Here is a 72,089-nt window from a genome sequence, read left to right as displayed (position 1 = left end):
TGACTGGGTGCCAGCCTGCACCATAAAAAGTTTGCACGATCATGTAGCAGTAGGTTTCAGGGATTGTGGAAAATCACAAGACACATCTGGCAACAAGCTTCATCCTTAACGACCATGTTCCAGCACGAGTGAATGTGGTTGTTCCCCTGGGTAAACCTGGGGCCTTTGCCTTTGGGGGAACCACACAGCCTCTACCAGGTGTCCACCCAGCATGGGAGCCATCTCTCCCCATGTGACCTGAAGACCCCTGGACTTCACTGTGCTCCTGGGAATTCACCCTTCTCACCAGAGCCACCAGGTATCGAGCCGCAGCATTTCAAACTCTGCACTTCTCCTGTTTATGGAGTCTTAATGGAATTTAATCCCTCTCCTTCCTCCCTTTTTAGTTCAGTCCCTGTGGCTCTTTCCACTTTTCCACTTTCCAGCTGCTTTTGGGAGGGGTGCTTTTCCCTTATTCCTCTCACCCCCATCTCTGTCCTCTCTCTGCATGCAAAAAGAGCTACCTGCCCTCTGTGGCTTCTCTCTCCCCCTGTTCACCTTTCCACCCTGTGTACCTGCTGAGTTCTGTGGTTCAGCTTGTACATATTGTTGTGTTAATCCTCATATCAGTTTTCTAGGTATGCAGGATGGTTTAGTGTTGATCTGGTTGTACTTCATGGGTGCGAGACACAAAAAAACTTCCATACTGTTCCGCCATCTTGGCTCCTGCTCTAAACCCATATTTTTCACTAATAACACTGAATGTATATGGATTAAATGTTCCAATCAAAAGACACAGGGTATCAGAATAGATTTAAAAAAAAAAACAACAAGACGCATCTATTTGCTGTCTACAAGAGACTCATTTAGAACTGAGAACACCTTAAGATTGAAAGTGAGGGTATGGAGAATTATCTATCATGCTACTGGAAGTTCAAAACAACAAAAAGCTGGAGGAGCCATACTTCTTTCAGGAAAACTAGACTTTCAATTAAAGGCTGTAACAAGAGATGAAGAAGGGCATTATATAATAATTACAGGGTCTACCCATCAGGAAAAGCTAACAATTATAAATGTCTATTGACCAATTTTGGGAGGCCCCAAATAACAAAAAACAAGTAATCATAAACATAAGAAATCTTATTGAAAAGAATGTGATAATTGCAGGGGACTTTAATACTCCACTTACAACAATGGACAGATCATCTAGACAGAGAATCAATAAAGAAACGATGCCCTGAATGATACATTGGTCCTAGATGGACTTGACAGATATATTTAGAATTCTACGTCCCAAAGCAGCAGAATGTACTTTATTCTCAAGTGAACATGGAATATTTTCCAAGATAGATCACATACTGGGTCACAAAACAGCCTTCAATAAATATAAAAGAATTGATATTTAAATATAAAAGAATTGTGTATGGTAACATACACACTTTCAGATGACAATGCTGTGAAACTTGAAATCAACCTCAGGAAAAAATCTGAAAAACCTCCAAAAGCATGGAGGTTAAAGAACATCATACTAAAGAAAGAGTGGGTAAACCAGGCAATTAGAGAAGAAATTTAAAAAAATATATATGGAAAAAAATGAAAATTAAAATAAAACAATCCAAAACCTTTGGGATGCAGCAAAGGCAGTCCTAAGAGTTCTTTCTTCAATTGAGGACTATCACAAGAAAAAAGAAAAATCCCAAACACAAAATCTAACAGCACACCTAAGAAACTAGAAGCACAACAGCAAAGACACTCAAAACCCAGCAGAAAAAATTAAATAATAAATATCAGAGCATAAACAAGAAAGAATAAAAAAAAACACAAAAAACAGTTGAACATATCAATGAACCCAAGAGTTGTTTTCTTTCTTTTTTTTTTTTTTTTTTTTTGAAAAAATAAGCAAAATTGTTAAACTTCCAGCCAGGCTTCTAAAAAAGAAAAGAGACAGGACCCAAATAGACAAAATCACAAATTAAAATTGAATTATTACAACCAATCCCTCAGAAATACAAGCAAATATCAGGGAATACTATGAAAAAATATATGCCAACAAATTGGACAACCTGGAAGAAATGGACAAATTCCTAAACATCCACACCCTACCGAAACTCAAATGGGAAGAAATAGAAAATTTTAACAGACCCATAACTAGTGAATATACTGAATATATTGAATCACCTATCAAAAATCTCCCAACAAATAAGAGTCCAGGACCAGAGGGATTCCCTAGGAATTCTTACAGACATTTAAAGCAGAGATAATACTTATCCTCAAGTTGTGCCAAAAAATAGAAATGGAAGGAAAACTTCTGGATTCATTCCATGAAATCAGCATTACTTTTATTCCAAAACAGAGACCCAGCAAAAAAAGAGAACTATAGGGCAATATCCCTGATGAATATGGATGCAAAAATTCTCAACAAGATACTAGCATATCAAATTCAACAGCATATAAAAAGAATTATTCACCATGATCAAGTGGGATCCATTCATGGGCTGCAGGTCTGCTTCAATATTTGCAAATCAATCAATGTGATATATCACATTAATAAAAGAAAAGATAAGAACCTTACAGTCCTGTCAATCGATGCAGAAAAACATTTGACAAAATTCAGCATTTCTTAATAAAAATCCTCGAGAAAGTCAGGATAGAAGGAACATACTTAAACATCATAAAAGCCATTTACAAAAAACCCACAGCTCACATCAGCCTCAATGAGGAAAAACAGAGCTCTCCTCCTGAGATCAGGAACACAACAGGGATGTCCACTCTCACCACTGTTGTTTGACATAGGGTTGGATGTCCTATCCTCATAAATCAGACAATGAAATGAAATCAAAGGCATCAAAATTGGTAAAGAAGAAGTCAAACTTTCACTTTTCACAGAGGACATGATACTGTACATGGAAAACCTGACAGACTCCACCAAAAGTCTGCTAGAACTGATGCATGAATTCAGCAAAGTCGCAGGACAGAAAATTAAACTGCAGAAATTGATTGCATTTTTATACACCAGTAATGAAGAAACTGAAACAGAAAGAAAGAAACTGATCCCATTCACGATTTCACCAAGAATCATAAAATACCTAGAAATAAACCTAACCAAAGATGTAAAAGATCTGTATGCTGAAAACTATAGAAAGCTTATGAAGGAAATTGAAGAAGACAAAAGGAAATGGAAAAACACTCCATGCCCATGGATTAGAAAAATAAATATTGTTAAAATGTCAATACTACCCAAAGCAAAAAAGTCATTGCAATCCCAATCAAAATAGCACCAGCATTCTTCTCAAAGATAGAACAAACAATCCTAAAATTTGTATGGAACCACAAAAAACCCCGAATAGCCAAAGTAATATTGAAGAAGAAAACCAAAGTGGGAGGCATCACAATCCCAGACTTTAGCCTCTACTACAAAGCTGTAATCATCAAGACAGTATGGTATTGGCACAAAAACAGACACATAGGCCAATGTAATAGAAGAGAACCCAGAACTGGACCCACAAATGTATGGCCAACTAATCTGTAACAAAGCAGTAAAGAGTATCCAATGGGGGGGAAAAAAGACAGTCTCTTTAACAAATGGTGCCTGAAGAACTGGACAGCAACATGCAGAAGAATAAAACTATACCACTTTCTTACACCATACACAAAAATAAACTCAAAATGGATAAAGGATCTGAAAATGAGAAAGGAAACCATCAATAAAACCTAGAAGAGAAAGCAGGCAACAACCTCTTTGACTTCAGCCACAGCAATTTCTTACTCAAAACATCTCCAAAGGCAAGGGAATTAAAAGCAAAAATGAACTATTGGGATCTCATCAAGATAAAAAATCTTCTGCACTGCAAAGGAAACAATAAAAAAAAAAATGCTAAAAGGCAACAAACGGAATGGGAAAGATATTTGTAAATGACATATCAGATAAAGGGCTAGTATCAAAAACCTATAAAGAACTCACCAAACTCCACACCTGAAAAAAAAAATAATAATCCAGTAAAGAAACGGGCAGAAGACATGAATAGACACTTTTCCAAAGAAGACATCCAGATGGCCAACAGACACATGAAAAGATGCTCAACATCACTTATCAGGTATATACAAATCAAAACCACACTGAGATACCACCCCACGCCAGTCAGAGTAGCTAAAATGAACAAATCAGGAGACTATAGATCCTGGAGAGGATATGGAGAAACGTGAACCCTCTTGCACTGTTGGTGGGAATACAAATTGGTGCAGCCTCTCTGGAGGTTTGTCAAAAAATTAAAATTTGTTTTACCCAAGGGACACAGGAGCACTGATTCATGTGGTCACACGTACCCCAATGTTTGTAGTAGCACTTTCAACAATAGCCAAATTGTGGAAAAAGCTTAAATGTCCATCAACTGACGAATGGATAAAGATGTGGTTTATATATACAATGGAATACTACTTGACAATGAGAAAGAACATAATCTGGCCATTTATTGCCACGTGGATGGAACTGGAGGGTATATGCTAAGTGAAATAAGTCAGAGAAAGATACCATATATTTTCACTCATAGGGGGATCTTGAGAAACTTAACAGAAAACCATAGGGGAAAGGAAAGGGAAAAAAAGTTGTAGAGAAGGAGAGAGGCAAGCCATAAGAGACTCTTGAATACTGAGAACAAACTGAGGGTTGATGGGGGTTGAGGGAGAGGGGAAAGTGGGTTCTGGGCGTTGATGAGGGCACTTGTTGGGATGAGCACTGGATGTTGTGTGGAAACCACTTTGGCAATAAATTATATTTAAAAATAAAATAAAATAAAATAAAATAAAATAAAATAAAATAAAATAAAATATATTGAATGATAGTAAAATAAAATCTAGTTTGTCTGATATAAGTATAGGTTCTCCAGGTTTCTTTTGACCTGAAAAGTTCTCCCTTTCAATCTACAGGTGCCCTCAGGTATAAAATGAGTCTCTTTCAGGAATAGCACTACTAGGAATTTATCCAAAGGATACAGGAGTGCTGATTCGTAGGGGCATATGTACCCCCAATGTTTATAGCAGCACTATTAACAATAGCCAAATTATGTAGAGTCCTAATGTCCATCAACTGATGAATGGATAAAGAAGGTGTGGTATATGTACACAATGGAATACTCGGTGATGAAAAAGAATGAAATCTTGCCATTTGCAACAACGTGGATAAACTGGAGGGTATTATGCTAAGTGAAATCAGTCAGAAAAAGACACAAAATCATGTTTTCACTCTTATATGGAATTTGAGACACTGAACAGAAGACCACAGGGGAAGGGAAGGAAAAGTAAGTTACAAACAGAGAGTGAGGCAAACCATAAGAGACTCTTAAGCACAGAGAACAAACTGAGGTTTGATGGGGGTGGGGAGTTGAGGGGATGGGCAAATGGGAGATTGGATTTGAGGAGGGCACTTGTTGGGATGAGCACTGGGTGTTGTATGTAAATAATGAACAACAGGAACCTACTGCCGAAGCCAAGACTACACTGTATACGTTGTATGTTAGCTAACTTGAAAATAAATTATAAAAACAAACAAGCATTAAAAATAAAATAAAATAAAATAAAATAAAATAAAATAAAATAAGTCTCTTATAAGCAGCATAGGGATGGATTTTTTTTTTTATCCAGTCTGATATGGGGTTTCAGGTAAGGGGGTCCCACTGCCACTGGGGGCTGCTGTGTTCTCCGAAGTCCTACAATGGTGGTATTCGACAGGAAAATGGCATCATCCCAATTCTCATCCCCAGGCTGAGATTTCAACCCATGCTGTTCTGGTGGCTCTCATAGAATAGTGAGAGCAGAGAGCTCATCCCATACCTCATCTTTCCTGTGCCTTCTCCTTGGCGCTTGGCTGAGATAAACGAGAAGTCTTAAAACTGGCATGGCACAGCTCCACTCTCCTGCTCCTGAATAGAGCCTCTCCACCTGCTGATTAAAGGCCTTTGGCTGGCACCTCCTGGGTCTTCTGTCCCTGGGATGCAATAAACCCTCTTCCAAATACACTCCAGAAAGGGGACTATTCCCTCCCAGTGGGCCATGGAAATCTCTACACTATGCTATGAATTCTGCAGCCAACTCCCTCCTCGCCAGGACTGCACTGGAGAAAGTCATGCACTTCCAAAACCTCCAAGTTTGAGCTCTCAAAGCTGTTTGCAAAAATGTACTGGGACACTCAGTACCTTATCACCCAGTCGATGGTCCAGAGAGGTTTTCCTCTTGTGTTCATTTAATGCTGCACTATCTCAACTACCATCCCCCTTTTGTCTCTCTACAGAAAGGGTTCCCTCCCCTCCGTAGCTCTGACATTTTGTCTTCCCCAACTCAATCCACACAACTTGCACATCCCAAGATGTCTCCCTCCAAGTGTGGAGATCTTTCTGGTGCACTTCAGACTGATTTCCTGGCTGTGCCAAGTAACCTTACCTCAATAAAGCTATGTTTGAGGGACATAGGAAGCCCAGAGATCCCCTACCTCTCTGCCATCTTAACTCCTCCAAAAATTTTCTTCCTTTTTGAGGAAGGTCTGTAATGCTATACACTTCAATCTTAAGGCTGCATTTGTTACATCTCAAAGGTTGAGGAATGGCATGCTTTCACTTTCATTTGTTTCCCTGTGTTTCTTTTATAGTTCTTGAATTTCCTGGTTAATCCAGTCATTCTCTAGTAGGATGTTCTTTAAAAGGGAAAGGATGGGGCGCCTGGGTGGCGCAGTCGGTTAAGTGTCCGACTTCGGCCAGGTCACGATCTCGCGGTCTGTGAGTTCGAGCCCCGCGTCAGGCTCTGGGCTGATGGCTCAGAGCCTGGAGCCTGTTTCAGATTCTGTGTCTCCCTCTCTCTCTGCCCCTCCCCCGTTCATGCTCTGTCTCTCTCTGTCCCAAAAATAAAAATAAAAATAAAAAGTTGGAAAAAAAAGAGGGAAAGGAAAGTATTAGATCGCCAGGGGAGAACTAGAAAATTTTGTGATTCCATAAAATGAAGGAATATCATATTATAGGAGTCCCAGAAGAAGAGTAGGAAAAGAGGGCAGAAAGTTTATTTGAACCAAGTTTAGCTTACAACATCCCTAGTCTGGGGAGGAATCAGGCATTCATGTCCACAAGGCACAGACAACTCCCTTCAAAATCAACAAAAACAGGTAAACACCATGACATATCATAATGAAACAGGCAAAATACAAAGATAAAGAGAGAATTCTAAAAGCATCTAGGGATAAAATGACCTTACCCTACAAGGGTGGACACCTAAGGTTAGCAGACCTGTCCACTGAAATGTGGCAGGCCAGAAGGGAGTGGTAGAAAATATTTAATATTCTGAATGGGAAAAATATGCAGCCAAGAATCCTTATCCAGCAAAGTTGTCACTCTGAATAGAAAGATACAGACTTTCCCAGACAAACAAAAATGAAAGGAGTTTCTGAGAACTAATCCAGCCCTGGAAGAAATTTTAAGGGGGACTCTCTGAGTGGAGAAAAAAACCCAGAAGGCCAAAGCAACAAACACTAAAAAGGGCCAGATAACGTCACCAGAAACACCAACTCTACAGGAAACACAATGGCACTAAATTCATATTTTTCACAATCACTCTGAATGAAAATTGACTGAATGCTCCAGTCAAAAGACATAGGGCAGGTGCGCCTGGGTAGTTTAGTCAGTTAAGCATCCGACTTTGGCTCAGGTCATGATCTTGCAGTTTGTGAGTTCGGTGCAGAGCCTGCTAGGTTTCTCCATATCCCTCTCTCTCTCTGCCCCATCTCGCTCTCTCTCTAAAAATAAATATATAACCTAAAAAAAAAGACATAGCATATAAGTGGATCAAAAAACAAGATCAATATATATTCTGCCTGCAAGAGACTCATTTTAGACCTAAGGACACCAGGTTGAAAGTGAGGAGATGTAGAATCATATATCATGGTAATGGAGGTCAAAAGAAAGGCAGAATAGCCATTCTTATATCAGACAAACTAGATTTTAAAAGAAAGGCCATAACAAGAGATGAAGTAGGCCATTATATCATAAGTAAGGGGTCTATCCATCAAGAAAATGTAACAAATGCCAATATTTATGCCCCCAACTTGAGAGAATGAAATATATAAATCAATTAATAATGAACATAAAGAAACACATTGATAATAACACCATAGGAGTAGGGGACTTTAAAACCCACTTATAACAATGGACAGATCAACTAAGCAGAAAAACAAGAAAACAATGGCTTAGAAAGATACACTGGAAGAGATAGACTTAACAGATATATTCAGAATTTTCATTCTAAAGCAGACTAATACACATTATTCTTGAGTGCACATGGAGCATTCTCGAGAATAGATCACATACTGGGTCACAAATCAGCCTACAACATGGACAAAAAGATCAAGATCATACTGTGCATATTTTCAGATCACAACACTATGAAACTTGAAATCAACTACAAGACAATGCCCTCAAAAATACATGGAAGTTAAAAAATATCCTACTAAAAATGAGTTGGTTAACCAAGAAATTAAAGAAAAAACAAAAAATACATGGAAGCAAATGAAAATAAAAATTCAGTCTAGACCCTTTGAAGTGCAGAAAAGGAAGTTCTAAGGGTAAAATACATTGCAATTCAGACCTGTCTCAAGAAACAATAAAGGTCCCAAATATGCAACCTAATCTTATACCTAAAAGAGCTAGAAAAGAGCAGCAAAGAAAGCCTAAGCCAGAAGCAGAAGAAAATAATGAAGATTAGAGCAGAAATAAATGATATAAAAACAAACAAACAAGAAAACCCACAGTAGAACACATCAGTGAAAACTAAGAGATGGCTCTTTGAAAGAATAAACAAAATTGATAGACCACTAGCCAACTTATCACAAAGAAAACAGAATGGACCCAAATAGATAAAATCATGAATGAAAGAAGAGAGATTACAACCAACAACACAGAAGTACAAGTAATTATAAGAGAATACTATGAAAATTATATGCCAACAAACAGGGCAATTTGGAAGAAATGGATCAATTACTAGAAATCCATAAACTACCAAAGCTGAAACAGAAAGAAATGAAAAATTTGAACAGACTCATAACTGGCAAAGAAACTGAATAATTAAAAATATCCCAACAATAAGCCTTATGGCTTCCCAGAGAAGTTCTACCGGATATTTAAAGAAGAGTTAATGCTTATTCTTCTCAAACTGTTCCAAAAAAATAGAAATGGGAGAAAAGCTTCCAGCTCAGCTATGAAGCCACCATTACCTTGATTCCAAAACCAGCCAAAGACCCTATTAAAAAGGAGAATTACAGGCCAATATCCCTAATGAAAGTGGATGCAAAAATTCTCAACAAGATACTAGAAAATCAAATTCAAGGGGCGCCTGGGTGGCTCAGTCGGTTAAGCGTCCGACTTTGGCTCAGGTCATGATCTCGTGGTCCGTGAGTTCAAGCCCTGCGTCAGGCTCTGTGCTGACTGCTCAGAGCCAGGAGCCTGTTTCAGATTCTGTGTCTCCCTCTCTCTCTGACCCTCCCCCATTCATGCTCTGTCTCTCTCTGTCTCAAAAATAAATAAACGTTAAAAAAAAAAAAGAAAAAAGGAAATCAAATTCAACACTACATTATAATTATTCACCATGAGTAAGTGGAATTTATTCTTGGGCTACAGAGCTGGTTCAATGTTTGCAAATCAATCAACGTGATACACCACATTAGTAAAAGAAAGGATAAAAACCATATGATGGTCTCAATAGATGCAGAAAAAGTATTTGACAAAATACAGCATCCTTTCTTGATAAGAAAAACCCTCAAGAAAGTAGGGATAGAAGGAACATACCTCAACACCATAATGGCCACATTTGAATGACCCACGGCTATTATCATCTTCAATGGGGAAAAACTGAGAGATCAGGAACAGGACAGGGATGTCCACTCTCACCACTGTTGTTCAACATACTACTTGGAGGTCCTAACCTCACCATCAGACAACAAAAGGAAATAAAAAGCATACCAACTGGCAATGAAGAAGTTAAGCTTTCATTCTTGGTAGATGACATGATACTCTATGTGGAAAACCTAGACTCCACCAATTAATTGCTAGAACTGATACATGAATTCAGCTAAGTCACAGCATATAAAATCAACATAATTAGTTGCATTTCTATACACCAATAATAAAGCTGCAGAAAGAGAAATCAAGGAATTGATCTCATTGATAGTTGCACCAAAAACCATAAAATACCCAGGAATAAACTTATCCAAAGAAGTTAAAGATCTGTACACTGAAAACTATAGAAAACTCAGAAAGAAGTTGAAGAAAATACAAAGAAATGGAAATAGAAAAACATTCCATGCTCATGGATTAGAAGAACAAATAGTGTTAAAATCTTGATACTATCCATAGCAACCCACACATTCATGCAATCCCTATCAAAATAACAGCATTCTTCACAGAGTGGGAGATGCAGGAGAGAAGCATCAAAGGAAAAGACTTCAAAAGGGAAGGGCTGGAGAAGGTGCAAGGCCTTAGGACATGTTTACACAGCTGAATGCAAGGTGGCTACAGCTTGGCTTTGGCTCCTAAGGAATGCCTAGAGTCATTAACATTGCCCAGGGCCAGATCCTCCTTCACACCTGACCCTTCCTAGTGTTATAGAAACCAATTAACTTGAAATTCAACCTTGAAAAGCCAAACTATTAGATTGATTAACACACTTGCTTAGCTGACTTTATGCACACAGTCTTTAGGAATTATCCTAATAAAAAGAGGCTTCATTCTGGAGTCAGGGCCTCATTTAGACTGGAGTATGAGGACCTTCACTTAACTGCACTTTGTGTGCGGACTCATCTTTGTGACTCCGGCCATACTCCCTGCAACAACAGAGTTAGAATAAATGATTTTAAAATTTGTATTGAACCAGAAAAGACCCCAAATAACCAAAGTAATGTTGAAAAAGAAAACCAATGTTGGAGGCATCACACTTCTGAACTTCAAGCTGTATTACAAAGCTGTAATCATCAGGATGGTATGGTACTCACACAAAAATAGACACATAGATCAATGGAACAGAATAGGAAACAAAGAAATGGTTCCACAAATGTATGCCCAATTAACCTTCAAAAAGTAGGAAAGGATATCCAAAGGAAAAAAAGAAGTCTCTTCGGCAAATTGTTTTGGGAAAACTGAACAGGGACATGCAGAAGACTGAAGCTGGACCACTTTCTTACACCATACACAAAAGTAAATTCAAAATGGATGAAAGACCTAAATATGACAGGAAACCATCAAAATCCTAGAGGAGAAAACAGGCAGCAATCCTCTTTGACCTTGTTATGCCCAGAATTCGTGATCCCCGAAGACCACCAGGGAGCCGAGTCGGATGCAAAAGCAAAGAGCCTTTATTCTAGCTAGCTTGAGCTCAATCTCCTAAATGCATCGACGCAGCGGTGAGATGCCGGAGAGAGAGAGTGTGTTTCAAAAGCACAAAGGTTTTATAGGGATCTAGGGGCAGTTTGGGGGGTGATGGTCGTGGCCTTAGCTAATTGGCTGGGAAAGGGTCAGAGTCCCGTTGCACAGGTTGCTGGGTGTGGTTTGAATGGGAAGTTTGAACGGGTGAGCAGGAAGTTACTCAAGGGGAGGAGGCGTGGTCTGAGGTTTGAGCAGGAATTTCTTTCCGTGGTTTTTCCGGAAAGGGGGCCATGTTGGGGACATAGTCACTCAAGATGGAGGACACAGAACAAAATGGAGTCGGCCGGTCTAGGTCTACTCTTTCAACCTCAGTCACAGCAACTTCTTATGTCTCTGGAGGCAAGGGAAACAAACCCAAAAGTGAATTATTGGGACCTCATCAAGATAAAAAGCTTCTGCACAGAAAAGGGAACAATCAAGATAACTAAAAGTAACCTGACGGAATTGGAGATATTTGCAAATGTGTAATCGGGTGAAAGGTTGTATCTAAAATCTATAAAGAACTTATCAAACTCAACACCCAAGAAACAAATAATCCAGTGAAGAAATGGGCAAAAGACATGAACAGACACTTTTTCAAAGAAGTCATCCAGATGGCTAATAGACACATGAAAAGTCACAATCTGGTGCAGCCTTTCTGGAAAATAATATGGAGGTTCCTCAACAAAATTAAAATAAAAATGAAGTATTGGGACCTCATCAAAATAAGCTTCTGCACAGTGAAGGAAACAACAAAACTAAAAGGTAACTAATGGAACGGAAGAAGATATTTGGAAATGAAATATCAGATAATGGGTCAGTATCCAAAATGTATAAAAAACTTACCAAACAACGCCCAAAATCAAATAATCCAGTGAAATGGGCAGAAGACATGAATAGCCACTTTCCAAACAAGACACCCAGATGGCTAACAGACACATGAAAAGATACTCAACATCACTCAGCATCAGGAAAATACAAAGCAAAACCACAGTGAGACACCAGTCAGAATGGCTAAAATTCACAACTCAGGAAACAATAGATATTGGCGAGGATGAGGAGAAAGGGCGACCTTTTTGCATTCTCAGTGGGAATGCAAACTGATGTGGCCATTCTGGAAAACAGTGTGGAGGTTCCTCAAAAAACTAAAAAAAGAACTACCCTACAACCCAGCAATTTCATTATTAGGTATTTATCCAAACGATAGAAATATGCTGATTTTCAGGGGCACAGGCACCCTATTGTTTATAGCACTAGTATCAACAATTGCCAAATTACAGAAAGAACCTAAATGCCCATCAATTGACCAATGGCAAAGAAGATGTGGTATATATATGCAATGGAATACTACTTGGCAATGAAAAGGAATGAAATCTTGCCATTTGCAATAAGGCAAGGATGGAACTAGAAGGTATTATGTTAAATGAGATAAGTCAGTAGAGAAAGACAAATATCATATGATTTCATTCATGTGGAATTTAAGAAACACAACAGATAAGGGAGAAGGGGGGAAAAGATAAAAATACAAAGAGAGATAAAACATAAAAGACTCAAATACAGAGAACAAACTGAGGGTTGCTTGAGGGGAGGTTGGTGGGGATGGGTTAAATGGCTTACAGGCAGGGGTGCCTGGGTGGCTCAATTGGTTAAGTGTCCAACACTTGATTTTGGCTCAGGTCATGATCTCATGATTCATGAGATCAAGCCCCATGTTGGGCTCTGGGTACTGACAGTATGGAACCTGCTTGGGATTCCTCCCCCCACCCCCTCTGTCCTTCCCCTGCCAATGTTGCCCTCTTTCTCTCTCTCAAAATAAATAAACTTAAAAAAAATGTGTGATAGGCATTAAGGAGGACACCTATTGGGAGGAGCACTGGATGCTATATGTAAGTGATCAATCACCGGGCTCTCCTGAAACCAACACTACACTGTAGGTTAACTAACTTGAATTTAAATAAAGTTTAAAGTAATTCTTCCATAACTGTTTTATTGTTCACAAACTCCTATAGCTTTTGCTAAGGAGTTTTGCTAAGAATCTACAGATTCTTAGAATCTCTTCAGATATCCTTCTGTTCTGAATGATAGTCTTGCCGGAGGAAGTATTGTTGGTTGCATATTTTTCACATTTAGCACATTAAATATATCATATCACTCCCTTCTGGCCTTCCAAGATACTGTTGACTTGTCTGCTTCTAACCTCATGTGTCTACCCTTGTAGGTTAAGGACCTTTTGTCTTTAGCTGCTTTCAGAATTCTCTTTATCTTTGCATTTTGCAAGTTTCATTATATGTCGTGGTTTTGACCTGTTTTTGTTGATTTTGAGGGGAGTTCTCTGTGACTCTTGGATTTGAATGCCTGTTCCTTTCTGAATATCAAGGAATTTCTCAGCTATAACTTATTCAAATAAATCTTCTTTCACTTTTCCCTGCTATTCTTTGACTCTTATGAGATGGATATTATTGCACTTTGTAGAATCACTGAGTTCCCTAAGTTTATATTTGTGATCTAATAGTTTTATTCCCCTCTCCTTTTCTGGCTCATTATTTTCTATAATTTTACCTTCTGTATCACCTATTCAATCCTCCTCTTCTTTCATCCTCGTTGTAATTACACCCAGTCAGTTTTGATCTCAGTCACAGCATTATTCATTTCAGACTGACTAGTTTTTAGCTTTTACCTCTACAGCCATGGTTTCTCTGGAGCCTTCTATGTTTTGTTTTGTTTTGTTTTGTTTTGTTTTGTTTTGTTTTGTTTTGTTTTAAGTCCAGCTAGTTATGACTGTCGTTCCAAATTCTCCTTCAGATATACTACTTATATCTGTTTTGAACAAATCCATGCCTGTGGTTTCTTCTTGATCTTTCTTTGTGGAAGAATCATCTTGTCATTCTGTCTAGGTTTCTGTTTTTGGTGTGTTATGAAAGTTTGTTAGGCTTCCTGTTCCTGGATATAATACTATATTAAGAAGCGTTATACACTCTCCAGGGCCTTGTACTTCAGGAAGTGTTTCTGGTGTATGGTATATGCACTATACATCTCCTGTTGTGATTTGGCTGCTCTTTCCCCCAGGTCAGTCCTCTGTAGAGTTCCTCCTTACCTGTAACGGGGAGTGTTTCGACCTTTAACCAGGTGTGCTTTTGACTTATTAAAATAAGCCCGATTTAAAAAACAATACAAATTAACGAAAACAAAAAGGCCTTATCCAAAAAAAAGGTATAGCAATCAAAAACAAAAACAAAAAACCCAAATACACAAAATACTGTAAGCTGAATTCAAGAATAAAAAAAAGAAAAAGAAGTCAGTTTCAAAACATGAGAAAAGGAAACAAAAAAACTATAGGCCTGATAAAAAAAAAAAAAAAAAAAAAAAAGGCCTCTTCTTGTTTCCAGCATAACTGATGCTGATGCTTTGGAACACTCTATGATCATTAGACTTCGTGCATGTGGGGGAGCCTGTGTTGTTCCTCTGGGGGAAAAGCCCAGTGCACTGGCTCACAATCAGACCTGCCCCTGTAAGATAACCATTGTAGGGGCCAGGGGGCCAGGCTTTGCTATAAGTAGCTGTAGCCTCAATTAGGAGTGCTGTGTATGATGGGCTGGTGTGATGGGCTGGTGGGTGGGGGTAGACGGTACCATACCACTCTCTTTTCCCCAGGCAGAAAAGATGGAACCTGCAGCTGTTCAGGTAGCCCTCACAGACAAGCAACCAATCTCCTCTCCTGTGACCCATGGTTCATCAGATTCTTCCCTTTACCCTTTTGTGCCTGGGCCATCAACTTGCCTCGTGCCACAGCTCTCCAGTGTTTTATCTATGGCATACAACTGGGATTCCCAACTCTCAAATTTTAAAGGACCAGGCAAGGCACAGACCCGCTCCCCCACTGCAGAGGAGAGCTTCACAGCACTGCATCTGGTACTATTCTGTCCCAGAAAAGCAGTCCTATGGCCATCCTGGTGCCTAGAGTTTATGGTGAAGCACAACGAAAAGCTACGACCACTTCATCCACCCTCTGCATGTGCCCCTGTCCCTTGCTGTTGAATACATGTTCAAAGGTGCCAGCTGGGTCTTTTGTCCTTGGAAAGGCATTATAGTCTCTTCCAAATACACTTAGGGAAGGAGAACTTTCTCTCCCAGTGAGACCAAAGGAATCTTTGCACCACACTGTCTACTGTCTGCTCTTGGGCTTCCTCTCCTTCTCCCCAGGAGCACTGCTGCCCATCCAGATCTATTACAGCAAACAGCACAGACTTCCAGAAACTCAGAATTTCACCTCCACTGTTTGCAAAACCTTGGGATATTCAGTTCCTCACAATTCCCCCATCAATGGTTTTGGGGGATTGCTTTCCTTATGCGAATCTGACACACTACTCTCTCCCCACTTCCCTTTCTCCTCTCTGCAAGTAGGACTCCCATCCCTTCTGCAGCACCATGGCTTTTCTCTCCCCCAAATCTCCTCTCCACACCTGCCATGTTCTCTCCCTCAAATTATGCAGACCGTTCTTTTAATCCTCAGGTCAATTTCCTAGGTGTTTAAAATGATTTGATGTTGATTGAGCTGTGTTTGAGGGACTGAGACTAGCCCAGGTTCCCCTTACTACACCACCATCTTAACTCCTCCCCCTTTATAAAATTAGAATTTAAATCAATGGGAAAATATAAATATTTTAATAAATGATGCAAACCATTGCTTAAGGGGGAAAACCCAGATACCTATCTTACACTAGTTATAAAAATGAATTCCATAAGGATATACTTGTATTAGGAAAATATTTTTATCAAGGAAATACAAAGTCTACAAATCTAGCCCTCTGGATAAACACAAAGCTGATTATCTATTCCTAAACAGCTTGCTAGTGTTAAAGTGAAATAACTATGATTAAAATCTCCTTCATCAATATTGATACCATACTTACATACTATTGTCTCATCTTATGTTAAAACCAATAGTATGCAATTATAAAATCTTTTTACTATTCATGAAAGTTTCTCTAAAGTTTTTGGTTCTATTTGATTTTCCTAACTAGGACTCATCTATCACCCACAGGAATCACCCACAGGGGCCCATTATTTGAAATAAGTAACAGTATAATCTATAGATTTACAAACATCTATAATTACCAATATAAATATTAATTTATGTTACATGTAGGTATCACAGAAGACAATAAAAAGATAACTGTAATGGAGGTGGGTAGAAAATACAAGACCAAATCATTAGCGATTCAGGTGTTGTTTTTCCAACACAAATAGAACACAAGTGCTCTATCTGCTTTATGAAATTTGCTGTAAACATTTCATTATAAACCAAACATCCACAGGGCTCCCTCTGTCCATTCTGCATCACCGAATGTGGTACTCCCTGAAACACTTGGCATGGACACCCTTCTGGCATTTCTCGCAGCGGGTGTTGGTCTGCGAGTGGCAAAGGGCACACCGAGTCCTTTTGTCCTGGTGGACGATCCAGTGACCAATCATGTCAAAGCGGCTCTCAGTTTCCAGCCGTCTGCTTCGCCTCCCTTGGGAGGACATGTCAGCATTGCTCTCTAGGTACACACAGGCCACATATCTCCGGAAGGCCAGGAGGTCTACCTGGGCATCATGGCTGCAGATCCTGTGTAGTTGCCAAGCATTATTGAGGGCAGCATCAATGACATAGCCAATGAAGCTTGAGTACCACTTCATGCCCCGGATCTTTACCTTGTATTTGGCAATATTCTGGTCCATCCGGCTGACACCCCCCACTTTCTCCTGGTACAGCTTCACCAGGGATGGTTGATGGACTTGGGTCCGTGTTTTGGCTATTCCTGAATGATGGCTGGTCAGCTCCACTGGCTCTATGCCCACAGCATTAGAGCAGATGTTAACCACACTGCTATCATGCCAGCGGCACACGATAATCTCCTCACTCTCATCAACTTTATAATCAAATGAACCCCTCTTCATTTTCTTAAGTTCTTTGGGATCTTTGAGGGGACATCGCTCAGTCCTGTATTCACGAACAGTTCCTGTGGCCTTCACCCCCTTTTTCCTCAAAATGGACATGAGTTTGACACTTGTAAAAACCTTGTCAAAAAATATGTGGTATGGCAAACAGCCACGCTCCTGAAGAGCATCCACAAATTTTACCACCATACTACCTCCTAAGTCTAAGCCCCTGTCTGACTTGGTGAACAGTGTGCCCTGTGAGGGCTCAAACCACACCAGATAGCCCCTGCTGGTTGTCCCACACCAGATCTTGTAGCCCAGACGCATGGGTTTCCCTGCTGGCAGCTGCTTGGATCCCCGGTGTCCAAAGTATTCACACATGGACTCACCAAAGCTGTAGAACTCTTCCAAGGGTGCGTGCTTCTGGAAATTGCAATTCATTCGGACAATGAGAGGCCTGACCTTGGCAAACCTATCGCTTTCATCCAGCTCATTATTATCTGCAAAATGCAGGTATGAAAAGATCAGTTCAAATCTGTCCCTTCTAATTGCATCAGCCACAAGATGATGATGTGAATCAGGAGATGTTTCCCAAAACATCCTTCTCCTTGGATAGGATATATACCCACTTAAAATCAAAATTCCCAAAACACACTTTAATTCCTGGGCTGTGAGCCCAAGGTTGACATTTTTTTGCCAAGCATAACGATTGGTTTCATTAACAATAAAATTAATAGTTCCTTCATCAAAAAACAACTCAAATAGGCCTACAGGACTCAGTTCCTGGCTTTTGAGATCCTCTATATGGGGATCTGATGGAGTCCAGCTGCGGAAGTTGGGTTGGATATCTCTTTTGATCCAAACACGCTGAGGTTCCACTACTGCCTTCTGCCTCTTCATGGCTGGTGGTGGCTGCAGGTCGTCATCCTCCTCTTCAGTGCCAGAGTCCTCAGGTACAACAGAGGCATGCAGCACACTACCGGGCACATGGGAGCCTCGCTGGCCATCTTCATCACCTGAGTCCTCATCAGTGAAATCCCCTGAGGCATTGTCAGGTGGCGCAATGAAGATCTCTTCCCTGCGGTGGCTAGGACCCTCCTCCTCCAATGCATTCAGAACCTCAAGTAGCTTCATGGACTTGAGCTTTGAACTGGCATCTCTCCCAACAGTGGGATTGCTGCAATGACAGGAAACGAAATAAAGCGAGGTCACACAGGAGACAGTGTTTCAGCAGAAAACTCTGTTAAAGCATCACCTGAGAGGAGGGTGCTCCCACTGCAGACCAGCTGAGCTTGAACCGCATTTTGGAACCAGTACCACCAGGCACAGTGCCAGTTAAGGGAATTTTCCAAACATAGGTTACTCTTTCAAGTGCAAAAGTATTTTAATGATAGGAGGCATTCTAAAGAGAAGTTCCAGGGGGAGGAGGTAAGATAGAGGAGAAATAGGGGAACCCTGAGCTTTCTCACCCCCCAAACACAGCTCTACCGAGGTCACATCACTTGGAACACCCAGGAAATCGATCTGCAGAGTGGCAGAAGGACCTGCATGGTTAGAGGGAGACAGGGTGGCAGGTGTGAGGTACATGGATATGAATTGGTGGATAGAAAAATGGCAGTGCTGCAGAGGGGGAGGAAACCCTTTCTGGTAAGAGAAAAGAAGGGAAGGAAAGAGAGAGGTGTTGAGAGAGTATATATCGCACTGGGTTCACACAAGAGGAAAATCTCTCTAGACCACAGACTGGGGTGCAAGAAGTACTGAGCGTTACAGGTTTTTGTTATGTTTTGTGGTTTGCAAACAGCGTGTGCAGCTCAACCCTGAAGTTTTGGAAGTGTGTGACTCTCTAGCAGAGAGCTGTAGTGTGTGGTCATGGGGGGAAGGAAGGAGCTGGCCCCAGAGTGCATAGCCTGGTGTAGGGACCTTCAAGGCACACTGGGAGAGAACACTCCCCTTCCTGGAGTACTTTTGGAAGAGGTTTATTGCCTCTCCAAGGACAAAAGAACCTATAGGTTCCAGCTAATGGCGTTTCATCTGCAGGGGACAGAGGTACAGCAGATAGCATATGACCTTGTTGCTGCTTTCAGTGGTGCTACACTATACACTCCACACAACATGCTGGCGAGGAACTATTCTTCTGGGACAAAAACCATCTGGCACAGCATGCAGAGGCTCTACTCCCGAGGAGGGAAGCAGGTCCATGTAGTGCTGTGCCCATTAAGTTTTCAAGTTTTGTATTCCAGCTGCACACCAAGGAAAAACTCAAGAAAGCTGTGGTGCAGGGCAAGTTGACTGCCCTTACTATCTGTGAGGACTGCCTGAATGGTGGGGGATGTGAGATTCTTTCTGGGGACAAAGATTGGGGTGGTGTCATTTTCCCCCAATACCAACACACTGGGACTTCTGAGACCAACACAGCAGCCCCCAGCAGAGGTGGTACCCGGTTACACCACAACCTGACTCAAAGTGCCTGGTAACTGCTTATTTACTGGAGTAAGACTGACTCTGAGCCATTTCAGTCAGTCTCTCACGCAGAAGACCACCATAGGCAGCACCCTGCATGTACCAACTGTACTGAAAATTGAATGCTTCAAGATGACACATGTAGTTCTGGTGGAAACAGGACCAGGTTTACTTTTTTTCTACCACAGCCCCCCCCCCACATTTGTTTATTTGTTTTTCTTTCTTTTTTTTTTTCTTCTAGAATCAGGCTCATACTGTTTTATATGTTTGTTAGTTTGCTATTTTCATTTCCTTTCTCCTTTTTGGGAGGGTCAAGCTTCTTTTTTCTTTTATTTGTCTTTTATTTTTTTAGCTTTCTTTCTCTTTGAATTCAGCTTATAGTTTTTTGATTGGTGTTTTTTGTTCCTTTTCCCTTTCTTCTTTTACAGGATCAGGTTTTTTATTGTTTGTTTTGTTTGTTTGTTTGTTTTTCCAGGCTTATTTTAATGAACAAATCAAAGCAAACCCAGCTAAAGGTCCAAACACTCTCCACTGTAAGAAAGGAGGAGCTCTATGGATGAATGGATAAAGAAGATGTGGAGTATTACTCGGCAATCAAAAAGAATGAAATCTTGTCATTTGCAACTACATGGATGGAACTAGATGGGGTTTTGAGCAAATCATAGCAGAAAACTTTCCTAACCTGGGGAAAGATACAGACATCAAAATCCAGGAATCACAGAGGGCCCCCATTAGATTCAACAAAAACTGACTATCAATAAGGCATACCATAGTCAAATTCACAAAATACTCAGGCAAGGAAAGAATTATGAAAGCAGCAAGGGAAAAAAAGTCCCTAAATTACAAGGGAAGATGGATCAGGTTTGCAGACCTATCCAAAGAAACTTGGCAGGCCAAAAAGGAGTGGCAGGATATGTTCAATGTGCTGATTCAGAAAAATATGCAGCCAAGAATTCTTTATCCAGCAAGGCTGTCATTCAAAATAGAAGGAGAGATAAAAAGTTTCCCAGACAAAAGAAAATTAAAGGAGTTTGTGAGCACTAAACCAGCCCTGGAAGAAATTTTAAGGGGGATTCTCTGAGGGGAGAAAAGATGAAATAATAAACAAACAAAAAAAAAGGCAACAAAGACTAGAAAGGACCAGAGAACGCCACCAGAAACTCCAACTCTGCAACCAACATAATGGCAATAAGTTCATACCTTTCAGTTATCACTCTAAATGTCAATGGACTCAGTGCTCCAATCAAAAGACACAGGGTAACAGAATGTATAAGAAAACAAGATCCATGTATATTCTGTTTACAAGAGACCTACTTTAGACTTAAAGACACCTTCAGATTGAAAGTAAGCAGATGGAGAACCATCTATCATGTTAATGGTCCACAAAAGAAAGCCGGAGTAGCCATACTTATATCAGACAATCTAGACTTTAAACTAAAGGCTGTATCAAGAGATGAAGAAGGGTATTATATCATAATTAAGGGGTCTATCCACCAAGAAGACCTAACCATTGTAAACATTTATGCTCCAAATGTGAAAGCACCCACATATATAAATCAATTGATTACAAACATAAAGAAACTCATTGATAGTAATACCATAATAGTAGGGGACTTCAACACCCCACTCACAGCAATGGACAGATCATCTAATCAAAACATCAACAAGGAAACAATGGCTTTGAATCACACACTGGACCAGATGGACTTAATAGATATATTCAGAACATTTCATCCTAAAGCAGCAGAATATACATTCATCTCCAGTGCACATGGAACGTTTCTCCAGAATAGACCACATACTGGGACACAAATCAGCCCTCAACAAATACAAAAGTATTGAGATCATACCATGCATATTTTCAGACCATAATGCTATGAAACTTGAAATCAACCACAAGAAAAAATTTGGAAAGGTAACAAATACTTGGAGACTAAATAACATCCTACTAAAGAATGAATGGGCTAACTAAGAAGTTAAAGAGAAAATTAAAAAGTTCACGGAAGCCAATGAAAATGATAACACCACAACCCAGAACCTCTGGGACTCAGCAAAGGTGGTCATAAGAGGAAAGTATATAGCAATCCAGGCCTTCCTAAAGAAGGAAGAAAGATCTCAGATACAAAACCTAACTTTACGCCTTAAAGAGCTAGAAAAACAACAGCAAATAAAACCCAAAACGAGCTGAAGACAGGAAATAACAAAGATTAGAGCAGAAATCAATGCTATGGAAACCAAAAAAACAGTAAAACAGAACAATGAAACCAGAAGCTGGTTCTTTGAAAGAATTAACAAAATTGATAAACCACTAGCCAGTTTGATCAAAAAGAAAAAGGAAAGGACCCAAATAAATACAATCAAAAATGAAAGAGGAGCGATCACAACCAACACAGCAGAAATAAAAACAATACTAAGAGAATATTATGAGAAATTATATGCCAATATAATGGGCAATCTGGAAGAAATGGACAAATTCCTAGAAACATATACACGACCAAAACTGAAACAGGAAGAAACAGAAAATTTGAACAGACCTATAACCAATAAGGAAATCGAATGAGTAATCAAAAATCTCCTAAAAAACAAGAGTCCAGGGCCAGATGGCTTCCAGGGAAATTCTACCAAACATTTAAGGAAGAGTTAACACCTATTCTTTCGAACCTGTTCCAAAAAATAGGAATGGAAGGAAAACTTCCAAATTCTTTCTATGAAGCCAGCATTACCTTGATTCCAAAATGAGACAGAGGTCCCACTAAAAAGGAGAACTAACTATAGACCAATTTCTCTGATGAACATGGATGCAAAAATCCTCAACAAGATATTAGCCAACCAGATCAAACAATACATTAAACAAATTATTCACCATGACCAAGTGGGATTTATACCTGGGATGCAGGGCTGGTTCAATATCTGCAAAACAATGAACGTGATTCATCACATCAATTAAAGAAAGGAAAGAACCATATGATCCTTTCAATAGATGCAGAGAAGGCATTTGACAAAATACAGCATCCTTTCTTTATAAAAACCCTCAAGAAATTAGGGATAGAAGGAGCTTATCTCGAGATCATAAATGTCATATATGAATGATAATGGTAATATTCTCAATGGGGAAAAACTGAGAGCTTTCCCCCTAAGGTCAGGAACAAGACAGGGATGTCCACTCTTGCCACTGTTATTCAACACACTATTGGAAATCTTACCCTCTGCAATCAGACAACACAAAGAAATAAAACGCATCTAAATCAGCCAGGAGGAGGTCAAACTTTCACTCTTTGCAGATGACATGATACTCTATATGAAAAACCCAAAAGATTCCACCAAAAAAATGCTAGAATTAATTCATGAATTCAGCAAAGTTGCAGGATATAAAATCAATGCACAGAAATCGGGTGCATTCCTATACACCAACAATGAAGCAACAGAAAGAGTAATCAAGGAATCGATCCCATTTACAGTTGCACCAAAAAACATAAAATACCTAGGAATAAATCTAACCAAAGAGGTGAGAAATCTATACACTGAAAACTATAGAAAGATTATGAAAGAAATTGAAGATGACACAAAAAAAATGGAAAAAGATTTCATGCTCCTGGATAGTAAGAACAAATATTGTTAAAATGTCCGTATTACCCAAAGTAATCTACACAGTCAATGCAATCCCTATCAAAATAACACCAGCATTCTTCACAGAGCTAGAACAAATCATCCTAAAATTTGTATGGAACCAGGAAAGACCCCGAATAGCCAAAGCAATCTTGAAAAAGAAAACCAAAGCAGGATGCATCACAATCCCAGACTTCAAGCTATACTATAAAGCTGTAATCATCAAGACAGTATGGTACTGGCACAAGAACAGACACTCAGATCAATGCAACAGAATAGAGAACCCAGAAATGGACCCACAAACGTATGGCCAACTAATGTTGGACAAAGCAGGAAAGACTATCCAATGGAATAAAGACAGTCTCTTCAGCAAGTGGTGCTGGAAAAACTGGACAGCGACATACAGAAGAATGAACCTGGACCATTTTCTTACACCATACACAAAAATAAATTCAAAATAGATGAAAGACCTCAATGTAAGACAGGAAGCCATCAAAGTTCTTGAGGAGAAAGCAGGCAAAAACCTCTTTGATCTTGGGGGCAGCAACTTCTTACTCAACACGTCTCTGGAGGTAAGGGAAACAAAAGCAAAAATCAACTACTGGGACCTCATCAAAATAACAATCTTCTGCATAGCGAAGGAAACAATCAGCAAAACTAAAAGGCAACCGAAAGAATGGGAGAAGATATTTGCAAACGACATATCAGATAAAGGGTTAGTTGTCAAAATCTCTAAAGAACTTATCAACAACACCCAAAAAACCAAATAATTCAGTGAAGAAATGGGCAAAAGATATTAATAGACATTTCTCCAAAGAAGACATCCAGATGGCCAACCAAAACATGAAAAAATGCTTAACGTCACTCATCATCAGGGAAATAGAAATCAAAACCACCATGAGGTACCACCTCACCCCTGTCAGAATGGCTGACATTAACAACTCAGGCAACAACAGATGTTGGCAAGGATGTGGAAAAAGAGGATCTCTTTCCACTGCTGGTAGGAATGCAAGCTGGTGCAGCCACTCTGGAAAAGTGTGGAGATTCCTCAAAAAATTAAAAATAGAACTACCCTATGACCCAGCAATTGCACTACTAGGTATTTATGCAAGGGATACAGGTATGCTGTTTCAAAGAGACACATGCACCCCATGTTTATAGCAGTACTATCAACAATAGCCAAAGAATGGAAAGAGCCCAAATGTCCACACACGGATGAATGGATAAAGAAGATGTGGTATACGTATATATACACAATGGAATATTACTAGGCAATCAAAAGGAATGAAATCTTGCCATTTGCATCTACATGGATGGAACTAGAGGGTATTATGCTAAGCAAAATTAGTCAGAGAAAGACAAATATCATATGTCTTCACTCATATGAGGACTTTAAGACACAGAACAGATGGACACAAGGGAAGGAAGCAAATATCATATAAAAACAGGGAGGGGGACAAAACATAAAAGACTCTGAAATATGGAGAACAAACTGAGGGTTATTGGAGGGGTTGGGAGGGGGGATGGGCTAAATGGGCAAGGGGCATTAAGGAATCTACTCCTGAAATTATTGTTGCACTATATGCTAACTAATTTGAATGTAAATTAAAAAAATAAAATAAATTAAAAAAAGAAGATGTGGTGTATATGTATACATATATATATACATACATACATACAATGGAATATTAGCATCAAAAGGAATGAAATCTTGCCATTTCCAATGACGTGGATGGAGCTAGAATATATTTTGCTAAAAGAAATAAGTCAATCAGAGAAAACAAACATCATATGATTCCACTTATATGTGGAATGTATGAAACAAAACAGATGAACATATGGGAATGGAGGGAAGAAGGAGAAGAAAAGAAACCACAAGAGACTTAACAACAGAGAACAAACAGGGCTGATGGTGGGACATAGGCTAAATTGGTGTTGGGTATTAAGGAGGGCACTTGTGATGAGCACTGGGTGTTATATGTAAGTGATAAAACACTAAATTCTACTTCTGATACACATATACGTTAACTAACTTAAATTTAAATAAAATTTTAGGGAAAAAAATGCCAACTTTGTAAATCACTGAATTCTAGTTCTGAAACCAATATTGCACTGTATATTAACTAACTATATTTAAATAAAAAGTAGGTAACAACAACAAAGAAATGTTACATACCTCCTTCCTTCTTAATGTGTCTTGAATACAGAATTCTCTTTACTGATAAATGACAGGTGCCACTGTCATTACCCAAATGACAGTAACCACCAAAAAGGAAGCCTAGGCTGCTGAAGTGACATCCACTGATGTCTTCTGATTCATTGGCCCCAGCAGCTCTACTTTCATGCTTCAGTCTTACCTTTGTCTTCCCTTTCCCTTATTAATTTGGCAAATATAAGGTTCCTCTCTCCCAAATTCCCAAGCTCTCCCTACTTGACCTCTTACTACCCAATATCAGGACCTGAACAGATTCAGACAAATTTTCAGATGGTTTCCTCAGTATCAGACATCTTACTATACACTAGTTGCAATTCAGAAGCCAAACAGATTTAGAAAACATGGAAACCCCGTCTATCCTAACTCTCCCTGTGCACTAGGATCTAAATGGATGACAAGAGATACCTATATTTAATGAGCACCAACCACGAGCAGGCACTTCCCAGTAACTGGCAATGGACACACTCCGCTCCTGACCTGCACAGCACTTGTCTACCTGGAGGTGAAAGATGACAGTTCAGCACACAAGTAGCTATGCAAGATGGGGGCCATCCTGGACAATGGGCAGAGAATGTAGCAAAGGAGTAGGACTGGGGTTACTATTTTAGATGGATGATAAGTGAAGGCTCCCAGGCAGGTGGCCTGAAAAAAGAGGGAGGGGGCCTTACAGACAGCTAGAAACAGGGTGTCCCAGGCAGAGAAAAAGAATTGTAGGCACAAGGCCCTGAGCCTGAAGGGACTTGATAACTGTGAACAGCAAGGAGGTCAGTGAGACTTCAGATGTAGTAAAGGGAGGAGAGCAGAGCACAGGCTGCCAGGACCAGGACCCACAGGGCTCTATCGGCCATAATGAGGACTTTCAGTAGTGTTCAGCTGTCACAGGAAGCCCTCTAGTAGGATGCAGAAGGGGCAGTGACGCACATCACTGGCTATGAGAATGGACGGGCAAGGAAGGTGGGCTCTACTGCTGCCCTGTGTCACTCTGGCCCAACCTCCACATGAGAAGAATCTCAAACCAGAGGAAAGACACAAGCTTTACCGAAAAGGTTATTTCTCTACAGACCTACCCTTGGACTTGGGAGTTCACTGCCTTAGAGATTCACTACAACCTCATTTGGTGAACATGGACTCCATCAGCCTCTGTGCTAGAGTCTACTAGGGCACAGGAGATCTGACCTCAGGGAAGGCAAGGTATTTCTCATGCTATGCCAGAAAGGGAACCCAGCTTTCAGGGATAGGAAATCTGAAGCACTTCCCATGGACCTCAGACTGAGAGGTTCTCAGGGGTCAGTAGACAACTTGCCATCTTCTCAGCCTCTCCTATTTTCGAGCAGCAGATCCAGGCCTATAGAGTCAGGGTTTCCACCACTCTCACTAAGCTCCTGTGTGCCCCCATGCCTCCAAAAACTTTCTGTACATAGTTGTTAAGACTCCTGGAGTAGGACAGGATTTAGATGTCAGAGTAGTAGGGGGACCCTATACTTACTTTGTCCATCAAACATAGCTAGTCTAATATCAAATCCATTCCAACACCCAAGAAATGAATCTGAGGACTGAGAGAACAAACTGCACAACTACAGGGATAAAAGAGGCCACACTGTGGAAGGGAGGAGGTGCAGAGAAGTGATTACCGAGAAAAGAATCATGGGTGCTGTGGGGGGTAAGGAGCCCTGATCACACAGGAAAGAGATTCAGAGACAGAGAGCACATGTGAGAAAGCATGTGCATGCAGGGCACTGCACAAGAAAAACACTTCCCCAAAACCACTGAGAAGCAAAACAATTGGGGCTGACTATTGCCAAGTTTTTCCAAGCAGTGGAACTCAAAGTCAGAAGTTTTAGAAGTCCATGCCATGACCAGAGACAGAACCTGACCAGCACAGATGTGCTTCTGTTGAGAGGGAGGGCAGCGGCCTGGGAGAAGACAGATGGTCTGCAGATACCCTGGGCCACACTGGGACAGACAGATCTCCTCCTTACAGTGCATTTGAGAGAGGTGGCACTGGCAGCGGGTGCCACTGAGCTACCCTATTCATTCCAATAGGAGCAGAGACACCTGCTGAGACCAGGTAACCTGAAAATCAGCCTTTCGCTGTGCTTTACCATACTCCAAGTGGCCGCACATTCTGTGACTGCCCTTCTGAGACAAGCAGGCACCAGCCACAGTGTAGTGAGACCCCACCCCAGATGATTAGTGCAGGGCCAACCATGCCAGGTCCCTTTGGAGTTCTGAAACTCAGCACAGGTTGTGTCTAGCACAGGACCATGATGCTGGGTGGGCAAAAGGCTCAGACACAGAATGGGTGAAGGCAGAGAGATCTGAGGGATTCCTGGGACACAGGAGGGGAGATTGTTCGATCTTCAGTGAGGGTTTCCTGAACATCAGTGGGCGCAAACGCCTCTGCAGGAAGACAGTGGGCTGAAACTATATTAATTCCTCACCTATCAGCACAGACAGACTTAAGTGAGCAACACAGCACACACAAGGCCTGAGCCACTTACTCAAGACCCGCCCCTGTAGGCTCTGCAGGTGCTTTTTCATGAGTGCAATTGTGCCTGAGAGCCAGAGCAGAAGCAGGTCCCTCTGCTAGAAGACGAGCACAAACCCCTTGCACCTACCAAGTCTACTGACAATGGAGTGATGCAAAACTTCAGCTCTAGTGGAAAATGGATCTGGCCTTTTGAACAAGCAGACCAAAACACACCGAGTTAAAACTCACCACACACTGGGCAAGGCCCAAACACAACCCAGTACAGACAAGGCGAAACTGCAGAGGACTGACGTGAGGGAAAGAGCAGTTAAAACACAAAAGCAGAGTATACAAACTGCACACCAGAAACACTTCCTGGAGCGCCACGCCGGGGTCAGTGTATAGCATCTTCTTAATATAGCCTTTACTCTCAGAAGCAGGAAATATAACAGGCTTTCCTAACACAGAGAAAACAGAGACGAAAGCAAAGTGCCAAGATGGAGAAATGGATCACAAAACAAAAAATAAGAAAAGGTCATAGCCAGAGATCTAATCAAAATAGATATAAGTAATATGCCTGTACCAGGATTTAAAACAACAATCATAAGGATATAGCTGGGCTTGAGAAAAGCATAGAAGACACCAAGGAGTCTCTTAACACAGAGATAAAAGATCTAGGGGCGCCTGGGTGGCACAGTCGGTTAAGCGTCCGACTTCAGCCAGGTCACGATCTCGCGGTCCGGGAGTTCGAGCCCCGCGTCGGGCTCTGGGCTGATGGCTCGGAGCCTGGAGCCTGTTTCCGATTCTGTGTCTCCCTCTCTCTCTGCCCCTCCCCCGTTCATGCTCTGTCTCTCTCTGTCCCCAAAATAAATAAACGTTGAAAAAAAAAATTAAAAAAAAAAATCTAAAAACTAGTCAGACAGTAATAAAAAATGCTATAACTGAGATGTGAAACCGACTCTAAGAAATGACCATGAGAATGGAAGAAGCAGAGGAATGAGTAAGTGATAATGTAAGATAAAATTATGGAAGATAATAAAGCTGAGAAGAATAGGGAAAGAAAACATTAGATCAGAATGTAGACACAGGGAACTCAGCAACTCCATAAGACGTAATAACATTTGTATCACAGGAGTGCCAGAAGAAGAGAGGAAAACAGGGGCAGAAACTTATATGAGCAAATTATTGTGGAAAATGTCCCTAATCTGGGGAAGGAAACAAACATTCAAGTCAAGGACACACAGAGAACTCCCACCATAATCAACAAAAGCAGGGCAACACCAAGACATATTGTAGAAAAATTTGCAAAATACAGAGTTAAGGAAAAAATCCTGAGAGCAGCAAGGAAAAAGAAATCCCTAAGTCATAAGGGAAGACAAATAAGGTTAGCATACTTATCAGCAGAAACTTGGCAGACTAGCAGGGAGTGGCATGATATATTCAAAGTAAATGGGGAAAATACGCAGCCAAGAATACTTTATCCAGCAATGCTGCCATTTAGAATAGAAGGAGAGATAAAGAGTTTCCCAGACAGGTAGGAGTTAAGATGGCAGAGCAGTAAGGGGACTCTGAGCTTGTCTTGTCCCTGAAACACAGCTAGATCAGCATCAAACCATTTTGAACACTTAGGAAATTGATCTGAGAATTATTGCAACAATCTGCATAATTTGAATCAGAGAACTTAGCAGGTACATGGTGTGGAGAGGTGGACTGGGGGGAGAAAAGCTGAGGAGCCGTAGAGGGTAGGAACTCATTTTTGCAGAGAGAGGACTGGGGAGAAGGCAGCACATCAGGATCATGCAAGAAAAGCACTCCCCCCAAAAGTAGCTGGAGAGAAAGAAAGAAAGAGTGAAAACACTCGCATGGGACTAGACAAGAAATCTGTTCACAAAAACCACTGATGGAAGAAAGGAGGGGATTTCAATACCACCAGGATTCTATATATAGCTATATTCTATAATAGGACAGAATCTGAAGTTTTGGAGCTCAGTGCTTGGCGGTGCTCTGGTGAGTAAGTCAGGTGAATCCCCAGGAGCAGGAAGCATGGTTTGAGGGGTCCATGTGCCACCTGGGGAAAAGTGGTTCTCCTGATTGGAGTGTACTTGGTAGAGGCCATAGGCTTCCCCATGGGCAAAATTCCTGGCATATCCCAGAGAGCTACCATGTAGCTGTAGTACTGAAACAAAGATGCCAGAGTGCACCATGACCTGTACAGGATATGTGCTGTGATTCACCATAAACTCTGAGCCTCTGCTGCTGTGGGATCGTGCAAATGTTTTCTGTGGACACCCTTCCCCAAAGCATTAGCATGGGTCCAAGCCACAGGGATCTCTGAAGTGAGGGGTTTTGAAACACAGCTCTGTGTGAGATAAAACTCGGGAGGGAGGTGCCACCTGGAAGGGACACAGCTTGGACACAGACAGGGTGAAGGCAGGGAGCAGATAGAGGCCTGAGACCAAGGAGAGGCACTTGAATGCATGTCCACAAGGGCAAAAATTCCCACATCAGACACTAGAGAGCTCTGTGAAGTCATTCTCACCACTAACAAGCATACATGCATGGATGCACTCCTTGATCGACACCCATAAGCTAAGCAGTGCCACCAAATGGAGAACAGAAACAGTTACCCCACGCCCCACCCAGCTGTGCCCTCTAGGCACATGCCCCAGAAGACCAGGACAAATCCTTCCACCTACTTAGTCTATGAATTATAGTGTCTTACGAAGATTTCATCCTAGGGGAAAATGAATGTACTTCATTCAGGTTTCATTCTGTTTGCTTCTTCATTTGTTTGTTCGTTTTCTTTCCTTCTGTTTTTGCTTATCTTTTTTTTTCCTTCATTCTTTTCTCTTTCTTGGATACAGAAAAAGCAATTTTTTATTTTTTTTTATTTTCCTTATTTTATTCTATTACTTAAGAACAGTATTTTTCAATTTAAAATTTTGTTTATGGGGGCGCCTGGGTGGCTCAGTCAGTTGAGCATCCGGCTTTGGCTCAGGTCATGATCTCACGGTTTGTGAGTTCGAGCCCCATGTCAGGCTCCATGCTGACAGGTCAGAGCCTGGAGCCTGCTTCCGAGTCTGTGTCTCCCTCTCTCTCTGCTCCTCCCCCAGTCATGCTCTGTCTCTCTCACAAAAATAAATAAACATTAAAATTTTTTTTTAATTTTGTTTATAGTTTTTTTTTTTTCCTTTTTTTTCTCTCTTTTCTATCAACCTCTCAACAAGAAGAAAGAAACACACCTAGGGGCACCTGGGTGGCTCAGTTGGTTAAGTGTCTGACTTCAGCTGAGGTCATGATCTCACAGCTCGTGAGTTCGAGCCCTGAATTAGGCTCTGTGCTGACAGCTCAGAGCCTGGAGCCTGCTTCAAGTTCTGTGACTCCCTCTTCTGCCCCTCCCCTGCTCATGCTCTGTCTCTCCAAAAATAAATAAACATTAAAAAAAATTAAAAAAAAAACACACCTAGTATCTAGCTTCCATTATTTGATTTGTATTGTATTATCTTGTTTGTAATTTTTTAATTTTAATTTTTTATTTTATTTTATTTTTTTGCCTCCAAAATGACAAGACAGAGGAATTCACCCCAAAAGAAAGAACATGAAAAAATGATGGCCAGGGATTTAATCAACACAGATATAAGAATCATGAGTGAATTAGAATTTCAAACCACAAGTATAATAATATTAGTTGGAGTTGAAAAAAGCACAGAAGATGCCAGAGAATCCCTTTCTGCAGAGATAAAAGAATTAAAATACAGTCAGGCCAAAATTAAAAATGCTACAACCAAGATGTAATCTTGAATGGACACCTTGTTGGCAAAGATAGACAAAGCAGAGAAGAGAATCAATAATACAGAAGATAAAATTATGGAAAATAAGGAAACAGAAAAAAAGAAGGAAACAAAGGCAAAAGACTATGATACAAGACTGAGAGAATATAAATTATTAAAGAGGAATACCATTTGTATCATAGGAATCACAGAAAATAAGGAAAGAGAAAAGGGGGCAGAAGGTTTATGTTAGCAAATTATAGCTGAAACTTTCCTAATCTGGGTAAAGATACAGATATCAAAATTCAAGAAGCACAGAGAATTCCCATTAGATTTAACAAAAACCAACATCACTACGGCATATCATAGTCAAATTCACAAAACACAGACAAGGAAAGAACCCTGAAAGCAGCAAGGAAAAAAGTCCTTAACCCACAAGGGAAGACAGATCAAGCTTGCAGTGGATATTCCACAGATACATGGCAGACCAGAAAGGAGTGGCAGTATATATTCAACGTGCTTATAGGAAAAATATGCAGCCAAGAATTCTTTATCTAGAAAGGCTGTCATTCAGAATAGAAAAAGAGATAAATAGTTCCCCAAACAAAACCAGCCCTGCAAGAAATCATAAGGAGGACTTTTGAGTGGAGAAAAAACAAAACAAACAAACAAAAATCAGACCAAAGGCAACAAAGATTAGAATGGGCCAGAGAGAACATCAACAGAAACACCAACTCTACAGGACACACAATGGCACTAAATTAATATCTTCCAATAATCACTCTAAATGTAAAAGGACTGAATGCTCCAATCAAAAGACATAGGGTATCAGAATTGATTTAAAAAAAAAAAAAACCCACCCATTTATATGCTAATTACAAGAGACTCATTTTAAACCTAAAGACATATGCAGATTGAATGTAAAGCGATGGAAAACCATCTATCGTGGCAATGGACATTAAAAGAAAGCCAGAATAAACATACCTATATCAGACAAACTAGATGTTAAAACAAAGACTGTAACAAGAGATGAGGAAGGGCATTATATAATAATTAAGGGTCTATCTACAAAAAAGATCTAACAGTTGTAAATATCTATGCTGCCAAGTTGGGAACAACCAAATTATAAATCAATCACAAACAGAAAGAAACCCATTGATAAAAATACCATAGTAGTAGGGGACTTTAACACCCAAATTACAACAATGGACAGATCATGTAAACAGAAAATCAACAAGAAAGAAAATAATCGCTTTGACTGATACAATGCACCAGATGGACTTAACAATTATATTCAGAACATTTCATCCTAAAGTAGCAGAACACACATTCTTTTCCAGTGCACATGTAACATTCTCCAGAAAAGATCACATATTGGGTCACAAATCAGCACTCAGCAAGTACAAAAAGATTTACATCATACCATGCATATTTTTAGACAAAAACACTATGAAACTTGAAATCAACCACAAGAAAAAATGTTTGGAAAGACCACAAATATTTGGACATTAAAAAAAAATAAATCCTACTAAAGAATGAATGGGTTAACGAAGAAAGTAAAAAAGAAATTTAAAAACACATGGGAGCCATGTGGGAAAACACATGGGAAAACACTATTGTCCAAAACCTTTGGGATTCAACAAAGGCAGTCATAAGAGGAAAGTATATAGCAATCCAGACATTCCTAAATAAGGAAGTAAATTCTTAGATACATAACCTAACCTTATACCTAAAGAAATTGGAAAAACAACAGCAAATAAAGTCCAAAACCAGAAGAAGAGGAAAATAATAAAGATTAGGGCAGAAATCAATGATATCAACAAAACAAAACAAAACAAAAACAGAACAGATCAATGAAACCAGGAGCCGGTTCTTTGAAAGAATTAACAAAATTGATAAACTCCTTGCCATATTTATTAAAAAGAAAAAGGAATAGGACCAAGTAAATAAAATCACGAATGAAAGAGGAGAGATCACAACCGACTCACAGAAATGAAAACTATAATAAGAGAATACTATGAAAATTATATGCCAACAAACAGGGCAATCTGGAAGATGGACCAATTTCCTAGGAACTCACAAACTACCAAAAATGAAACAGGAAGAAATAGAAAATTCAAACAGCAAAGACATTCAATCAGTAATCAAAAATCTCCCAACAAACAAGGGTCTAAGGGTGGATGGATTCCCAAGGGAATTCTACTAAACATTTAAAGAAGAGATAATACCTATTATTCTGGACCTGTTCCAAAAAATACAAATGGAAGGAAAACTTCCAAACTCATTCTATGAAGCCAGTATTACTTTGATTCCAAAACCAGACAAAGTTCCCACTAAAAAGGGTGTCTGTAAAAGTTAAAGACCAATCTCCTTGATGAACATGGATGCAAAAATTCTGAACAAGATACTAGCAAGTTGAATCCAACAATGCATTGAAAGAATTATTCACCATTATCAAGTGGGATATATTCCTGGGCTGCAGGGCTGGTTCAATATTCGCAAATCAACATCATAACACCACATTAATAAAGGATAAGAACCATAAGATCCTCTCAATTGATGCAGAAAAAGCATTTGACAAAATACAGCATCCTTTCTTGATAAAAATCCTCCAGAGAGTAGGGATAGAAGGAACATAATGCAACATAATAAAGGCCACATATGAAAGACCCACAGCTAGTATCAATCTCAATGGGGAAAAACTGACAGCTTTTCCCCTAAGGTCAGGAACATGAGAGGGATGTACACTCTCACCACTGTTGTTCAACATAGTAATGGAAGTCCTAGCCTCAGCAATCAGACAACACAAATGAAAGGCATCCAAAATGGCAAGAAAGAAGTCAAACTTTCACTCTTTGCAGATGACATGATACGCTCTCTATGTGGAAAACTCAAAAAACTCCACCAAAATACTGCTAGAACCGATACATGAATTTGGCAAAGTCACAGGATATAAAATCAATGTAGGGGCGCTTGGGTGACTCGGTCAGTTGGGCGGCCGACTACAGCTCAGGTCATGATCTTGTGGTCTGTGAGTTCGAGCCCCACATTCGGCTCTGTGCTGACAACTCAGAGCCTGAAGCCTGCTGCCAATTCTGTGTCTCTCTCTCTCTGCCCCTTCCCTGCTTGCTCTGTCTCTCTCTCTCTCTCTCTCTCTCTCTCAAAAATAATAAGCATTAAAAATTTTTTTTAGTAAAATAAAATTAACATAAAGAAATCGATTGAATTTCTATACACCGATAATGAAGCAGAAGAAAATGAAGGGCTCAATCCCATTTACAATTATAGCAAAACCATAAAATACGTAGGAATAAACCCAACCAAAGAAGCAAAAGATCTGTCCACTGAAAACTACAGAATGTTTATGCAAGAAATTGAAGAAAACTGAAGAAATGGAGAAACATTCCATGCTCATGGACTGGAAGAACAAATACTGTAAAAATGTCTATACTATCCAAAGCAATCTTTACATTGAATGCAATCTGTATCAAAATAACTCTAGCATATTTCACAGGCCTAGAACAATTTCAAAATTTGTACGGAACCAAAAAAGACCCCAGATAGCCAAAGTAATATTGAAAATGAAAACCAAAGCTGGAGGCATCACAATTTCTGATTTCATGAAGCTGTATTACAAAGCTGTAGTCATCAATACAGTATGGTACTAGCATAAAAACAGACAAAAAGATCAGTGAAACAGAGAACCCAGAAAGAGACCCATAGATGTATGTAAAACTAATCTTTGATAAAGCAGGAAAGAACATCCAATGAAGAGACAGACTCTTCAACAAATGGTGTTAGGAAAACTGGACAGCAACATGCAGAAGAACACACCTGGACCACTTTCTTGTACCATACACAAAAATAAATTAAAAATGGATGAAAGACCTAAATGTGAGACAGGAAACCATCAAAATCCTAGAGGAGAATACAGGCAGCAACCTCTTTGACGCTGGCCATAGCCACTTCTTACTAGATACATCACTGGAAGCACAGAAACAAAAGTGAAAATGAACTACTGGGACTTGAAGAAGATAAATAGGTCCTGCACAGCAAAGGTAACTATCAACAAAACTAAAAGGCAACCTAGGGTATGGGAGAAGATATTTCCAAATGACATATCTGATTGATAAAGGGTTAGTATCCAAATCTATAAAGAACTTATAAACTGCAATACTCCCAAAAAAATAATCCAGTTAAAAAACTGGCAGAGGACATGAATAGAATCTTCTCCAATGAAGACATCCCAATGGCTAACAGAAACATGAAAAGATGTTCAAAACCACTCATCAAGGAAATACAAATCAAAACTACAATGAGATACCACCTCACACCTGTCAGAATGGCTAAAATTAACACAAGAAAACAACGGATATAGGAGAAGATGCAGAGAAAGGGGAGCTCTCTTTCACTGATGGTTGGAATGCAAATTGGTGCAGCCACTCTAAAAGAGATGAAGGTTCCTCAAAAGTTAAAAATAGAATTACCCTATGATCCAGCAGTTGTACTACTAGGTATTTATGCAAAGAATACAAAAACACAGATTCTAAGGGGCATGTGCACCTCATATTTATAGTAACATTATCAATAATAGCCAAATTATAGAAGGAGACCAAATGCCCATCAATTGATAAATGGATAAAGATGTCGTGTATACACACACACACACACACACACACACACACACAATGGAATATTAGTTATTAAAAAGAATGAAATCTTGTCATTTGCAAATTCGTAGATGGAGGTAGAGTGTGTTAAGTGAAATAATTCAGTTAGATAAATACCTTATGATTTCACTCATATGTGGAATTAGAAAAAAAAAAGAGATGCACATAGAAGAAGGAATAAAACAAAAGGAGAGATGCAATCCATAAGAGACTCTTAACTATAAAGAACAAACTGAGGGTTGCTGGAGGGTTGGAGGTGGGTGGGGAGATGGGCTAACTGGGTGGTGGGCATTAAGGAGGACACTTGTGATGAGCACTAGGTGTTATCTGTGAGTGATGAATCACTAAATCCTACTACTGAAACCGATATTGCACTATATGTTAACTAACTAGAATTTAAATAAAATTTGAAACAAACAAACAAAAAGACTCCTGGAGTGGGAAGGCTTGCAGGGACTGAAGCAGCCCCAGTAGCAACCATCTTGTGCATTAAAAGATGAGGAAAGTAAATCACATTTTTAAATTTTTTTTAATGCTTATTCATTTTTGAGAGACAGAGAGAGAGAGAGAGAGAGAGAGAGAGAGAGAGAGAAGGGCAGAGAGAGAAGGAGACACAGGATCTGAAGCAGGCTCCAGGCTCTGAGCTGTCAGCACAGAACCCGACGCAGGGCTCAAACCAACAAACCATGAGATTATGAGCTGAGCTGAAGTCAGACACTTAATCGACTGAGACACCCAGGCACCCCAGAAAGTAAATCACATTTTTAGATCAAGTATAGACACTGGAACTACAGGGCCACGCCTATCCCACACACCCGACCTTGTCTGCCTCACCTTTTCTCCATCCTCCCAGTCTCCTCTCTCTTCCTACTTTTTCCTTCTAGAGACCAAATGCTTAGTGAGGTCAGTAAGACTAAGGGCTAAAAATGTCATGGGCTTGGGCATTTCAAAGAGAATTAATCACTTGCATAAAGTCTTTCATCAAACAGGACTTACCTTGAAGTTGAAGCCATGATATACTGGGAACACAGAGTGGTCTTTATGTGCAAAGTCAAAGAATCTGTAAGGCAACAAAAATTGATTTTTAAAAATCGTATCTTAAGGAGAAAGGCAACAGGACTTTCTAGACCATTTAAGGAAAACAAAAACAAAAACAAAAAGCATCTCTAGCTTAAGGTTCACCAGCAGAGTAAATGGACTGAGTATACAGGGACAGGGATGGTGTCTAGCCAACTGGTTAAGCAGAGGGAAAAACAACAAGATCTCCACCTCACACTTCACATCAAAATACATCGTAGGGCAGAGTTTCCCACCATCAGAATTATTGTCATGTTGGCTGAATGAGTCTTTGCTGTGGGGGGGGCTGTCCTGTGTATTATGGGATGTTTAATAGCTCTCCAGCCCTCTATCCAATAGAAACCAGAATGCCCATCCCTTATTTGTAGAAATCAAAAATGTTTCCAGATATTGTCAAGTGTCCCATAGGGTAAAAATTGCTCCTGGTGAACAACTATTCTATATCAGGATTGCCAATGAAAGTTATTATAATAGTGGAAATGTTTTGTATCATTGGTACCTAATATGGTAGCCATGAGCCACCTGTGATTATTAAACATCTGATATATGGCTTGTGACTGAGAAAGTGAATTTTTAATTTTATGTGATTTCAATTAATTTTAATGTAGATAGTCATATATGCCTAGCCAGCGGCCAGTGCATTTGACAGTGAAGTCCTAGATATGTAAAGAACTGACTATGAAACAAGATTCTCCTTAACAACCAATGAATTAAAGAAGAAATTAAAAAGAAAATTTAAATATATCTTGTTGGAGTGCATGGGTGGCTAAGTTGGTTAAGTGGTTTCAGCTCAGGTCATGACCTTATGGTTCATGAGATCAAACCCTGCATCGGGGTCTGGGAGTCTGCGCTGTCAACACAGAGCCTGCTTGGGATTCTTTCTCTCCCTCTCTCTCTACCCCTCCCCTGCTCATGCTTGCACGCTTGCACATGTGCTCTATCTCTCTCTCAAAAATAAGTAAATAAACATTAAAAAAAATTAAGGGGCACCTGGGTGCCTCAGTGGGTTGAGCATCCAACTTCAGCTCAGGCCATGATCTCGCAGTTCGTGAGTTCAAGCCCCACATCAGGCTCGCTACTGTCAGTGCAGAGCCCGCTTCAGATCCTCTGTCCCTCTCTCCTTCCACCCCTCCCCACTTGCACTCTCTCAAAAATAAATAAAATATTAAAAAAAAATAAAAAGTATCTTGAAACAAATAAAAAAGAAACACAATATATCAAAACATATAGGATGCAGCAAATGATTTCTAGGAGAGAAGTTTATAGTTATAAACACATACATTAAATAAATAGAAAGATCAAAAAAAAACTTCATATCTTAGGAACTATAAAAAGAATAGATGAATGGATTAAAAATATGTGATACAATAGAATATTATTCACCCATAAAAAGAACAAAATCTTGGGCCCCAGGTTACAAATGCAGAGGAGTAGGGTGACCCTAAGTTTGTCTCCTTCCTCGACCACAACTAGATAAATATCAAATCATTATGAACACCCAAGAAACCAATCAGGACTGAGAGAACAAAGTTGCACATCGACAAGCAGAAAAAAGACCACCTTGAGGAAGGTATGAGGTGCAAAGAACTGATTTAAGAAAGAAAAGTGCTGCAGGTGCTGCAAAGGACATGGATCCCTGAATGTGGACAAAGAAGAGTTAAAGAGAATGAGAGAAAGAGTGAGAAAAAGAGTGAAAATGTGCAGGGGATTGCACAAGAAAACTCTTCCCCAAAACCACTGAGTGACAAAAGGAAAGGGTTTTAATATTGGAGGTTTTATAAACAGCAGAGTGCAGAGTCTAAAGTTTCAGAGATCAGTGCCATCACCGTGGTCATGCCTGGCAGCATTAGCAGTGTTCTGGTGGGGAAGGACGGCAGACACCCAGGAGCAGGCAGATCCCCTGGATCAGACAGGAAGAAAGAGTTCCCCTGTCTGGGGTGCATTGGTAGAGGTGATATGGTCTCTCTGGGGGCAAAAGATCCTGCAGGAGCCATTGAACTACCCTGTTCATCAGCAAAGGAACAAAGATACTGGCTGAGGACAGCAAACCTTGGCGCTGGCTTTGTGCTGTGATTTACCATAAACTCCAAACTGCTGTGCAGCCGCATGTCTGTTTTCTGGGACTGCCAGCACTGGCCACAGCACACAGCAAGACCCTCCCCCAGAGGATCAGCAGAAGTCTGCACCTCAGGGTGAGTTTTGAAACTCAGTCATGCCACAGATAAAACACAGAAGTGCTGTGCCTCCTGGTAGGCAGACAGTTCATACAAAGGATGATGACGGGTATCTGACAGAAGCTTGGAACAAAGGAGGGGTGACTCTTTGATCATCTGTGAGGGCTTCCTGAGGAGCAGTATGCATGAGATCCCTGATCCAGAGAAAAGAAAGCAGGGAAAAACCATTCTTCCCTCACCCTTCAACTCTGACCGACTTCAGGGAACAAAACAGCATCACCAAGTGGAAGCTGGAGCCGCTTACTGCAAGCCTCACCCCACTGTGCTCTGCAAGTACAACTTGACTAGGGCAAGTCCTCCTGAGAATCAGAGCAATCAGCTCCTACCCCAGAATATCAGCACAAATCCCTCACATGCACCAAGTCTACTGATAATAAAGTGCTACAAAGCTTCAGCTCTAGGGGAAACAGGATCTAGCCTCCTTTGGATTTATATATATGTATGTGTATATATGTGTGTGTATATACACACACATATATACACATATGTATATATACATATGTATATACAAATACAGAGAAAGGAATTTTTGTTTATTCTTTTTCTATTTATTTTTATTATTCATTTATTATGAAAGAGAGACAAAATGTGCACGAGTGAGTAGGGGAGGGACTGACAGAGAGGGAGAGAATCCCAAGCAGGCTCTGCAATGTTAACACAGAGCCCAATGTGAGGTTTGATCTCACAAACTGTGAGATCATGACCTGAGCCAAAATCAAAAGTCAGACACTTAACTGGCTAAGCCACCCACACGCTATTTTATTTTTTAAATTATTATTTTATTCTATTTGTTTTCTTTTTCTTTTTTATTTTGGATCAAGTGTCTCTTAACAAGGAGACCAAAACACATTGAAGATCTAGTCTGTTTTCTTCTCTATCTCTCTTTCTCCCTCATTTTTTTTTTGACCTCCAAAGTGACAAGTAGAAATTCATCCCATCCCAAAAGAAAAAAATGGAAAAATTCATGGCCAGAGATTTAATCAACACAGATATAAGATGTCTGAACTAGAATTTGAAACAACAATTTTAAGGGTACTAGCTGATATTGAAAAAAGCATAGAAGACACTAAGGAATCCATTACTACAAAGACAAAAGAACTAAAAACTAGTCAGGCCAAAATTAAATAATGCTATAACCGAGATACAAACCTGAATGGATGCCATGACAGAGAGGACACAGAGGTAAGAATCAGTGATACTGAATCTAAAATTATGGAAAGCAATGAAGCTGAAAAGAAGAGGAAAAGAAAGGTTTCAGATCACAAATGTAGACTTTAGGAACTCAGTGACTCCTTGAACTGTTATAACATTCAAAACATAAGAGTCCCAGAAGATGCAGAGAAAAAGGTAGAGGGTTATCTGAGTAAATTATAGCTGAAAACTTCCCTAATCTGGGGAATAAAACTGACATCACAATCCCAAGAAGCACAGAGAACTCCCATTAAATTCAACAAAAGTTAGCCACCATGAAGACACATCATAGTCAAATACACAAAATAATACACACAAGGAAAAAATCCTGAAAGCACAGAGCAAAAAAGTCCTTCACCTATAAGGGAAAACATATCAGGTTCACAACAGATCTGTCCACAGAAACTTGACAGGAGAGAAGGGAATAGCATGATATATTCAACGTGCTGAATAGGAATCATATGCAACCAAGAATACTTTATTCAGAAAGGATGTTATTCAGAATAGAAGGAGAGATAAAGAGTTTCTCAGACCAGCAAAAACTAAAGGAGTTCATGACCACTAAACCAGCCCTGCAAGAAATAGTAACAGGGACTCTTTGAGTGGGGAAAAAAAAAAAAAAAACAAAATCAACAAGGATAGAAGGGAAAAGAGAACATCACCAGAAACACCAACTTTACATGTAACAAAATGGCACTAAATTCATATCTTTCAATAACCATTCTGAATGTAAATGGACTAAATATTCTAATCAAAAGACACAGGATGTCAGAACAGATTAAAAACAACAACAACAAAAAAAAAACCAAGACCCCATCAATATGCTGCCTATAAGAGAGTCATTTTAACCTAAAGACAACTGCAGATTCAAAGTGAGGGGATGGAGAATCATCTATCATGCTAATGGCTGTCAAAAGAAAGCCACAGTACCCATACTTAGATCATACAAATTACATTTTAAATCAAAGACAGTAACAAGATGTTGGTGAGGATGCTGTGAAAGGGGAACCCTTTTGCACTCTTGGTGGAAATGCAAACTCTGGAAAACAGTATGGAGGTGCCTCAAACAATTAAAAACAGAACTACCCTATGACCCAGCAATTGCACTAGGTATTTATCCAAGTATACAAAAATGCTGATTCAAAGGAGCACATGCTCCACAATGTTGATAGCAGCACTATCGACAACAGCCAAATTACGGAAAGAGCCCAAATGTCCATCAACTGATGAATGGATAAAGAAGATGTGGTATATATCAGGGCGCCTGGGTGGCTCAGTTGGTTAAGTGTCCGACTTCGGCTCAGGTCATGATCTCGCATCGGATCTTCGGCTCAGGTCATTTGTTCAAGCCCCGTGTCAGGCTCTGTGCTGGAGCCTGCTTTGGATTCTGTGTCTCCCTCTCTCTCTGCCCATCCCCCACTCATACTCTGTCTCTCTCTCAAAAATAAATTAAAAATTTTTTAAAAATATTAAAAAAAAATATGTGGTGTATATGTACAATGGAATACTAATTGGTGATCAAAAAGAATAAAATCTTGCCATTTGCAACAACACGGATGGAATTAGAGTGTATATGTGAAACAAAATAGTCAGAGAAAGACAATCATGATTTCACTCATATGTGGAATTTGAGAAACTCAACAGATGAACATAGAGGAAGGGAAGGAAAAATAAGACAAAACCAGAGAGGGAAGCAAACCATAAGAGACTCTTATATACAGGGAACTGATGGTTGCTGAAGGGATACTGCATGGGGGGATGCGCTAAATGGGTGATGGGCATTAAGGAGCGCACTGGTTGGGATGAGTACTGGGTGTTATATGTAAGTAATTAATCACTAAATTCTACTCCTGAAATCATTTTTACAATATATTTTAACTAACTTGAATTTAAATAAAAAATAAATTAAAAAAAAATTAAAAAACATAAAGCAAAAAAATAAATAAAAAATAAACCAAAGACTGTAACAGGAGATGAAGAAGTGCATTACATCACAGTTAAGCGGTCTATCCATCAAGAAGATCTAACAATTTGGGGAGGTTAAGTGTCCGACTTCAGCTCAGGTCATGATCTCATGGTTGGTGGGTTTGAGCCCCGTGTTGCAGTCTGTGTTGACAGCTCAGAGCCTGGAGCCTCCTTCAGATTCTATGTCTCCCTCTCTCTCTCTGACCCTCCCCTACTCATGCTCTTTCTCTCTCTCTCTCTGTCTCTCTTTCTCTCAAAAATGAATAAACATTTAAAAAATTAAAAACAAAAGATCTAACAATTTTAAATACTTAGGGTCCAATTGAGAGTTCCCAAATATAAGAATCAATTAATAACAAACATAAAGAAACTCATTGATAGAGAACTTTAACACCCAACTGACAGTAATGGACAGATCACCTAAGCAGAAAATCCACAAGGAAATAATGGCTTTGAATGACACACTGGAGCAGAGAGACTTAACAGACATATTCAGAACATTTCATCCTAAAGCAACAGAATACATATTCATCTCAAGTGTACATGGAACATTCCCCAGAACAGATCACATTAGGTCACATATCAGTCCTCAACAGGTACAGAAATATCGAGATCATGCCCTTCATAATGCCCTATCACAATGCTATGAAACTTGAAGTCAACCACAAGAAAAAATATGGAAAGCCCTTGGAGGTTAAAGAACATCCTACTGAAGAATGAAAAGGATTAACCAGGAAATTAAAGAATTTAAAATGTATATGGAAGCAAATGAAAATGAAAACACGACAGTCCAAACCCTTTGGGATGTAGCAAAGGCGGACCTAAGAGGGAAATAGATCACAATATAGGCCTACCTCAAAAAGGAAGAAAAGTCTCAATACACAAGGTTACACAATAACCTTATACCTAATGAAGATAGAAAAGGAAAAGCAAATAAAGTCTGAAGCCAGCAGAAGAAGGTAAATAATAAGGATTAGAGCACAAATAAATGGTATAGAAATTAAAAAAGATCAACAAAATGAGGAGCTGGTTCTTTGAGAGAATTAATAAAATTGATAAACCCCTAGCCAGACTTATCAAAAAGAAAAGACAAAGGATCCAAATAAATAAAATCACAAATGAAAGAGGAGACATCACAACCAACACTTTAGAAATACAAACAACTCTAAGAGAATATTAAGAAAAATTATATGCCAACAAACTGGGCAATCTAGAAGAAATGGACAAATTTCTAGAAAAATACAAACTACCAAAACTAAAACATGAAGAAATAGAAAATTTGAATTGACCCGTAACTAGCCAAGAAATTGAATGTTATCAAAAATCTCCCAACAAACAAAAGTCCAAGGCCAGACAACTTGCCAGGGGAATTCTACCAGACATTTAAAGAAAAGTTAATATATACCCTGCTCAAATTGTTCCAAAAAACAGAAATAGAAGGAAAACTTCCAGTCTCATTCTACAAGGCCAGCATTACCTTAATCCAAAAATGAGAAAAAGAACCCACTAAAATAGAGAACAGGCCAATATTCCCAATGATCATGGATACTAAAATCCTCAACAAGACACTAGCAAATTGTATCCAACAGGACTTAAAAGATTTATTGCCCACGATCAGCAGTATTTATTCCTTGGATTCAGGGGTAGTTCACTGTTCACAAATCAATCAATATGATACACATTAAAAAAAAAAAAAAAAAAAAACCATGAACCATACGATCCTCTCAATAAATGCAGAAAACGTATTTGACAAAGTATGGCATACATTCTTGAAAAAAAAGCCCTCAGCAAAATAGGGATAGATGAAACATACCTCAACATAATAAAGTCCGTATCTGAAAGACTACACAGCTCATACAATCCTCAATGGGGAAAAACTGAGAGCCTTTCCTCTATGGTCAGGAAGAAGACAGGGTTGTCCACTCTCACCATACTATTTAACATAGTATTGTAAGTCTTAGCCTCAGCAATCAGACAGCAAAAAGAAACAAAAAGTATTCAAATCACCAAGGAAGAAGTCAAACTTTCACTATTTGCAGAAGACATGTTACTCTATTTAGAAATCCCAAAAGACTTCACCCAAAAACTGCTAGAACTGATAAATGAATCCAGCAAATTTGGAGCATACAATTTCAATGTACAGAAATGTATTGCATTAAACAACAACAACGACACAGCAGAAATCAAGGAATCAATCCCATTTACAATTGCACCAAAAACCGTAAGATACCTAGAAATAAACCTAACCAAAGAGGTAAGAGATCTGTACTCTGAAAACCATAGAACACTTATGAAAGAAATTGAAGAGGACACAAAGAAATGGAAAACCATTCCATGTTCATGGATTGGAAGAACATTGTTAAAATGTCTACATTTTACACAATGCAATCTACACATTTAATGTAATCCCTGTCAATACCCTGCCCCCATACCACCAGCATTTTTCACAGAGCTACAACAAAGAATCCTAAAATTTGTATGGAACCAGAAAAGACCCCAGATAGCCAAGCAATCCTGAAAAAGAAAAGAAAAGCTGGAGGCATCACGATTCCAGATATCAAGCTCTATTACAAAGCTGTAATCATCAAGACACTATGGTACTGGCACAAAAACAGACACACAGATCAATGAAACAGATAGAAAATGCAGGAATGGAACCACAATTATATGGTCCATTAATCTTCAACAAAGCAAGAAAGAGTATCAAATAGAAAAAAGTCTCTTTAAAAAATGGTGCTGGGAAAACTGGACAGCAACATGCAGAAGAATGAAAGTAGACCACTTTCTTATAACATACACAAAAATAAATTCAAAATGGATGAAAGACCTAAATGTGAGACAGAGAACCATCAAAATTCTAGAGGAATTTTGCTGTATTACAGGCAGCAACCTCTTTGACCTTGGCCACAGCAACTTCTTACTAGATACATCACCGGAGGCACAGAAACAAAAGCAAAAATGGGCTATTGGACCTTGATGAATATAAAAAGATCCTGCACAGTGAAGTAACTATCAACAAAACTGAAAAACAACCTAGGGAACAGGAGAAGATATTTCCAAATGATATATCTGACTGATAAAGGGTTAGTATCCAAAATCTATAAAGAACTTACCAAATTCAGCACCCAAAAACAAATAATCCAGTAAAGAAATGGGAGAGGACATGAACAGAAACTTTTCCAAAGAAGACATCCAGATGGCTAATGGACACATGAAAAGATGCTCACCATCACTCATCATCAGGGAAATATGAATCAAAATCACAATGACATACCACCTCACACCTGTCAGAATGGCTAAAATTAACAACACAAGAAACAACAGGCATTGGCGTGATTGTGGAGAAAGGGAAACCCTTTGGCCCTGCTGGTGGGAATGCAAACTGGTACAGCCACTCTGGAGAACAGTACGGAGGTTCCTCAAAAAGTTAAAAATAGAACTACGTTATCATCCAGCAATTGCGCTATTAGATATTTACCCAAAGGATACAAAAATACAGATTCAAAGGGGTCAACGCACCCCAACGTTTATCACAGCCTTATTAACAATAGCCAAACTATAGAAAGAGCCCAAACGTCCATCAACTGATGAATGGATAAAGAATGGACACATGGACACACACACACACACACACACACACACACACACACACACAGGAACATTATCACTCAGCCTTCAAAAAGAATGAAATCTTGCCATTTGCAAAGAGGTGGATGGAGCTACAGTATTTTATGCTAAGTGAAATAATTCATTCAAGAAAAAACAAATAACCACATAATTTTACTCAAATATGCAACTTAAGAAACAAAACAGATGAACATATGGAAGAGGAAAAAAAAAAGAGAGGGAAGGAAACCATAAGAGACTCTCAATGATGGAGAACAAACAAGGTTGATGGAGTGGTGGGTGGGGATGGGCTAAATGGGTGTTGAGTAATAAGGAGGGCACTTGTGATGATGAGCACTGGATGTTGTATGTAAGTGATGGATCATTTTATTCTACTTCTGAAACCAATATTGCACTGTATGTTAACTTGTACTTAAATAAAAATTAAATATATATATATATATATATGGCTAGATAAAGAAAATGTGGTACATACTTACAATGGAGTATTATTCAGTCTCAAAAAGGAATAAAATCTTGTTACATGTTGTAGCATGGATGAAACTTAAGGATATCATGCTAAATAAACCAATCACAAAAAGACAAACACTGTAGGATTCCATTTATATGAGGTATCTAAATTACTCCAATTCATAGAAACAGAAAGTAGAAGGGTGGTTGCTAACACCAGTGGAGGGTGGAGGGGGAAATGGGGAGATGATGCTTAATGGGTATAGAGTTTCAATGTTGCAAGATAAAAGTGTTCTCAAGATTGGCTGTACAACAATTTGAGTATATTAACACTAGTGAAAAGCAGTTAATATGGCAAATTTTATTTTATGTTAATTTTTACAATTATCAGAGAAAAAGAAGGTAACTTCTAGAGAAAAAATCTCCTACTTGCTAGAAGGATATAATAATTTTAAATTTTATGCACTTAATAACAACCTCAAAATAAAGTAAAAATTAACTGCAGAAGCTGACAAACCCATCACAGTAGTGAGAGATTCAATACACCTCTTTCAGTGATTAATGATCAAGCAGACAAAATTACTGAGACCTGAACAGCAAAACTGACAACGTTTGGTCTATCCTAAACAGCAGTGATGTCAGCAAGATGGAAGAACAGAAAGTCCCTATCTTGTGTCTCCCTACACAATGATTTGGCAGCCAACCACAGAAAAGTGCCTTTGCAGGTGCTTTGGGATCCAGGTAGGAGGCTTCTAAACTGGGGTGAACCAAGACTAAGGAAAGCTTCTTTGAAAAAAAGGCCAGCACTCTGGTGGTAAGTTCACCAAATGCAGCGTGGTCTACAAACCAAAGGCAGCCTCAACACCCAAGGGACTGAGCTCCAGGCCTGCCTGGCCATAGTCCTGCAACCAATCCCATGTGCCAAGGAACTTGGGAAGAGCCACAGTGTCCACACACCAATAATAGGTCCCCCAGCCTTGGACCAGACTACGGATCCCAAAGCACCCCTGTGTCCAGGCTCTAGTCTGCCCTTAGTCCTTCTCACCCAGGGACCCAGCAGCACCCATCCATTCTTCTAGTATGAGGCCTGCTGACCTCAGTGTCAGCTGTGGACCCAGAAGCAGCCCTGAGACATGGTTTCAGCCTCTCTCTGCCACAGTCTAGGGTAGGTCCAGGGAACCAGTGGGAGACATACCGATCCAATCCCCCAGTGGCAGACCAGCTAATCTTAGTCCCAGCTGTGGTCCCTGAAGCAGTCCTGTGGTTCAGCTGCAGCCTTGACTGAATGTGGTCCCAAAGGCAGTCACATCCACCTGGGGACCAGCAAGAACCACATCTTTCCGCAGAAAGTATTAACCATAAAGAAAATGATAAATTACACCACATTTAAATTAAGAACTTCTTAGTTCATCAGAAGAAACTCATAAATAGAAAAAGTTATCTGTAACAAATATAAGGGATTAGTATCTAGGAGATCCAAAGAATCTAAGATATACAAAGAAATCAGAGGAACAATTAAGAAAAACACAAATAACACAACAGGAAAATGGGTAAAAGGATATCAGCAGGTACTTCTCAAAGGAAATACAAACAGCATGCAAACATGAAAAGACAGTCAATCTCATTACTATTAGGGAAATAAAAATTTCAATCACGATTGAGGTATCATTTCACACATCACTTCACTAGGTTGGCAAAAATTTTACAGGCAGACATTATCAAGTATTGGAGAGGACCATGAGTCATACAAGAGGCCTCAGTGCTGGAAGGAGTGTAAAAGGTGCATTAGTATCTATGCCCAAACCCACACCCAGCAATCCACCCCAAGTATTTACCCTAGGGCAAGAGTTCTCAGCCTCAGCAATGACACTGGGGACTAAACAATTCTTCAGTGTGTGGGAGGGCTGGAGATGGGGAGGCTGTCCTGTGCATTACAGAATGTTTAGCAGCATGCATGACCTCTACCCATTAGAGACAGTAGCACCTCACTTTCCAGTTATGACAACAAAAAAGGATCTCCCTTTTTTTGTTGTATAATAAAATACAACAAAAAAAGTGAATGAAGAACTTCAGCCACACACACCACTGAATGAATTGCAAAAAAATTCATTAGCAAAAAAAACCCACATACTTCATTACATGCATTCATTTTATAAGGACCAAAAAGGTAAACAAAACTAAAGTATGTATTATCTGGAAATACACACATACACATGGTAAAACCATAAAGAAATGCAAGGAAATGATTAAAAGATACTTCAGGACAGTGGTTACCTCTGAAGAGAAAAGATGAACTGGAGCAGACAGATAAATGACTTCTAAGGTTTGGATAAGGTTCCATTTCTTAAACTGAGCAGGATATTGAACATTGTTTCATTATTTTTGTTCACATGCATTTTATATATTTTTTGCACACTCACACAGACACACACAAAGGCACAAGGATATTTGCACACCTGTGAGCAAATACTAGCGAGTTGATCCACTCTGTGCCCCTCAGGAAGACTGCTGTCTGCGGTGATGAAGGAGTGGCAGGCAGAAGGTATTCTGTGGTGTTCCAGAACACATGTATCTTGCACAACTAGAGGAAGAAAATTAGAAAACAGTTATCTACCCACTCTATAGTCTCATGAAGAGTCTCTTTACAGAATCCTTATTTCTCAAAGCCCAGCCAGCCCACATCCCAGCTTGTCCACACAGCGTCTCTGACCACCTCACCTCTTCCTCTGGTCTACTTGACACTGCATATAAATTCCCCTACAGCCCAACCACACAAGATGCAGGCATCACAGAAACAAGTCCCACAAGCCCTTAGTGTATCTGAGTATGTGACTATAACCTCTATGGGCCTCCCACCTCCCTTCTCCTCTGACCTTCCTCAGCACTCAGGCAGGCTGGCTATAGATGCTAGGTGTCTAAACAGTAGGAGAAAGACCTTGGTCCTTCAACCCCTCTCCCCACCTCCCATTCACAAATCTGCAGCCTGGTAAGAATGTAGACCATGGAGCCACCAGTGGCAAGCTCTGTAACAATGGGTAAGTCGCTAACCTTGTCTGTGCCCACATGTCCTCACCTATAAAATGATATCTTCATGGTACCAATCCTAGTGGGGTCACTGTGAAGATAAGAGTCAAGGCATGTGAAGCACATACAAGGGGCCTGGCTCTAAAAGTGTTAGCTATCATTTGAGATCCACAATCCCTCCCCCACAATTCTCAGAAGTCAAAAATGCTGTGAAAACTGAACAATTCTTCAAAATGTACCAACAAACTCTGGCAGCAAAATCTAAAATGATGTGAGGCTCTCTGCAATCTCTATTTCTAACTGTAGGTATCCATACATTTTGCTGCAGAAATCCTGTGTTTGATTAGGGGTGCTTTAGTATGACTTTGATAAAATCCAAACACGTCTGGCCAGTTTGGGGTCAGATAATGAATGTGACCTGGTTACCATTTCACAGTCATGCTAACCCTCAGCAGCTCAGCTCATTACCTTTTTCTCTGTTGTGCCCTAGGCGGTCCTCTTCCACTCACTGACATTCAGTGACAGCCCCCAATCAGTCATTCTGACACTGGCCCATCCTCACAATCTGCCAAGAACCTTCCCAGATCACAACTGCACAGGCCTTGGTATTAGATCAAGGCCACTAAACAGCCTGGTCCTAAGCCTTCCCCTACCGAGCCCCTGCCTAGGCTCAGGCCACCCTATGTCCTGCAATGTTCTCATCTAAGCCAAGTGTTACTGCATGTTGACCTCACAAAGTGCCCCCATGGCCAGGCAGTTGCCTGGTAAATTTATTCACCTTTATATCCCCAGAAGCCAACACAACTCCTGGCATGCAGTATGCATCCAATAAATACTTGCCGAACTGAACAAATGAGCAAATGGCCATAGTTCAGGGAACCTAATCCACCTTATCAGACCTTCATTTTCATCTTCACCTTTTGACTTTCAGTCACTTATTCAGAACAGAACTAGGAACTCTTGATATATGATTGACTCTTGCCAAAATATACTTATAAAGATTCTCTGAAACTGTGAGAAATAAGCCCTCTATTTTTTTTTTTTTTTTTAGCAAAGGAATATCTTTAAAGATTATAGGCAGAATACGACACAATCACTTGGACATTTTAACAAGCTTATTCTGACTGTGGTGCAGCCAACTGAGGGCACCAAAGCAAGTACAGGTAGACAAAAGGCAGGATGGTGGTTCCCATAGAGAAAAGTGGGCCAGCCCAGGGAGAATTCAAAAAGGTAACCAAATCTGTATTGACTGCAGGCTAGAGCTGGGGGAAGAGCTGACAAGGGATGCCTTCCCCAGGGGTGTCTGGGTGGCTAGGGTAAGGTGATGTCATTCACAGAAATTGGGGGCACTAGAAGAGGACCAGATGTGAGTAAGCTCAAGGTGCCTTATGCTCATATTGAGACAGAAACGCTTTTGAGATAACCCAGAAACGTATCATGCAGGCCACAGGCTAAGCAAGTCTGGGACAGAGAAATGACCTGGGCTGGACCTGGGTTTGCTCAGAACCACAACAATCCTTAAAGCCACAAGAGATCACCCAGGGAAGATGCCCAGACTGAAAGAGAAGATGGCCAAGGAGGGCATCTTCAGAGATTTGAGGACAAAAGGAGATAGCCCTGATAAGTAGAAGGAGAATCAAGAGAGGCTGGCTAGGACCAGGATGGGTCAAGGCACAGAGGATGACCAAAGCTGCCACTCTCTATTGGGCCTGGCAGGGAGGAAGAAAAGACCCTCTGATTTGAGATCTGGTGCTTCCAATGCCACTCTGAAGGGGAGAGAGCCTCTACTGGTTAAAATGTAAATTTGTCCAATAAGACAACTAAATGCAACTAAATACTGACTTGGATCCTATACCACAGAAAAGAAATGGGCTAGACAAACAGACTGATCTGAATAGAACCTGTAGATGTTAGTGTCCTAGTTTTGCGGTTCTGTTAAATTAGATGTTAACATTTGGGGAGTCCAAGTGAATAGAATGAGAATTCTTTGTACTAGTTTCTAAACTTTTACTTAATTCTGAAATTATTTCGAAAATATTTCTTTAATAAGACATTTTACAAATGCAAATGCCTCAAAGTTGAGCCACGTGCAAAACGTCTAGGGAAAAGCCTTTGTGAGACACCAGCCCCCTCCCCTCCTCTTCCCCATTACAAAATCAAACGGAGAATAGGAAAACAAAAGGCACTCCGCGATCGCAGAGGCCGGCAGAAGCACCCAGCAAGTCCCCGCTCAGGGTCACCCCTCCCTGAGGATGCTCCCTCCCCTGAGGGAGCGCGGCCCGAGCCTCGCCCCCTACCAGGTCTCTCCGCAGCCGGGACTCCGCCCACAGGTGGCGACCACTCAACTCCCGTACATCCTGCTTCAGCGCATTCCCGCCCAGCCCAAAGGTTCTAGGTTCTCTCGGCTGAGTCCGCACCGCCCTCAGCCCGCCTCCCGCCCTACAGCGGGAGTGCCGCTGTTCGGCCTTAGGAGCCCAGAAGCCCATTGTCCCCATACCAGTCCCTCGTAACCACTATCCGCGAGCGGCGCTGAGGGCCAAAGCCTGGGATGCCGTTGAGAAAACGCAACGCCAGGCCCCACCGCTCCCGAACCCAAACCTGGGCGGTCCGCAACGCGAGCGGGCCGACGCCTACCTGCGCGCCGTGCGGGCTGAAGTCTCGCTGAGCTGCGCTGGACACAGCGCGTGGCAGAGAACCCCAAAGCGGCGGGCCGCGCCCGCCTCGGGCGTCGCGGCCGCGCAACGTCCGGCACCAGAGCGCTCTGAGCGCCTGGGCTTGCCTTCTGTGTCCCGCCCCAGTCACGCCCCCGACCACGCCCCCGACCACGCCCCGACCCTAGCAACCACAGAGAGGCCAGGGCCTCCGCAGAGCCTAGAGGGACCTTGGAAGTACCTCCGCGAGCCGGTCTGAGCTGCACAAGTGTTCGCAGAATCTCCTGATTGCTCCGCTCACACTGCCCTCTCCCGTGCTAGTCTCGGCACTTTTCTCGCCCCTGGTCACAAAAGCAGGAGGCTTTTTTCTATCTAGGATGGTGGTTCTGTAAACAGAATGAGTTAGGGGGGCCTCTGGAAAAGTACAAACTTCGCTTTCTCTACATAAGAAAAGTCATTTTAAGACCCTGACCATCTTGTGAAAGAATTTAAAAGCAAATAGCCGCTATCAAGCCAGAAGATACCCTAGTCACGTAAGGGACAATATAATCAGTGCTAAAACTCCCAGTGCTGACTCAAAAGTGAAGACTGACCTGACACACATACTTGAGTTAACTTTACAGAATCTAAACCACTTTGAGCACTCAGGTACAAGACCTTCTGGAGCCATTGAACCAATAATGTTCACCTGGTTGGACCTTGTGAGTTCAACCTGGAGACAGTCAACTTAAGATGACTTTTACCCTAATTCCTTGTTGTCTTCCCCATTGTGCAAGCCTTTCAGGAGTATGCATGCTCCCTTAGCTTAAAATTTACCCAATTTTGTTGTTCAAGGAGACTCTCTTGGGAAAGACCACCCTTTACCTGTTGCAAGTAAAACTCTTACTCTTCCTATTCTTTGGGTTCGTTGTGTATTTTGGCTCCACATCCACCAAGAGGTGAACTTAGTTTTGGGTAACAGTTTTCCAGACCAATAGCTGCTTCATCTGGAAACTTAGTAAAAAAGCAAATCCTGGAGTTCCACCCCAAACCTACTGAATCAGAAACTGAGGGCAGGCCCAACATCCCTTGAGGTGATCCTGATACAAAGTAGGTTTTGAAAACCACTGGTCTGTGACAAGTTTTCTCAACCTCCATTCTGGACATTTTGGCCTGTATAATTCTTCTGTCCTGTGCTTTATGGGTAGAGTCACCATAAAATACAAGGTGACCAGTTAAATTTGATTTTCAACTAAACAACAGTGTTAATTTAAGATTCAAATTTAACTGAGAGTCCTGTATTTTATTTAGAGACACTACCCTACATGTATTTTTATTTGCTAAATCTGAAAATTCTGATTATAGGATATTTGAACATCCCTGGCCTCTACCTGTTAGGTGCCAGTAGCACACCACACCCTTGCCCCTCCAGTTATGACCACTAAAAATGTCTCCAGTATGCTCATTGTTAAATAAAAAATTCATTTGACTAAATTTAAAGATCTAAGTTGTTTTATTAAATCATTCACAAATTGGGGAGCATTCCCTCTAGCAAATGGAGGAAAGTTCTGAGGAGTTATTACAAAATTGAAGTTTTTTATAGAAGAAAGGTGGGGCAAGAAAATTACTAGCAAAGGAAAAGGATTGTTCCTAGAAAGACCACTTTCCTTGTGGGTAAAGGCAAGGGATTTTATTGTGGAATTGACCTCATCTGCCTTTGGGGGATGGAGAGGGCCTATTATGGAAAACTGGCACTGATCAAAAAAATTCCTGACTTACCAGTAAACAAACACTACATTTCTGGGGGAGGTTGAAATTGCAATTTTTAAATTTTTTTTGTTTACAATTTATTTTCTTTTTTCTTTTTTAAAATTTTTTAACATTTATTTATTTTTGAGAGACGGAGGCAGAGCATGACCAGGGGAGGGGGAGGGAGAGAGAGAGAGAGAGAGATACAGAATCTGAAGCAGGCTCCAGGTTCTGAGCTGTTTGTTAGCCCAGAGCCTGATGCGGTGCTCGATGCAGGGCTCGAACTCAGAACTGCAAGACCATGCATGACCCGAGCTGAAGTTGGACGCTCAACTAACTGAGCCACCCAGGTGCCCCTATTTTCTTTCTTTAAGAAATCTCCGCACCCAATGTGGGGCTCAAACTCATAACCCTGAGATCAAGAGTTGCATGCTCTACTGACGAAGTCATCCAGGCACCCCAAATCTGCAATTAGATTGGTATTAATCCCCAATGTAGGAACACAATGTAAGTGACACATTTTGAGCCTGTGGTTTCCTTTTTAACACCAAGGAGGCAAAATTCTTCCTCTACTCCAACCCACCTGTACCTTCACAGCTTGAGAATTACTGCTTTATGAGATACATGGGACAGCGTACTTCACAGAAAAGGGTGACTTGGCCTCAAAGGCTCTGTCTAAACACAAATATTCTTGGGAACAACCTATGTTAAACATCCAAGAGAGTCAAGTAGCAAAGGTTTTGCATTTGCTTGTCTACCCTGGCAATTCTCCAGAAGATATTTTTTGTTTGGTTGGTTTTGTCACTGTTTGTAAAAATAAAATCAAAATGGTGTCACTTAAGTTAAGGCCTGAAGTCAGTAAACCAACAATTATTACCTAACCTAACTGCAATTTCAACTCTGCAGAAATGTAAACTTTAATCAGTCAACATGGAGATTTCCTGGTCAGCACTAGGAAATTTACTGAGAGACCCCGTCAGTACCCCTTAGGAGGACAACCTTGTCTAAAACAATGGGTTCATGGACAATAATTTCCTTTTTGTCAATTCCTTTCTATCTTTAAAAACCTTTCCCAGGGTGCCTGGGTGGCTCAGTTGGTTAGCATCTGACTTCAGCTCAGGTTATGATCTCATGGTTTAGTTCAGTTCCTGACCTCAAGCCCACATCAGCGCAGAGCCCACCTTGGATCTTCTGCCCCCACCCCCCGCCCCTACCCCACTCATGCATGCTTTCTCTCTCTCTCAAAAATAAATTAAAAAAACGTTTAATTTTTCTTCCCTTTTCTGTAGACCTTTGGAACTCCCCTCTACTTTCCAGACAGGATGCTGTGTGATTCATGAATCAATATATAAAGCCAATTAGATTTTTAAATTTATTCTGTTGAGTTCTTGTTATTTAACAGATTTGGTATCAGCAGTGTCATTCGAAGCAAACTTTTGGCAACATTCAGGGACAATGCAAAAAAATAAATAAATAAATAAATAAGCATGCTCTCCATGAATCCTTTGAAGTCTCTGTCCTTCTCACATTTCCAAGGGCTATAAGTAAGTTCTTCTCAGTTCTGACTTCCACACTTTCTGCATTCAAACTTTCAAATCTAATTGGCATTCTTTTACAAGGCACATCAACTTGAGCTGCCAGGAGATATTCCCAGAGGCAACTGAGCTTCCATAAATATGGAATCCAGTCGATCTGCCATGTTTGTCTGGTGCCCAACTGAGCTGGCAGAGGATGTTCCCAGGGCCAAACTCTGACCTTTCAGACCACAATTGCCTGGGTAGAAAACCTCAACAGTTTCCATGGGAATTGGTGATAGTGTGCACACAAGGCATTCTTGTGACCAGGAGGCACTAACATTTTGTGGTTACTGTCAATACATTAAGGTGCACACGTGGGGCGCCTGGGTGGCTCAGTCAGTTAAGCGTCTGTCTTCAGCTCAGGTCATGGTCTTCCGGTCTGTGGGTTCGAGCCCCACGTTGGGCTCTGTGCTGACAGCTCAGAGCCTGGAGCCTGTTTCAGATTCTATGTCTCCCTCTCTCTCTGACCCTCCCCTGTTCATGCTCTGTCTCTCTCTGTCTCAAAAATAAATAAAGGTTAAAAAAAGATTAAAAAGGTGCAGATGTTCATCTTGTTTTATGTAGATAAGGGCTATTGCTAACGGGCATTTCCGAGACCAAAAAGCTGCAAAATTGGGGGGTGTGAGTTTAGGACTGAAAGTCTATTAGATCATTTGCTACTTCAAGAAGACTCTTATGTTAGGATAAGTTGGTCATGGAATGAATTAGGTTTACACTAGTTTGCCCGCCAACTGCAAGAAAATCTCCATGCAACAAGATATATTGTAAAACATGCACAATCCTCCATCCAGTGGCACATCCCTTTTAGGTAGTAGTTCAAGTCTGAGAAACCCAAAGGCTTAGCTAATGGATCCTTAAGTTCTAGATTCAAGCATGACACCTTCCAGCATACCAATTTATTTTATGTCCAAGAACTATAGTCCTGAAAGTTGCAGATACTTAGCAAAAACAACAAAATCTTACTAAGCATGTCTTGTGTCCTGAGGAATTTGGCTTGGTAACCATCAGATTGGGGGCCCCCAAATAGGGCAGAAGAGGAAAGTGAGTTGCAAAATGAACAAACCTTTTAGAATCTCTAAAAGAAAGTTTCATTTGAACCAGAGTTGAGACAGCTGCCCAAGAAACACCATCTTCCCAAAGAAGGGAGTGCTCTGGAAAATGATGTTTTTACAGGGTTATATACTTTTTACATCTTGTAAGAACTCAAATATTATAGACTAACATATAGGCAGGAATCACAAGTAGTAACATCAAGGAATGCAGGGATAAGAAGCATTGTCTTTAAAGACAAGATAGTTTTCCTTTAGAATACTCATTTACAAAGCAAATATACAATGCATGCTTGGAGGACTTGAATACAGTTTCAACTCCCTCAGATATGTAGCCTTTAACCAGTCACCAGGGAGATTTGTTAGTCAGTTTTAGGAAATTTAATGATAGACACTCTCTGTTCCCCTCAGGAGGGCAACCTTGCCTACAACAATAAATTCTTTGCTAATAATTTTCTTTTTTCTACTTTTAAAAACTTTTTCTATAGCTTTTTGGGCATCACATCTACTTGCTATATGTGGAGCTGCCTGATCCATGAATAAATTTATAAAGCTAAACAGGTCTCTAAAATTTACTTGGTTGAATTTTTGTTATTTAACATTGTAAAGTGTGTTACAAAATATAAGTTATATATAAGAAATATATACATAAGAAATATAAGTTATGACAATTTGTGACATCCTCAGCCAATGTTACACTCAAGTTTGTCATTGTTCATTTCACTTATATGCAGTGAGGCCATGGACACCAGATACAACAGAGAACAAAATGTGCTTGTTCTCATGGACTCACTTTCTAATAGAGGAGGCACTCAAGAAACAAGTAGTATGTAATGTGTCAAAATGTGGTTTATTTAACACATTTTTGTGGTATTGCTTTATTTAGCAAGAGGATAAAGAATGATCGCTATAAGGGTGGGGTGCTATTTTAGGTAATGTAAAGGTAGTGTTTCTCAGATTACTTTACTCCCCAGAACCTGTGTGTCATTTGTTCCTTCATTCAACAAATGTCTAATGAATAGCACTCTGTGACACTCATTCTTCTCCTCTAAGCACTGTAGTTAAAACAGTGAGGAAAAAAAAAAACCACACCTTTTCTTCATGGTACTTACATTCCAGTGAGAAAAACAATAAACAAACAAGTAAAATATATGTTAGAGACTGCTATGGAAAAAAATAAAGTGGGAAAGGGAATAGCAAATCCAGTTTTACATAGTGTGGTCAGGGAAGACCTCACTGTGAAAACTATATCTGAGTGAAAAGCCAAGAGATATGAAGAACAAACCATTCAGAATTCAATAGGAAAAATAATTTAGGCAAAAAGAATGGCATGTTCAAAAGCCCTGGAGTGAAAGCATGCTTAGCAAGTTTGAGGAACAGCATGACAAGCTGAGTGAATAAGGAGAGTCAAAGAAATGAAGTCAGCCAGGAGGAGGTCAAAGTTCACTCTTTGAAGACAACAGGATACTCTATATGTAAAACCCAAAAGATTCCACAAAAAAAACTGCTACAACTGATTCATGAATTCAGCAAAGTTGCAGGATATAAAATCAACACACAGAAATTGGTTGCATTCCTATGCAAAGAGAAATCACGGAATCGATCCCATTGACAATTACACCAAAAACCATAAAACACCTAGGAATAAATCTAACCAAAAAGGTGAAAAAATCTATACACTGAAAACTATAGAAAGCTTAAGAAAGAAATTAAAGAAGACACAAAAAAATGGAAAAATATTCCATGCTCCTGGATTGGAAGAACAAATATTTTTAAAATGTCAATACTACCAAAAGCAATCTACATATTGAGTGTAATACCTATCAAAATAACATGAGCATTCTTCACAGCGCTAGAACAAACAATCCTAAAATTTTTATGGAACCAGAAAAGACCCTGAATAGCCAAAGCAATCTTGAAAAAGAAAACCAAAGCAGGACGCATCACAATCCTGGACTTCAAGCTATACCACAGACTGTAATCATCAAGACAGTATGTACTGGCACAAAAACAGACACTCAGATCAGTAGAACAGAATAGAGAACACAGAAATGGACCCACAAACGTACGGCCAACTAATCTTTGACAAAGCAAGAAGGAATATCCAATGGAATAAAGACATTCTCTTCACCAAGTGGTGCTGGGAAAACTGGACAGTGACATGCACAAGAATGAACCTGAACCACTTTCTTATACCATACACAAAAATAAACTCAAAATGGATGAAAGACCTCAATGTAAGACAGAAAGCCATCAAAATCCTCAAGGGGAAAGCAGGCAAAAACCTCTTGGATCTTGGCCGCAGCAACTTCTTACTCAACACGTCTATGGAGGCAAGGGAAACAAAAGCAAAAATCAACTACTGGGACCTCATCAAAATAAAAAGCTTCTGCACAGCAAAGGAAACAATCAGCAAAACTAAAAGGCAACCGACAGAATGGGAGAAGATATTTGCAAACCACATATCAGATAAAAGGTTGGTATCAAAAATCTATAAAGAACTTATCAACCTCAACACCCTAAAAACAAATAAACCAGTGAAGAAATGGGCAAAAGACACGAATAGACACTTCTCCAAAGAAGACATCCAGATGGCCAACCAACACATGAAAAAATGCTGAACTTCACTCATCATCAGGGAAATAAAAATCAAAACTACAATGAGATACCACCTTGCCCCTGTCAGAATGGCTAATGTTAACAACTCAGGCAACAACAGATGTTGGAGAGGATGCAGAGAAAGAGGATCTCTTGCATTGTTGGTGGGAATGCAAGCTGGTGCAGCCACTCTGGACAATAGTATGGAGATTCCTCACAAAACTAAAAATAGAACTACTCTATGACCCAGAAATTTCACTACTAGACATTTATGCAAGGGATACAGGTATGCTATTTCGAAGGGACACGTGCACCCCAATGTTTATTTATTTATTTTTATTTTTATTTTTTCAGTATGTGAAATTTATTGTCAAATTGGTTTCCATACAACACCCAGTGCTCATCCCAGAAGGTGCCCTCCTCAATACCCATCACCCACCCTCCCCTCCCTCCCACCCCCCATCAACCCTCAGTTTGTTCTCAGTTTTTAAGAGTCTCTTATGCTTTGGCTCTCTCCCTCACTAACCTCTTTTTTTTTTTTCCTTCCCCTCCTCCATGGGTTTCTGTTAAGTTTCTCAGGATCCACATAAGAGTGAAACTATATGGTATCTGTCTTTCTCTGTATGGCTTATTTCACTTAGCATCACACTCTCCAGTTCCATCCACGTTGCTACAAAGGGCCATATTTCATTCTTTCTCATTGCCACATAGTACTCCATTGTGTATATAAACCACAATTTCTTTATCCATTCATCAGTTGATGGACATTTAGGCTCTTTCCATAATTTGGCTATTGTTGAGAGTGCTGCTATAAACATTGGGGTACAAGTGCCCCTATGCATCAGTACTCCTGTATCCCTTGGATAAATTCGTAGCAGTGCTATTGCTGGGTCATAGGGTAGGTCTATTTTTAATTTTCTGAGGAACCTCCACACTGCTTTCCAGAGTGGCTGCACCAATTTGCATTCCCAACAACAGTGCAAGAGGGTTCCCATTTCTCCACATCCTCGCCAGCATCTATAGTCTCCTGATTTGTTCATTTTGGCCACTCTGACTGGCATGAGGTGATATCTGAGTGTGGTTTTGATTTGTATTTCCCTGATGAGGAGCAACGTTGAGCAACTTTTCATGTGCCTGTTGGCCATCCGGATGTCTTCTTTAGAGAAGTGTCTATTCATGTTTTCTGCCCATTTCTTCACTGGGTTATTTGTTTTTCGGGTGTGGAGTTTGGTGAGCTCTTTATAGATTTTGGATACTAGCCCTCTGTCCAATATGTCATTTGCAAATATCTTTTCCTATTCCATTGGTTGCCTTTTAGTTTTGTTGGTTGTTTCCTTTGCTGTGCAGAAGCTTTTTATCTTCATAAGGTCCCAGTAATTCATTTTTGCTTTTAATTCCCTTGCCTTTGGGGATGTGTCGAGTAAGAGATTGCTACGGCTGAGGTCAGAGAGGTTTTTTCCTGCTTTCTCCTCTAGGGTTTTGATGGTTTCCTGTCTCACATTTAGGTCCTTTATCCATTTTGAGTTTATTTTTGTGAATGGTGTGAGAAAGGGGTCTAGTTTCAACCTTCTGCATGTTGCTGTCCAGTTCTCCCAGCACCATTTGTTGAAGAGACTGTCTTTTTTCCATTGGATGTTCTTTCCTGCTTTGTCAAAGATTACTTGGCCATATGTTTGTGGGTCTAGTTCTGGGGTTTCTATTCTATTCCATTGGTCTATGTGTCTGTTTTTGTGCCAATACCATGCTGTCTTGATGATGACAGCTTTGTAGTAGAGGCTAAAGTCTGGGATTGTGATGCCTCCTGCTTTGGTCTTCTTCTTCAAGATTACTTTGGCTATTTGGGGCCTTTTGTGGTTCCATATGAATTTTAGAATTGCTTGTTCTAGTTTCGATAAGAATGCTGGTGCAATTTTGATTGGGATTGCATTGAATGTGTCGATAGCTTTGGGTAGTATTGACATTTTGACAATATTTATTCTTCCAATGCATGAGCAGGGAATGTCTTTCCATTTCTTTATATCTTCTTCAATTTCCTTCTTAAGCTTTCTATAGTTTTCAGCATACAGATCTTATACATCTTTGGTTAGATTTATCCCTAGGTATTTTATGCTTCTTGGTGCAATTGTGAATGGGATCAGTTTCTTTGTCTTTCTGTTGCTTCATTGTTAGTGTATAAGAATGCAACTGATTTCTGAACATTGATTTTGTATCCTGCAACTTTGCTGAATTCATGCATCAGTTCTAGCAGACTTTGGGTGGAGTCTATCAGATTTTCCATGTATAATATCATGTCATCTGCAAAAAGCGAAAGCTTGACTTCATCTTTGCCAATTTTGATGCCTTTGATTTCCTTTTGTTGTCTGATTGCTGGTGCTAGAACTTCCAACACTATGTTAAACAACAGCGGTGAGAGTGGGCATCCTTGTCGTGTTCCTGATCTCAGGGAAAAAGCTCTCAGTTTTTCCCCATTGAGGATGATGTTAGCTGTAGGCTTTTCATAAATGGCTTTTATGATGTTTAAGTATCCTCCTTCTATCCCGACTTTCTCAAGGGTTTTTATTAAGAAAGGGTGCTGGATTTTGTCAAAGGCCTTTTCTGCATCGATTCACAGGACCATATGGTTCTTACCTTTTCTTTTATTAATGTGATGTATCACGTTGATTGATTTGCGAATGTTGAACCAGCCCTGCATCCCAGGAATGAATCCCACTTGATCATGGTGAATAATTCTTTTTATATGCTGTTGAATTCGATTTGCTAGTATCTTATTGAGAATTTTTGCATCCATATTTATCAGGGATATTGGCCTGTAGTTCTCTTTTTTTACTGGATCTCTGTCTGGTTTAGGAATCAAAGTAATACTGGCTTCATAGAATGAGTCTGGAAGTTTTCCTTCCCTTTCTATTTCTTGGAATAGCTTGAGAAGGATAGGTATTATCTCTGCTTTAAACATCTGGTAGAACTCCCCTGGGAAGCCGTCTGGTCCTGGACTCTTATTTGTTGGGAGATTTTTGATAACTGATTCAGTTTCTTCACTGGTTATGGGTCTGTTCAAGCTTCCTATTTCCTCCTGATTGAGTTTTGGAAGAGTATGGGTGTTTAGGAATTTGTCCATTTCTTCCAGGTTGTCCAATTTGTTGGCATATAATTTTTCATAGTATTCCCTGATAATTGTTTGTATCTCTGAGGGATTGGTTGTAATAATTCCATTTTAATTCATGATTTTATCTATTTGGGTCATCTCCCTTTTCTTTTTGAGAAGCCTGGCTAGAGGTTTGTCAATTTTGTTTATTTTTTCAAAAAACCAACTCTTGGTTTCATTGATCTGCTCTACAGTTTTTTTAGATTCTATATTGTTTATTTCTGCTCTGATCTTTCTTATTTCTCTTCTTCTGCTGGGTTTAGGCTGCCTTTGCTGTTCTGCTTCTATTTCCTTTAGGTGTGCTGTTAGATTTGTATTTGGGATTTTTCTTGTTTCTTGAGATAGGCCTGGATTGCAATGTATTTTCCTCTCAGGACTGCCTTCGCGGCATCCCAAAGCGTTTGGATTGTTGTATTTTCATTTTCGTTTGTTTCCATATATTTTTTAATCTCTTCTCTAATTGCCTGGTTGATGCACTCATTCTTTAGTAGGGTGTTCTTTAACCTCCATGCTTTTGGAGGTTTTCCAGAATTTTTCCTGTGGTTGATTTCAAGTTTCATAGCAGTGTGGTCTGAAAGTATGCATGATATAATTTCAATTCTTGTATACTTATGAAGGGCTGTTTTGTGACCCAGTATATGATCTATCTTGGAGAATGTTCCATGTGCACTCGAGAAGAAAGTATATTCTGTTGCTTTGGGATGCAGAGTTCTAAATATATCTGTCAAGTCCATCTGATCCAATGTCTCATTCAGGGCCCTTGTTTCTTTATTGACCATGTGTCTAGATGATCTATCCATTTATGTAAGTGGAGTGTTAAAGTCCCCTGCAATTACCACATTCTTATCAATAAGGTTGCTTATGTTTATGAGTAATTGTTTTATATATTTGGGGGCTCCGGTATTCGGTGCATAATTTATAATTGTTAGCTCTTCCTGGTGGATAGACCCTGTAATTATTATATAATGCCCTTCTTCATCTCTTGTTACAGCCTTTAATTTAAAGTCTAGTTAGTCTGATATAAATATGGCTACTCCAGCTTTCTTTTGGCTTCCAGTAGCATGATAAATAGTTCTCAATGTAAAGGTGTCCTCAGATCTAAAACATGTCTCTTGTGGACAGCAAATAGATGGGTCTTGTTTTTTTATCCATTCTGATACCCTATGTGTTTTGGTTGGTGCATTTAATCCATTTACATCCAGTGTTATTGTAGAAAGATACGGGTTTAGAGTCATTGTGATGTCTGTATGATTTATGCTTGTAGTGATGTCTCTGGTACTTTGTCTCACAGGATCCCTCTTAGGATCTCTTGTAGGGCTGGTTTAGTGGTGACAAATTCCTTCAGTTTTTGTTTGTTTGGGAAGACCTTTATCTCTCCTTCTATTCTAAGTGACAGACTTGCTGGATAAAGGATTGTCAGCTGCGTATTTTTCCTGTTCAGCAAATTAAAGATCTCGTGCCAATCCTTTCTGGCCTGCCAAGTTTCAAAAGAGAGATCAGCCACGAGTCTTATAGGTCTCCCTTTATATGTGAGGGCACGTTTACCCCTTGCTGCTTTCAGAATTTTCTCTTTATCCTTGTATTTTGCCAGTTTCACTATGATATGTTGTGCAGAAGATCGATTCAAGTTATGTCTGAAGGGAGTTCTCTGTGCCTCTTGGATTTCAATGCCTTTTTCCTTCCCCAGTTCAGGGAAGTTCTCAGCTATGATTTCTTCAAGTACCCCTTCAGCACCTTTCCCTCTCTCTTCCTCCTCTGGGATACCAATTATGCATATATTATTTCTTTTTAGTGTATCACTTAGTTCTCTAATTTTCCCCTCATACTCCTGGATTTTTTTATCTTTTTCTCAGCTTCCTCTTTTTCCATAACTTTATCTTCTAGTTCACCTATTCTCTCCTCTGCCTCTTCAATCCGAGCCATCGTGGTTTCCATTTTGTTTTGCATTTCTTTTAAAGCACTTTTCAGCTCCTCGTGACTGCTCCTTAGTCCCTTGATCTCTTTAGCAAGAGATTCTCTGCTGTCCTCTATACTGTTTTCAATCCCAGTGATTAATTTTATGACTATTATTCTAAATTCACTTTCTGTTATATTATTTAAATCCTTTTTGATCAGTTCATTAGCTGTTGTTATTTCCTGGAGATTCTTCTGAGGGGAATTCTTCCGTTTGGTCATTTTGGATAGTCCCTGGGGTGGTGCGGACCTGCAGGGCACTTCCCCTATGCTGTGGTGTATAACTGGAGCTGGTGGGCGGAGCCGCAGTCAGACCTGATGTCTGCCCCCAGCCCACCGCTGGGGCCATAGTCAGACTGGTGTGTGCCTTCTCTTCCCCTCTCCTAGGGCGGGATTCACTGTGGGGTGGCGTGGCCCGTCTGGGCTACTTGCACACTGCCAGGCTTGTGGTGCTGGGGATCTGGCGTATTAGCTGGGGTGGGTAGGCAAGGTGCACGGGGGCAGGAGAGGCAGGCTTAGCTCGCTTCTCCTTAGGTGATCCACTTCAGGAGGGGCCCTGTGGCAGCGGGATGGAGTCAGACCTGCTGCCAGAGGGGTGGCTCCTCAGAAGCAGAGCGTTGGGTGTTTGCGCAGAGCGAGCAAGTTCCCTGGCAGGAACTGGTTCCCTTTGGGATTTTGGCTGGGGGATGGGCGAGGGAGATGGCGCTGGCGAGTGCCTTTGTTCCCCGCCAAACTGAGCTCCGTCGTCTTGGGGCTCAGCAACTCTCCCTCCCTTCGTCCTCCAGCCTCCCCGATTTCTGAGCAGAGCTGTTCACTTATGACCTCCCAGATGCTAAGTTGCGCTTGCTGTCGGAACACACTCCGTCAGTCCCCTCCGATTTTGCAAGCCAGACTCAGGGCTCTGCTTGGCCGGCAGGCTGCCCTTCCACCCCGGCTCCCTCCCGCCAGTCCGTGCAGCGCGCACCGCCTCTCCGCCCTTCCTACCCTCTTCCGTGGGCCTCTTGTCTGCTCTGGGCTCCAGATACTCCATTCTGCTAGTCTTTTGGTGGTTTTCTGGGTTAGTTAGGCAGGTGTAGTTGGAATCTAAGTGATCAGCAGGACGCGCAGTGAGCCCAGCGTCCTACGCCGCCATCTTCCCTGAAAGTCCGCACCCCAATGTTTATAGCAGCAGTATCAACAATAGTCAAAGTATGGAAAGAGCCCAAATGTCCATTGATGGGTGAATGGCTAGAAAAGATGTGGTATATAGATACAATGGAGTATTACTCGGCATCAAAAAGAATGAAATCTTGTCATTTACAAGTATGTGGGTGGAACCGGAGGGTATTATGCTGAGTGAAATTAGAGAAAGACAAATATATGACTTCACTCATATGAGGACTTTAAGAGACAAAGCAGATGAACATAAGGGAAGGGAAACAAAAATAATATAAAAACAGGGAAGGGGACAAAACATAAGAGACTCATAAATATGGAGAACAAACAGGGTTACTGGAAGGGTTGTGGGAGGGGGAATGGGCTAAATGGGTAAGGGGCACTAAGGAATCTACTCCTGAAATCATTGTTTCACTATATGCTAAGAAATTTGGATGCAAATTTTTAAAAATTAAAATTAAGAATTATAGTGAGAAAAAAAGGAAATTTAAAAAAAAAGAAATGAAGTCAGAGGGGTAATAAATAATGTGCCTGATGTGTGGGGTCTTATAGGCCATTGCCAGCTTCAGTGTTCACTCAATGTTAAAGCGGAGGAAGAATGCAGTCTAATGTAGATTTTAGAAGTGCCCTATGAGGTGAAGCAGAGCAAGAAGCCAGATGGGATGCTACTACACTTGTTCATATCAGTCATAATGGACAGGCCAATGGACTAGGGTGCTTATGATAAAGAGGGAGAGAATTAGGGTTACTCTGGACATTCTTTCAAAGTAGAGACAAAAGGATTTCCTTCTAGATTCAGTGTAGAAGATGAGAGAAAGGAGTCAAGGAAGACTCAAAGTGTTGGCTTTCACGGGACAACAGTGTTGACATAAACTGAGAAAGGAGGGATGACAGAAGAACGGGTTTCATGTGAGGTCAGGACTTTGGTGTTAGACATATTAGATATCTTGCTTAGCAAGTTAATGTAGGTGACACTTATCTTTTCTAAGAGATAAATACCTATCTAGTTCATAACCAACCTTTCTCCAAATTAACAGGTAGGATCTCTAGCTAAGCCATTTTCTCCTGTGTAAGTGTTCAGTTGAAAATCTGAGACCCTCCTTGGTTGACAAGATTGTTCTACTCAGAATCAGGAAATGGAAATATTCATAACCTCTAGCTAAGTCAGAATTTAACCTGGGGAGGTATTACACAAAGACCTCTCCCTTCACCCTGGTTTCCTACCTCTCTCCTTCTCAGATAATAGAAAGGGCATAAGGAAGAACTTTATTATTCATATGGCAATACATGTCCTAGAGACTGTGACTCCATTTATGAATGAGCTCAAATGGGGAATGGAAGAAGAAAAAAATGACAGGCTAATACTTTTCCAGAATAAATCAGCTTACCAACCACCAGAAACATCATATCCCTACTGTGGTCTACTAAGGATTATAGAGATATGGAGTAGGGGTATCCTAGGATAAAGGGAGAAATAGGTTTAAATCAAAATGAGAGAGAAAAAATAGTCATGGAAAGATGGACTGAGGTAAAGAGAGGGAAGAGGGGAATGATAGAGTGGTGGGTTCCAGATGGTGAACCCATTTAGTAGATCAGGTCTTATCTCCTTTTCTGAGATGTCTCCTTAGAGTGCATTGAGAAATTTTCTTTTTAATATAAAGACTCTTGCTTTGTTCGCAGTATTGAATGTCTTAATCATCACTTAGTGTGATTCATGGTGCTCCCTCAAAACATACATCCACTCAGAACCTCAACATTTGACATTATTTGGAGTAAGTGTCTTCACAGATGTTATTTAAAAAAGATCTTGAGATGAGATCATCCTGGCTTAGGATGGGGCCTAACCAGTAATGGATGTCCTTACCTTCCTTGGCTTCTGGTACATTATGCCAATCTATACCTTTGTCTTCACATGGCTTTCTGACTGTGTCTTTGTATGTTCTCTCCTTTTCTATTATAAAAACATCCACTGTTACCCTCCCTCTGAGTTTTAAATTATTGCTCCTACTATTCTGGCCAAAAATAAATAAATAAAAGTAAATGGTTCTATCATTTTAGTTTAGGGCATAGCATATTGCGGTTTTAGTTATCCTGTTTTAGAATGGTTTAAGTCAGTTTTGTAGCTTATTTTTACTTCAAATGGAGATTTTTATAGCCTTGGTTAAAATTTTACTCTATTCCTTTCTTCTCTTAAACAAGTTTTGTGCCATATTTTACTAAGTTAATCATGTGACAACGACTATGATAACATTTACCAACACTTATATATGTTTCTTTTTTCTACACATAAGTTTTTTTTTTTAAGTTTTGGTTAAATTCCAGCTAGTTAACATACAGTATAATATTTGTTTCAGGTTTACAATATAGCAATTTCACACTACCATACAATATCCAGTGCTCATCACAAGTGCTCTCCTTTATCCCAATAACCTATTTAACCCACTCCCCCCTTGCCTCCCTTCTGGTAACCAAAAGTTTGTTATCTTTAGTTAAGAGTCTTTTTTCTTGGCTTGCTTCTCTCTTTCTTTATTCACTTTGTTAATTTGTTTTGTTTCTTAAATTCCACATAGGAGTAAAATCATATGGTATGTGACTTTCTCTGACTGAATTATTTCACCTAGTATAATGATCTCTATCTAGCTCCATTCATGTCATTGCAAATGGCAAGACTTCATTCCTCCTACAACTGAGTAATATTCCATTATATATAAATATAAATAAGTATAACATATCCTCTTTCTCCATTCAAAAGTCAATGGGCATATGGGCTGTTTCCATAATTTGACTATTGTAGATAATGCTGCTATAAATTTCTGTGTGCATGTATCCCTTTGAAATAGTATTTTTGTATTCTTTGAGTAAATACATAGTAGTGTACATGCTGGATCATAGAGCTTCTATGATCTGTCATATACTTCTGTTTTTAACTTATTGAAGAACCTGCATACTATTTTCAGTAGTGGCCAAACCAGTTTGCATTCCCTACAAAAGTGAAAGAGGGTTCCCCTCTCTCCACATCCTCACCAACACCTGTTGTTCCTTATGTTGTAATTTTAGCCATACTAACAGGTTGTGAGGTGGTATTTCATTGTGGTTTTGATTTGTATTTCCCTGATGATGAGTGATGTGGAGCATCTTTCCACGTGTCCATTGGCCATCTGGATGTCTTCTTTGGAAAAACATCTGTTCATGTCTTTTGATCCATTTGTTAATTGGGTCATTTGCTTTTTGAGTGAGTTTCATAAGTTCTTTATATATTTTGGATACTAACCTTTTATCAGATATATTATTTACAAATAACTTCTCTCATTCTGATTGTTGCCTTTTGGTTTTGTTGAGCCTTCCCTTTGTTATGCAGAAGCTTTTTATCTTGAATGAAATCCAAATAGTTCATTTTCCCCTTTGTTTCCTGTACCTCAGAAGATGTATCTAGAAACAAGTTGCTAGGGCTGATGTCAAAGAAGTTAATGTCTGTGTTCTCTTCTAGGATTTTTCTGGTTTCAGATCTCACATTTTGGTTGTTCATCAATTATGAATTTATTTTTGTGTATGATACAAAAAAGTGGTCCAGTTTTATTCTTTCACATGTAGCTGTCCCGGTTTCCCAATACAATTTGTTGAAGAGACTGCCTTTTTCCCATTGGATATTCTTTACAGCTTTGTCAAAGATTAATTGACAATATATTTATGGATTTATTTCTACATTTTCTATTCTGTTCCATTGATCTACACGTATATTTTTAGGCCAGTACCATACTGTTTTGATCACTGCAGCTTTCTAAAAAAGACTTGAAGTCTGGAATTGTGATGACTCTAGTTTGATTTTTTTAAATTTTTCTTTCTTATTTTTTTAGTGACAATGAAACGTAGCTTTATTTATTTTTCTTTTTTTTTCTTTTTTAAAAGTTTTTATTTAAGTTGTAGTTAGTGAGCATATAGTGTAATATTGGTTTCAGGAATAGAATTTAGTGTTTCATCCCTTACATATAATACGCACTGCTCATCTCAACAAAAGCCCTCTTTAGTACTCATCACCCATTTAGACCATCCCCCACCCACCTCCCTTCCAGCAACCCTCAGTTTATTCTACATAATTGAGTCAGGACACCTGGATGGCTCATTTGATTGAGCATTGACTCTTGATTTCATCTCAGGTCATGACCCCAGAGTCTTGGGATCAAGCCCCACATCAGGCTTCACGCTGGGCATGGAATCTGCTTAGGATTGTCTCTCTCTCCTTCTCCCCCACTCTCTCTTTCTCTCTCTTTCAAATAAACAAAGAGTCTCTTATTGTTTGTCTCCATCTTGTTTTCTCTTTCCTTAAGTTCATCTGTTTCATTTCTTAAATTCCACATGACTGAAATCATATGGCATTTACCCTTCTCTGACTGAATTACTTCATTTAGCATTATAAATACACACACACACACACACACACACACACATCTTCATCCATTCATCAGTCAATGGACATTTGCGCATTTTCCCTACTTTGGTTATTGTTAGTGCTGCTATAAACATTGGGGTGCATGTGCCCCTTTGAATCTGTGTTTTTGCATCCTTTGGGAAAATACCTGGTAGTGCAATCAGTGGGTTGTAAGGTACTTCTATTTTTAAGTTTTTGAGGAACCTCCATACTGTGTTCCAAAGTTGCTTCACTAGCTTGTATTCACACCAACAATGGAAGATGGTTACCCTTTTTCCACACCCTTGCCAACATGTGCTGTTTTCTGTGTTATTAATTGTAACCAATCTGAGAGGTATGAGGTGGTTATCTCACTGTGATTTTCATTTGTATTTCCCTGATAATCAGTGACATTGAGCATCTTTTCATGTGTCTGTATCCATCTGTATGTATACTTTGCAAAAATTTTTAGATTAAAGGAGTTAATATGGTAAAGGAGTAGTGGAACCCTATGCATGCTTCATCCTGTGAATACAGCCAGATAAATATCAAACCATATTGAATGGCCAAGAAATTGATCTGAAGTCTGAGAGAACAAACAGCACATCTAGAGGTAGGAAAACAGCTACATCACGGAAGGTAGGAGCTGCAGAGAGCTGAGTTGGTGGAGAAAAGAAGGGCAAGTGCTGTGGAGGGGAGGGAGTCCTGATCATGGAGAGAGGAGCAAAAGAGAAAGAGGAAGAAAGAGTGAAAGCACATGCAGGTGACTGCATAAGAAAAACTCTTCCCCAAAACCATTGACTAGGAAAAGGAGAGGGATCTATTACAAGTTATTATAAGCAGGGAGCACAAAATTTGCAGTTTTAGTAGTCCATTTTTTTGGCCAGATCATGCTTCAGAAGGCTTAGTGGTGCTCTCATGGGGAAGGAGGGCAGAGATCCATAAGCAAGCAGTGTGATCTAAGGATCCCCTGGGTCGCACAGGGAGAAAAATTTCCCCTCCTTGGAGTGCATTTGGGAATGGCGGCATGATCTTTCTGGGGACGAAAGGAACCAGCAGCACCACTGGGCTGTCCTGTTCCCTGGCATAGGAACAAAGACACTGGCTGAGGACAGCAAACCTGGTGCTAGCTTGTCCTGTGCTTTACCATAAACTCTGAACTGATCCACAGTCATGTGATCACTTTCCTAGGACAAACCGGCAAACAGAGTAAGCGTAGCAAGACTCTCCCCCCAGAGGATCACTGTGGGCCCCTGTTGTCTGGGTCCCTAAAATTTGGAGTTTGCAGTTTTGAAACCCAGCCATGTGTCTGAGATAAAACAGGAGTGTTGTGCTACCTGGTAGGCAGACAGAACAATGGACACAGGCAGGGTGAAGACAGGGATCTGGTGGAAGCTGGGGACATAAGAGAAGTGATTGCTGGTTCATCTGTGAGAACTTCCTAAAGAGTGTCAACTCCCTGCTCTGTGCACCAAAGAGTGGGGCAATGCCATTTCCCCTCCCCCCCCCATCCATCAGCACTGACCAACTTTAGTGACCAAAACAGCACCACCAAGGGGAGGCTGGAGCTGCTTACACTGAATGTCAGCCCCCTGAAGGAGGTGCATCTCCACTTGAGGGAGTCCACCTGAGAATCACGGCAGGCTCCACTCCCAGAAGCCCAGCACAAACCCCTCTAAACCCACAAAGTCTACTGATCAGAGTGCTACATAGTCCCAGATATAGGGGAAATAAGATCTAGCTAC

At 40.2% G+C, this 72,089-nt stretch overlaps 1 protein-coding gene across 3 annotated transcripts; it reads right to left on the bottom strand.

The window, feature by feature from the left end:
* Window positions 1-16,495: 16,495 nt before the first annotated feature.
* Window positions 16,496-52,734, bottom strand: PGBD2 (piggyBac transposable element derived 2). Of its 3 annotated transcripts, XM_045056440.1 has the most exons (5): window positions 52,721-52,734; window positions 49,519-49,643; window positions 37,515-37,578; window positions 23,864-23,959; window positions 16,496-18,504 (listed from the first exon to the last, which is right to left on the bottom strand). In XM_045056440.1, exons 3-5 carry the CDS (start codon window positions 37,529-37,531, stop codon window positions 16,743-16,745), a joined length of 1,875 nt encoding a protein of 624 aa, XP_044912375.1. In that variant the 5' UTR covers window positions 37,532-37,578; window positions 49,519-49,643; window positions 52,721-52,734; the 3' UTR covers window positions 16,496-16,742. The 3 variants fall into 3 exon arrangements, with proteins under 3 accessions (XP_044912375.1, XP_023109382.1, XP_044912373.1); XM_023253614.2 differs by lacking the exons at window positions 23,864-23,959; window positions 52,721-52,734 and adding an exon at window positions 50,555-51,070; XM_045056438.1 differs by lacking the exons at window positions 23,864-23,959; window positions 37,515-37,578; window positions 52,721-52,734 and adding an exon at window positions 52,384-52,641.
* Between the last annotated feature and the right edge of the window lie 19,355 nt (window positions 52,735-72,089).

Source organism: Felis catus, chromosome A1 (genome assembly GCF_018350175.1).
Source record: "Felis catus isolate Fca126 chromosome A1, F.catus_Fca126_mat1.0, whole genome shotgun sequence".
Taxonomy (NCBI): domain Eukaryota; kingdom Metazoa; phylum Chordata; class Mammalia; order Carnivora; family Felidae; genus Felis; species Felis catus.
Note: the sequence above shows the minus strand (reverse complement) of the source record. Positions and strands in the feature narration are given on the sequence as shown.

What these genes read in the sequence shown, in the direction of transcription:
- PGBD2 (XM_045056438.1), bottom strand. Translation starts at nt 52,581, where the DNA reads ATGGGGACAATGGGCTTCTGGGCTCCTAAGGCCGAACAGCGGCACTCC. An exon ending in CCCGGCTGCGGAGAGACCTG is followed by an intron (nt 49,644 to 52,383) that starts GTAGGGGGCGAG and finishes TTCTTCCTCTAG; the next exon opens with TTGTGCAAGATACATGTGTT. An exon ending in TCGCTAGTATTTGCTCACAG is followed by an intron (nt 18,505 to 49,518) that starts GTGTGCAAATAT and finishes CTGTCATTGCAG; the next exon opens with CAATCCCACTGTTGGGAGAG.